This window comes from Sorghum bicolor, chromosome 1, assembly GCF_000003195.3.
Source record: "Sorghum bicolor cultivar BTx623 chromosome 1, Sorghum_bicolor_NCBIv3, whole genome shotgun sequence".
Classification (NCBI taxonomy): Eukaryota; Viridiplantae; Streptophyta; class Magnoliopsida; order Poales; family Poaceae; genus Sorghum; species Sorghum bicolor.
The window spans coordinates 69914854-69975389 of NC_012870.2; the positions used below are offsets into that span (position 1 = coordinate 69914854).

The 60536-nt window shown below is 45.7% G+C and overlaps 6 protein-coding genes, 1 long non-coding RNA gene and 2 pseudogenes across 7 annotated transcripts; 7 read left to right on the forward strand and 2 right to left on the reverse strand.

Annotated features, from left to right (window-relative positions):
* LOC8081492 (cysteine-rich repeat secretory protein 55) lies at positions 4788–5960 on the forward strand. Its single transcript, XM_002465421.2, has 2 exons — positions 4788–5191; positions 5294–5960. The coding sequence occupies exons 1-2, from the start codon at positions 4824–4826 to the stop codon at positions 5754–5756; spliced, it is 831 nt and encodes a 276-aa protein (XP_002465466.1). The 5' UTR covers positions 4788–4823; the 3' UTR covers positions 5757–5960.
* On the reverse strand, positions 10149–13852 carry LOC8084920 (annotated as a pseudogene).
* On the forward strand, positions 13802–14734 carry LOC8081493. The gene is made up of 2 exons (XM_002465422.2): positions 13802–14061; positions 14144–14734. Exons 1-2 carry the CDS (start codon positions 13934–13936, stop codon positions 14433–14435), a joined length of 420 nt encoding a protein of 139 aa, XP_002465467.1. The 5' UTR covers positions 13802–13933; the 3' UTR covers positions 14436–14734.
* On the forward strand, positions 17629–20841 carry LOC8084921 (heat shock cognate 70 kDa protein). Its single transcript, XM_002465423.2, has 2 exons — positions 17629–18021; positions 18779–20841. Exons 1-2 carry the CDS (start codon positions 17805–17807, stop codon positions 20518–20520), a joined length of 1959 nt encoding a protein of 652 aa, XP_002465468.1. The 5' UTR covers positions 17629–17804; the 3' UTR covers positions 20521–20841.
* On the forward strand, positions 21590–24315 carry LOC110435410. Its single transcript, XR_002453071.1, has 2 exons — positions 21590–22155; positions 22940–24315. It is a non-coding gene; the product is annotated as an uncharacterized LOC110435410 (long non-coding RNA).
* On the reverse strand, positions 30808–33777 carry LOC110435391. Its single transcript, XM_021460892.1, has 3 exons — positions 33471–33777; positions 31498–33360; positions 30808–31413 (listed from the first exon to the last, which is right to left on the reverse strand). Exon 2 carries the CDS (start codon positions 33121–33123, stop codon positions 31510–31512), a length of 1614 nt encoding a protein of 537 aa, XP_021316567.1. The 5' UTR covers positions 33124–33360; positions 33471–33777; the 3' UTR covers positions 30808–31413; positions 31498–31509.
* LOC8084922 (beta-glucuronosyltransferase GlcAT14B) lies at positions 44261–50235 on the forward strand. The gene is made up of 6 exons (XM_002465424.2): positions 44261–45257; positions 46654–46729; positions 46820–46935; positions 47728–48911; positions 49636–49825; positions 49935–50235. Exons 1-4 carry the CDS (start codon positions 44282–44284, stop codon positions 48240–48242), a joined length of 1683 nt encoding a protein of 560 aa, XP_002465469.2. The 5' UTR covers positions 44261–44281; the 3' UTR covers positions 48243–48911; positions 49636–49825; positions 49935–50235.
* Positions 52120–55561, forward strand: LOC8084924 (annotated as a pseudogene).
* Positions 55568–57345, forward strand: LOC8084925 (heat shock 70 kDa protein). The gene is given in 3 exon segments (XM_002465427.2): positions 55568–55673; positions 55676–55887; positions 57076–57345. Coding segments are annotated over 3 exon segments (588 nt in total).

The following is a 60536-nucleotide window of genomic DNA, read 5'->3' on the forward strand; positions in this document are numbered from 1 at the left end:
TGCACCGGACGCACCAGAGTGAGTCCGGTGCTCAGCGTTCGGTGTGAGGGGTTTTTGCAACCCTCTCTGCGCACGAGTCCGGTGAGCACCGGACCGTCCGGTGCCTAGCATCCGGTGAGGTCGCGAGTTTGACAAACTCTCTGCGCACGAGTCCGGTGAGCACCGGACCGTCCGGTGCCCATCGTCCGGTGGTGCTGTGCAGGCGCACGTGCGAAGTAGCCGTTGGCGGCAACGGTCGACTTCAAACGGCTAGTGACACGTGGCGGTCAGCTGAGCACCGGACGCTGGGTGTTGAGCGTCCGGTGGCTCCTTGAGAGCGTCCGGTGCTCACGTGTTTTGCCCAGTGAAGGGGCAACGGCTAGTTTAGCCCTTGGGGCTATAAATAGAAGTGGTGGCCGGCCTTGGCTGGTGCTGAGCACCCTTGGGACTTAGTGTCCATGCTTGGGGAGTGCTAGTGAAGCCTCTAACTCACATATACTTGATAGTGATCATCCAATTGTGTGAGTGAGCGATTCTAGTGCGTTGCATTGAGAGATTACATCGAGTGGCACTAGGTGTTCGTGTTGCAAGCCGGTGGTGCTTGTTACTCTTGGAGGTTGCCACCTCCTAGACGGCTTTGGTGGCTTGTGACTCCGTCGAAGCACGCAAGGAGATTGTGCGGTGCTCCGGAGAAGAGATTGTGAGGGGTACGGTGCTCACCCCGCGGGGATCGCGAAGAGCAACTCTAGTTGAGCGAGACGTGAAGAGCGACAAGTGGTCCGGCCGGGTCAAGTGCTAGAGCTTGTGGTAAGCACTCCACGTGGGAGAGTGTGACTTGCGGGTCACCACTAGCAAGAGGACCGGCGGCAACCTTGGAGCTTGTCTCAACGGGGACGTAGCTTGGTGGCAACCAAGTGAACCTCGGGAGAAAATCATCGTGTCAACATTGTTCTTCCCGTTGGTTTGCAAGTCCCTAACATAAGCTCATTCTTATGTTCATATACTTGTGCTTGTGTAGTTGCTCTTGTAATTAGTTAGCTTGTGTAGCTTGCTAGTTGCCTTCTTGCTTGTGTAGCTAGAAGTAGTTCCCTTGCGTGACTAATTTGGTTTGTGTAACCTTGTTAGTCACATTGCTTAGTTTGTGTAGCTAAGTAAGTTGCGCTCTCTAATTTGGCATTAGTTGCCTTGTTATTGAGCTTGCTAGTGAGCTTAGGCTTGGTGCGCTTGCCTCACTAGTTTGTGTAGGAGCTCCCTCGGTTTGCAAAGTACTAGTTGCATAGGTTTGTGTGACCTTGCTCCTAGAATTGGTTAGGTGAGCTCTTGCTAAGGTAGCACCTTGCTTGTTTAGGATCTTTTCAAGGTGCTAGAGAACTTAGATAGAGGGGTGTAGTCTTGGCTAGACCAATAGTTTTAATTCCGCATTTATTTCGGTTAGCCGGCGTGTTAAAGTTTTAGAAAGGACTATTCACCCCCCCCCTCTAGTCCGCCATCTCGACCCTTCAGCTGGCCGACTCAACGTTGAAGTGTCGGGCAACTTAGCCGTCGGCGCGCCCCCTTCTTCCTCCTCCCTCCATTCTTTCCTCGCCGCCTCCCTCTGTTCTCTCTCTACCCCGAGCGCCCTATGAACCCTAGGCCCTATAACTCGCCCTAGAAGGCCAGATCTCCCCCATTGGTGCGTGCCCGAGGTAATACTCCTTCCCCTCTTTCATTCTATATGGCTATATTTAGTTGCATTGGTTATTTAGTCAATGAACCCTAGGATGTTTGTGTTAGGGTTTGTTTTTGTCATGTAGGTGTGCAATGTATGATTTTGACTAATTGGTTCACGTTGTTTGTACTATAGTGCTTGACAGTGAATGTGTATTGCTTCACATTGTGTTGTGGTTAGGTTTTTATGTAGTAGTGGTAATTGATTAATTTCCATGTTCTGTGTAATAATGACTGTGGTAGTTCATGGCTTGTATAACTTTTGTTGTATCAATTCTGTTAACGATTTATACAGTGTTGCGGATTAGTTATTATGGAAAGTGAATTTTTAGGTTCTTATGTTGGTTAAATAATTATATTTTGTTATGTGACAACAAATGTTGTGTGTTGGCTGTAGATGGATAGATTAGTGAGGTTGCATCATGGAGGCTGTGTTGTTAGGACAAGAGATGATAGTTTACAATTTAAAGGCATGAGTGAGGAGCTGCTTATTTTTTCTGAGTCACCCTCTTTGTCCCAGTTAGTGGAGGCACTGAAAGAAAGGTTACGATGGAATGTCGTAGATATGCATGTTTAGTTAGAAGGGGTGATAGATGTGGGTTCGTCCAATGGTCCAAGGATCAAGAGATTGCTCAAAATTAGTAGTGAGCCTGAATGGAATAATTATAAGGCAGTTGTATTGTCCTCTGAAGTTCGTTCGTTGGATTTAGTGGTAAGTAAGCAGTCCGGTGTAGGAAATGACCACAATGAGGCATGCCCAACCTCCCTCGCTCGCATAGGTAATGGTCTTTCATTTGAAGAAGAATTAGTTCTCATACAACCCGTGTACGGTGGTGGTGACGGTTGTAACACATTTGCCTTTCTACTGTGTTGCACAGGGAACTTGTACTGATCTACGTGAGAAACTTCAAATAATTTGGTAGTCACTGAAACCACTGTCACTAGGTAGGCCATAAGTGCAACTTAAAACTCTAGTCACATTACAGTTCGTGTACACACGAAGCGTACGTTAGTAAATGACAAATTGATGGAATGGATCACAACAAAGCATTACATTCACGGCGGTGAAACATAACTAGAAAGAAGATCCTCGTTCGCTGACGACGCATCCTCCCTCCAAGGAGATGGGTGAATCGATGAGACCGTTTTTTGCGTCGCATACGCCGCCTCCATCGCATCTGCTACTTGAGAATCAAGTTCGTCGTCCATCTCCCCCAATCCAATACATTAGTTGCCTTTTTTTATAGTACTCTGCCTCAGCTTTGGCCGCTACTTGGGAAAAGAGCTCATCGTCTTCTTCATCCAACATGTGATGTTGATTGACAAAACCTCCAGGAGCCAAAGAGACACCATGGGGAACATCATCCACAACCTGCTCCACAACGACGGGATCACCAGCAGGACCCGAAGCAAGTTGCTGGGACAACAAGGACCGACCCTCATCCAACTTTTGTTTCCCTCGTCTAGCGTCTACCAACTGAGCAGCGTGCTGACTTGTGTCCGTGTCACCTACACAAGTGTGGTACTATTTAATAAAAAATACTACCAATGATCAAAACACAAATTATACGAATAGGTTACTTCGAATCTCACCTTCAGTTGTAGGAGAAAACTTCTGTGGGTTTCGTAGACGGCTTTCACAAATGAAATTAGCCAGCGAACGAGCCTTCTTCTTGCGGGTCATAATATAATGATCCAGCCAATTATCTTTCACCTTCAACCTAGCCTCCACCTGGTCTTGCTCCCAATATTTCTCCCAATCACATTTCCGAGTACTCTGCAAAAAGATAAGAACATTATGGTGCTTGTACCAACATGATACAAATATTTGGTTGTAAAAATGGTGAGAATGTCACTTACAATATCACGGTCAACGTATGACCACAATACAGTCCTACACCAAGCTCCGAGGGAACAAGGCCATATTTTGCCAGCACACCACAAGGGCAATTCCTTTTTACACGACGACATTGTGGTGCTTCTAGGCATTCTTTTTTGGCATCTAAATAAATGTGAATTTCAATTAGCACACAACAAACCCTAATCCACCAATACATAACGAAATTGCTAAACGAAGCACAATTAATATCCACAACAAACATATATTTGGGTCATATAATCATTTCATGGAAACATTCCAAACATGGCATCAAGAAAACCATCAATGACAAGTTCCATGAACAAACAACACATGCAACCAAATCCAAACGGGTAGAATGAAAGAGGGGAAGGGGTAGTACCTTGGCAAATCGTCCTAGCCCTCGATCTGGCCTTCCTACAGCTGCATTTAGGATTTAGGGTTCGTGGGCGAAGGGAGAGGGAGAGAGAAACTGTAACCTCTAATGAAATAATGGATGAAGGAGGAAGAAGGGAGCCGTGGGTGGCATTTAAGGGGCCATAGCTCGGCGTTGAGCCGACCAGCGCCGAACTATTGGACTAGGCGCTAATGGATTCAGCGCCGAGCTCATGGGCCGTGCTAGTCCGTGGGCCGTGACGAAAATTAGCGAAACCTCGGTGTCAAATTACTAAGCGCCGAAGTATGAGGCTCAGCGTTGCTTCAATTATCGCCGATCCTTGTGGGCCATGGGAGCCGACGACCGGAGTCGTCGATGACGTGGCACTACGCCGGCGTTAACTGACAGCGCGCCTAAGTGCCTACCGTCGGCGTCATGTCCTAACACGCCGAAATATGGTCTATTCCTAGAAAATATTACGTGAAGGGTCTATTTGTAAAAAAAATCTAAAAAAAAGCCAAAATGCAAAAATTTCACTGCAAAAGCCCAAGTCAATGAGTCATGACATGCATGTCGCTGATCGAGCCGCCAATCCAGCTAGCTTAATGTCTGCAAGTCGGGAATTGCCAGTCTGTCCATGCCCACCCGTGGACCAGCAGCTGACTCAGCGGTCAACACTTAGGACTGCAACTCTGCATGTATGTGCTTACGGTCTGATGCTAATGTCGACATCAAAATTGCATGCAACCAAGGAAACAGTCAAAGAACGGCGGCAAACTAGCAAGCACCTTTCATCCCCTATCGGCCTATCCGCTCTCCGACCCCTCTATATAAGCTCCAACCATTCTTCTCATTGGAGCCACACAAATCACTAGCACGCAGTCTAAGATAGCAACCAAAAACATGGGCATGATTCATACACCATATACCATGAAGTTTAGCACAATGCGCTGCTGCGTGCTGCTTGTCTCCTTGGCTCTGCTCCCGCTGGGCATGGCCGCGGACTCCATCGGCAGCTACTGCTCAGGAAGCCGCTACGCGGGCAGCAACAAGGCCGTGACCAGCATCAACTCCGTCCTCGCCGACCTCGTCGCCACGGCCTCCACCGGAGGCGGCTACGCCACGTCCACCGCCGGCAAGGGCAACAACATCATCTACGGCCTCGCGCAATGCCGCGGCGACGTCTCCGCCAGCGACTGCGCGGCCTGCCTTGCCGACGCCGCCAAGCAGCTCCCCAGCACTTGCAGCTACAGTTCCGACGCCAGAATATGGTATGTATATATACTGCATGCCTGTGGCTGTATATATGTATATATGTATACGTGCGTGCAACTGCTAAGCAAGCTTACATATATACACGCATACGCATGCAGGTATGACTACTGCTTCATGCGGTACGAGAACGCCGACTTCTTCGGGCAGGCGGACACGGGCGCGGGCGTGATCCTGGTGAACGTGCAGGCCATGGACAACCCGAAGGCGTTCGAGAAGGCGGTGGGAAAAGTGATCGGCAAGGCGACGGCGCAGGCGTCGGCGGCGGGCAGCGCGGGGCTCGGGCGGGACAAGGATCAGTACACGCCGTTCGTGTCCATCTACGGGCTGGCGCAGTGCACGCGGGACCTCGCGCCGCTGACGTGCGCGCAGTGCCTGTCCACGGCGGTGTCCAGGTTCGGCGACTACTGCGGCGCGCAGCAGGGGTGCCAGATCAACTACAGCAGCTGCAGGGTGCGCTACGAGATCTACCCCTTCTACTTCCCGCTCGCCGGCAACGGCGGCGCCGGCGGCCGCGCCACCACCGATATGACGAAGAACACCAAGATCATCGTGCATCCTTGATAGTTTGATTTGATACGTGTGTGTGTGTGTAAGTAACGCGCACCATGCATGATGACGTGGATATATGCGTGCGTGCAAGCATGTGGCATGTGCACAATACAGTAAGAATGGAGTGACTTGTGTACGTTAACGTTGGGTAAAGTAGCCTTGCGTTAGCAAGTACTCCCAGGAATAAAGATTTGCTACTGTGTTAAGCTTAAGCAGTGTAAGTGCATATGTGTCGAAGCAACGTAGCATTGTTTTTCTCTCATAATAAATCAGCGAACAATACTTTCTACCAATGTTAACTATGATCCATCACCACCAACTTTTATGTTACCATCAGCTTGCATCATTTGGTATGTTACTCCACTGCTTATTAATTAAGCTTACACATATTGACGGGAGAGTTCCATGGTAAATCTGTTGGGCTGACCCAAAAACAAGCCAAATTGCAGCCTAAGACCCACTGTATACGTTGAATGAATCACACCTGCAAATTAACTATCTTTTTATTTTTGTTCTCGCTTCGTGCAAAAGGATCAATTCAGAATTTACAACCTCTCAAGTCTAGGCTTTAACCTGGCCCAGCTCTCCTCCAACTTCCAGTATATCTAAACTTTGGCGCTACAGTGTTTTCCACGACTACAATTAGTGACCCGAATTCAGTCTGACCCAACTTGGCCCAATTGGCTAGGTCTCACAGTAACTTGGTTCTATAGTAACCACTGCTTAAGCTTGACAATATAGTAACCCGAATTCAGCCGGCGTCGGGAGGGCTCCGCCACGCCCGTGGGCGGCATTGAGGTCTTCCACCCTAGGCTCCTGTGTTAGACAAATTGTAGTGGCGTCGAGAGGGCCTTGTCGAGTTCGTGGTCAGCATTGCTCATTGTGAGGGCTCGCGTTGGGATCTAGAGCTGATTTTGGTAGACTAGGTAGCGTGCTCGTGCGTTGCTACGGGATAACAAACTTTTATACTAAAAAATACAGATCGCAGACGTGAAATTAAATACCAACGTTAAAGTGACATTTAATGTAAAAAGTAAAGTTCATGAAATTAACACGGTCAAGAAGAGACACTCTACTTAATAGACCTTTACGTGCATTGCAAGGAGAACAAATAATACCCTTTAATTGAGCATGAACGTGTTGTATAGTTACAAAAACAATAATGTAAGCGTGATGTTAGTAATTTTCAATATTACAAATGGAATTTTGCGCATGGCAAAAATTCTCATGGTATGCAACCATCAAGGCATGTATTTATAGTATTATATATTTGTACATACACACATAAAAGTTTATATATCACCATAACAAGACTACTTCTTCTCAACCTTTTAGAACTAACTTCTCTCTTTAAATTATTGGTTTGCTTCATATAAGACCGGTATACCAAGGTCATCTTCATATTTTAGATAATAACACGCCTTGAACCATATGCGGTGTGGTGAGCGTAGGGGAGGGGCAATAAAAAAGGTTGTGTGGTCCATGGTCAACTATTCTTTTTTCTTTGTTGCTTTTGATTTGTTTTGTTCTATCCATAAATCCACTGTCAATAAAGGTTCGATCATGAAGACCAAATTTCAGGACTAACACTCAACTTGTCAAGAATTCTCTATTGTGAAATAAGGCCAACAACGCTCCAATTTTAGGATGCACAAATCTCTCAAAATAAACATTCTAAGCCAAAGCTTCAATTGAGTCCACATGTATTTATCTTATGTGAAATAAGGTTGGCAACACTCAGTCCACAGAATCTATAAGCCAACAAAGCTTCAGAGTCTATAGGCACTTTGTTCATCAGTTTATACTAACATGGAGGTTAGCCAATTCAATGTTAGGTTTGATTGCAGCTAACAGCAAGGCAAGCCAATTAAACCATGTTTTAGTAGCAAGCCAATTCACCCGATGGCCTGCCACCTCGTCGGCGTTTGCTTTTCTTCCTTGCCTAGTTGTTGTGCCTCCTCGTTGGCAGGCACCCCTCTTTCTTACCTCGCGGCTACACCTCATCTGCGCCACCATGCTGAGGACCAAAGCGCCTCACCCAGAGCCGAGGCAAAGTCGTTGTGGCCTTGTCCGTCGTGGGGTAGCGCCCGCTAAGGACCACTCCCGACTGGCGCAATAGGCTTGCCCGGCTTGGGGGCCCTGCTTGACTGGTACCGATGGCTTCATCATGGAGACCTGAGTGGGGCAATCCGACGACGGCCGTGCAAGGTCGTGGAGGTGGCGTCGAGGAGATAGGGAAGGGGCGACGTCGAGGCAACAGGGGAAGGGCGTGTCGTGGGATGGGAATGGGGATTGTCGTGATTGATGGTTGATTGATGATTGATTTTCTTTCCTTTTCCTGTTGGATGCCACACGCGCATGAGGCGAGCTGCAGCGGCAGCCGCCGGGACATTTTTTGCAGACTGGTGACGACGGGTGGGATGGCGTCGTTGGAGTCATCGGCCACGGCAGCAGCGTGTGCTGCTCGTCGCCAGTGAAGGCCCGACGAAGACTTTTTTTGACTACAACATATTATATGAAAGCAGCCATATTACAAAGAGGTCTTCAAAAGAAGACCAAGATACATTGAGGTCATGCGACTGTAAATAAAGACAACAGAGTCGATTGAGGCGCAAAGGAGGAATAATCTGTCGGCGAGGGGTTTTCGCAGGGGCGTCAGAGACGCGTGCACCCATATGGATTGACCGCGCGTAGTGACAATTAAGAGCGGGTCGGTGGAGCTGTCGAAAAAAAAACATGACGACGACCGAAGGATATTATTGATGTCGTTGCCGGAGATTAAAGAAGCTCGAACCAGAAACCCATGTGGAGATAGAGTATTCGAACCAGCAGCGCCAGAGAAGTAACTGTCTAATTAGACCCTGTTTAGTTCCACACCCAAAAAATTTTCATCCATCCCATCAAATATTTGGACTCATGCATGAAACATTAAATTTAGATAAAAAATAAACTAATTACACAGGTTGAAAATCGTGAGACGAATCTTTTAAACGTAGTTAGTCCATGATTAGCCTTAAGTGCTAAAATAACTCACATGTGCTAATGATAAATTAATTATACTCAATAGATTTGTCTTGCAGTTTTCCGACAAGTTATGTAATTTGTTTTTTTCTTAGTTTTTGAAACCTCTCCTGACATCCTTCCGACACATCCGACGTGACATCCAAAAATTTTTCATCTCTAAACAGGACCATACAGCAGTCAACGACAGAACCGGAGGCTGCAAGGTGACGGTGTAGGCATGCAGGACCGGAGAGCACATGATGAAGGGAGACGGTCGAGGAAGCCATGCCATCCACGGAGCTGGTTGCATGCCGTCCAGCTCAACAGAATGCACGCATGCATTGCACGTAACTGCCGCATGTCGAACTCAGCTGCATGCAGGGCCCACCATGGATTAATCGAAGGGAGACCCTCGACGGGCCATGTAGACCGGGCGTAGGCCACGCTGAGACAACGGGCTCAGGGAGCCGCATCCAGCAGCATCGCGAACTCGGCCGGATCCGCGCATGGTGGAGCGTCGTAGATGTCGCCGTCATTGCCGGAAAAGAGAAGCGTGAAGTCACAGGACTCCGTGCCGACCTTCGATTCAGACTGGAGGATGAAGGGAGTCCGGTGGTAACTGGTCAGTCCTCCGCCGAATCGAAGACATCGTCGGTCTTCTTGTTGGACTTCCCACCACCGTGCCTTAATGCCACGCCTCGCGCAGGAGCAGCACAGGACGACAGCAGGGGAGCCCAGGTCCGGCGAAGGCGGCCAACCCACCTCATATGGTCGCGATGGTTCGCCGTCACCTGTGTCCGCACCTCCACCTCCACCTCCGCTCGATCTAGTGGGGAGCAGCACCATGCTGCCCACACAGCCATGGAGCAGGGGAGGGAGAAGCACAGGAGGGCTTTGTTGAGGAGCTCGCCGCGTCGATTTGGAGAAGACCTGAGCGCCTGGTCTACGACAGTGGTGGAGCGAAGCAGCGGGATACAGGATGTAGAGTGCGGATGGCGGCAGCGTGAAGGGGCAGGAGAAAATCCCGTCCTTTTACGAAAAAGAAGTAAATAGGGTGAAGGATGGGAATCGAACCTGTGCGGGATTGTTGTGTCGTGCGAGAGAATGACATGGGAGGTGGGATGGCATGGGTGGCAGACGGACGGAAGAAAGACAATGTTGCACTAAAAGTTGTTCACTCTTTAGTCTTTTTAGTTGTAGGAGATGTGGAGCATTTCAAAGTGTCTCAAACAGACACATATTCACATATGCTCTCGGAATTGAAGAGGTCGATGTTTTATTTTCCCTAACTCCCTCTCATTTTCAATGGAGGGGACAAAATTGGTAAATTCGGAGCTTGTATTGGCATTATGAAAGCTGGCTACGGGGACTAGGACTCTCTCAAAGAGGAACACTTGTCAGTGTTAGTACTGAATAATGTATTCGAAATTTTGCGCAAGTCAGTGTTAGTACTTAGTAATGACAATACACGGATCAACAACACTACACTTCTTAACAAAAAAAAAACTGTGCAACGACGCGACCGTGAAAAAAAACTCTACAAGTAGTCAGGTACTAGATAACTAGACGGCACACAACACACACATTCAGCTCCGCACTGCACACTCAGTTTCAGCAAGCTGGAGCTCGACCTCTGTTGTTGCTGCTTTGTTTCCCTCTCCGTTCTCCTGGGACGCAGAGTCGGGGGCTGTCTTCTTCCTTCTCCTGACGCAGCTTGACAGCAGCACATGTATGGCGAAGTAGGCGAGCACAGCGAGAACGAGGGCAGAAACATACACAGAGGTCTGCCACGTCCTGCAGGACCCGGCGGCATAGGCGATCAGGAGGCCCAGCAGGTCCAGCACGATCGTCGTGTTCATGACCCTGAGCCACCACCCCTGCAGCGACTCTGGCAGCAACAGGACAATGACGACGACGGATGCCACGAAGGAGGTGGAGTTGCTGTAGAAGAAGGCGAGGTACCGAGCCCTCCGGTAGTCGTGCATCACCGGATCGCCCGCGGTGTGAGTGCCGTCGTTGGACTGCCACGCCCCGCCTGGCGGCGCCAGGCCGGCCTGGTAGGTCACGCTCGCCACAAGGATTCCAAGCAGCATCAGATACTTGCGCTTGGCATGTACCCTCTTCTCTTTACGGCGAGCACCAGTACTGGCTTCTTCTTCTTCTTCTTCTTCTTCTTCTTCTTCTTCTTCTTCTTCTTCTTCTTCTTCTTCTTCTTCTTCCTCTTCTGTTGCTGTTAGCATTGCCATCTTGTTTTTTCAGATGGATCACAAGGAACACTGCAGCCAGCAAGACCACAGTGGATAGGACCACTGCCGCCAACGCGAAGATGTAGATGGATGTCTTCAGATGCTGCGTGCAGCCGGCGGCGTAGCCGCCCATGATTCCAATCAACCCCGCCGCGGTGCAGACAGACAGAGCATTGCTCCGAATGGCAGGACGGTACAGATTGGGGTTCACGAGGAGGATGATGAGCGCGATGGACAGCATGAAGCTCACCGAGTTGCAGTAGAAGAAAGCCGTGTAACGGCGCGGGTAGTTGTTGAGCAGGACCGGATCGCCGGCATGTCGCCCGGTACGGCTATCGTCCTGGTCCAGAAAGCCGCCCGGCGGTGTGAGCCCGGCTTGGTAGGTGATGGTCGCGGCGAGGATGGCGAAGAGGAGCAGCCGCTTGCGTCTCTTCTCCACGAGCTCCGCATCGTTTTTCTCCTCACCGGAAGTCTCACCATTCCCTCTCGCGCTCGCACTGCCGCCGTCCTTGTGGTCCAGCGTCAACAAGATGACATGGATCACCACGTAGACCAGCACGAGACCTGCCAGGGCCATGGCGTAGATGGACGTGCTCACGTCCCGGCAGCTGCCGGCGGCGTAAGCACCGATGAGGCCGAACAGGTCCAGCACCATGGCGGCCTCCAGCGCGTTGTGGTGGTGCAGGGTCTTCATCCTAACCAGCACGACGGCAACCAAGGAGGCAACGAAGGCGATGGAGTTGCAGTAGTAGAACGCCTTGTACCGCCTGGGATTCGTGGTCAAGAGGATCGGATCGCCGGTCTTGTAGATGCCGCCGCCGCCGCCGCCGTCGCTCTGCCAGAGGCCACCCGGCGGGTTCAGGCCTGCTTGGTAGGTGATGGCCGTCGCGAGAGTGGCGAGCAGAAGGACAAGAGAGCGAGCCTTCTCCAGCGCTTGATTCTGTTGCTTCTCATGCTCATCGCTGGTTAATTACAGAGAGAAACAGAAAGTATAGAGAAACCAGAATCAAATTTCATAGTTCAATGCCAATAATAATATGGTGAGCAAGCGAGCAGGAAGGAGGAAATGTGCTCTGTTTGTACCTGCCACTGCCAGTGCCATTACCAGTTTGTGGACTCTGAGTTTGCTGCTGCTGCTGCTCATATCTGATAAATCACAGTGAAAGCAATACCATTAAAAATTGCAAGTAAAAAATGTCGTTGAATTGCATACTCCAATTCCAACAATTTGCAGAGCATATACAAAGATAAAGGACAGTATGTTCTTCCGTCCGTACCTGCCATTGTTGTCACTGCTAGTTTCCGGACCTTGAGTCTGTTGACGCTCATCACTGACACTGATGCATTACAGAGAAAACGGTGATCAGTTCGCATACTGAGCTTAAATTAAAATGGCGATAGAGCGAAGAACTTGCACAAAATTGCAGGGGAGGAAGTGTTGGCACGCGAAATTGATAATTTGGTGGCCAATCATACTCTCAAGCCAAATTGCGCTATCAACAGGAAGAAGTAGAAGGATATATATCATCTGCCAGTACCTGCCATTGCCAGTAGTTTGTTGTTGCTCCTGAGTCCTGACTCGAATTTGCTTGTTGGAAGAGCAAAACAAAAACCACTTGGATGAGAATGCACACACCAACGGCACCAACCAGAGCGCTGACATAGATGGTCGTGTCAATCTTCCGGCTGCTGCCGGCAGCATACGCCGCCAGGAGGCTGATGAGCGTGACGGCGATGAATCCGTAGATCTCATAGGACCGCACCTTCTGGCTGAAGCAGAGCTTCTTCTCCAGGAGCATGACGAGGATGAGCAGGGACGCGACGAACGCCGTGGTGTTGCGACGAAGAACGCCTTGAGGCGCGCGTCGTGGGGCCCTCCCTTGAGGATCGCATCGCCGGATTGTGGCCGTCCTCGGCGTGGTCCCAGAAGCCGCCCGGCGCGCTGAGGCCGGCGACGTACGTGACGCTCGCCGCGAACGTGGCCAGCAGCATGAGCACCTTGCGGAGCCGCTCCGGCGCGCTCTTCCCTCTCTTGTACTTGTCCTCCTCCGCCGACGACCTCGAGGCGAGGACCAAGTGGGCCACGAGGTAGCCGACGACGCCGGCGGAGAGGACGACCAGGGAGTAGACGGCCGTGAGCGTGTCCCGGAACGCCCCCGCCGCGTAGGCGCCCATGAGGCTGAGCAGGTCCAGCACCATGACGGCCCGGAGGACGCCGAGCAGCGGCGCGAGGAGCGTGACCCCGGCCCCGCTGTCGTGCAGCACGGACAGGATGAGGACGAGGACGATGACCACGAGCGACGAGGCGAAGGCGGTGGCGTTTGCTGTAGAAGAAGGCCACAAGGATGTGGAATCTTCCTTGGTCTTGGTGTACCTTTTGGAAGAAAATGCGTGATCATTTAGATCTTGAGCAAACACCTTAATAGGCGATGGGCCAAATATCCACAGCTGGAAGTTGATCTCTGTTAGCCTTTGCTCGTCCAAAAGCTGCAATGGAGGACCCAGGTCAGCACAGTTGCAAGACCCTTTCGTCTCTTTGGCCCAAGCCCAATATACCTCTACCTGGTTTGACCACAACTCTCGAATGGGTCTTCCAACTGGACAAGGCCATCGAACTTCCATTTGTGTTGTGCCACCGAGCCTGATCCCTGATCTGGGTCCCTGTTGTGCCACCGAGCTGGCGGTGACAAACGTGGAAGCGAACGGGCATCTCGCCGCTTGCATGCGTGCCACCTCCCCAAGCCGTGGAAAACCGGCCGGCCGCGTCCCGCCCGCATAAAAGGACGGGACAGGGTCCAGTCCAGGCCGGTCCGGAGGGCACCAAAAGCTAAATAAGCGGAACGCACGCGCGCAGTACATTACACCCACAAATTTTTCAAGTATTGTATACCAAAGGAGGAGCACTATTAGTAGGAAGAAAAAGCATCGAGGCATCGAGCCATGGCCTCCGGTGGCCTGAAACCCAGGTTAGGCTACATCATCATGTACACGAGCGACGTGGAGAAGGCCGCCTCCTTCTACGACGCCGCCTTCGGCTACACCGTCCGCCGCCTCGACGAGTCCCGCAAGTAAACACACACACACACACACACGCTCGTGTAATGATCTGCCGCATGCATGCGCGCGACTTGGGTTAATTTTTGCATGCAGGTGGGCGGAGCTGGAGAGCGGGGCGACGACCATCGCGTTCACGCCGCTACACCAGCGGGAGACGGACGCGCGCTCGGGGGAGGTGCAGCTGCCGGACTCGGCGGCCGCCGAGCGGGGCGCCCTGGAGGTCTGCTTCGCCTACGAGGACGTCGACGCGGCGTACAGGCGCGCCGTCGAGAACGGGGCGGTGCCCGTGAGCGCGCCCGAGGAGAAGCCCTGGGGCCAGAAGTCCGGCTTCGTGAGGGACATGGACGGCAACGTCGTGCGCATCGCCAGCTACGTGCGAGAGTAATATATAATAATCGCATTCGGCTACATCGGTCGATCAGCGTTATTAGTTTCCCATGCCGTGTCACATAAACTATATATACGTGCGTACGTGTATATGTGTACCAAAAAATAAAATAGTATGTTGCAGGTTAAGTAAAAGTAGTCGTGGGGATATATACACACGGTTTAGTCGGCTGTGTTAATAACTTTGTAAGGTTCATGAGTAGGCTAGTGTGCTCGATTAGTAATATAAAAAATATATATACACACGGCTTAGTCGGCTGTTTTAGAGTACTTGTATTGATCAAATATGTTTATCAATTATCAACGCACATCAACTTCTCTTATCATCTTTCTGGATGAGATGACCAATACCCTTATAAAATACCTTTAAACAATATTTCTAGAACATTTATATGTAAGCTCTTTGTAGAGGCTAAATTTTTAAGCACAAATTTAGGAGCAAAATGTGAGGTTCGTGCTGAAAACGGAAAGTCGCAAGTAAGTGTATGGAATAAATTAAGTGATCAAAATGTCAAATACTATTTCTAAAGCAAGGTAACCTTCGAAAAAACGTGAGCACTTTAGACAAGGGACCAAAATGTTAATTAGTCGTTCTAGAACATTCATAGCAGCATTCTTATTTTAGGGGACAAAATCAAAAATTGTATTCCGAAAAACATGGGACGTTAAGTATTTTGAAACAAATAAAATGATCAGACTATGGACCGAGTTGGGCTGATTGATTTCCTTTTTCCACAAGTGGGCCTTAATATTTTCCTGGCCAGGCCCGGGGACCCTATTTGATCTGGACGGAAAGAAGCCGATTGAGGCCGAGCCAATAAAAACGAACAGTAATTGTTTGTCGTTGTCAAATCAAAAAAAAAAAAGACCAGGGTAGCTGAGGAGCACTACAGCCACTGGATCGCTTGCAGGATGTCATCATCAAAAGCATAAGGTGCTCTAGCATTAGATTAGAGATACTTAAAAGAGCAGTACTGTACCATGCTGTGATTTAAGGGCTACCACTTCATATATACAAATATATGTATATAAGGCCATAGCCCATTAATATCACGTCAAACCAAATTAATCTTCTTTTCCTTTTTCAATATGTTTTCTTTTGTATTCTTTTTCCATAATTCTGTTTGTTACTAAAATCTAGATCTTACGAACAGAAATGACACCTAGCAGACACGTTGGTTGACATAACCCGAGGATGTTCATGGCCTAGAGGGGTCCTTTTTAGATGAGAGTATCGATGGCCTTTACCAATTTACTTGAAGACTAATCTCTCTATTTTAAATTATAAGAGCAACTTCAAGAGAAGAGCTATCCATGTCATGTATTCTATATTTGGCTATTTTGGGAGAGAAAAGAGTTCAACAGCTATTGTATTTGGTTTGCTAAAATAGCAAGTCATCTATCCCGGAGTTCTCGCATGGTAAATATAGCTTGCATGTCCCGCTAGCCATATGATTTGGCGTATAGAAAGACTATTGAAGATTTTTGTTTTTTACATGATTTTCTATTTTTGAGATTGGCTAAATCTTGAATTTAGCCATCTATTTTTATCAACTCTCTTGGAGTTGCTCTAAGGCTTTTCTAGATAAACCAGTGCGAATGGAGGGAGTAGTTATTTGTCATCACATAGTAGCGATATTTACTATTTCCTGGTCTGCTCATAAACCTGGGTATCCACCAACACAAAATGTTGATTTATCCTTCTCGCTTACACGTTCAGACGAAACCAAGTAAACAAGTTTCCACATTGGTTTTATTTGATTTACGCAGACAACACGGTGTGGTACTATCTCAAGATCCGCATGATCTGGTTTTTAGTGTTTGGCCAAATTTTACGGCTCTACACCAATAATACTATTGATTACTTGTGTAGGCTAGGTACTCCTTCCGTCTTATAGACGTTTGAATTTTTTAACTACTCGTTTTATTCAAAAAAAATTATACAAATATAGTTAAATTTAAGTTATTTTTGAAAGATTTTTACTAATAAACCAAACCACGACAACTAAAGTGATGTTTTGTATAAATTTTTGAATAAAATGAGCGGTCAAATTGGCCTATAATTGGATTGAGTAGAAATATACAGTAACCTTACTTTTACTTTAGGCCTTGTTTAGTTCGCAAAATTTTTGTTTTTGGCTACTGTAGTATTTTTGTTTTTATTTGACAAATATTGTCCAATCACGGAGTAACTAGACTCAAAAGATTCATCTCACAAATTACAGGTAAACTGTGAAATTAGTTTTTATTTTCTTCCATATCTAATGCTCCATACATACGACCAAAGATTTAATGTGACGGGAAATTTTGAAAATTTATGCGAACTAAACAAGGAGATTGTGTGTATAACCATTTGTACAGCTAAAGTACTCTTAGGTTGTTGCATCGCCACACATTTATGAGTTATCTGCTATTTGTGTAATGCCGAATTTTAACTTTGTGCTAAGACGGTCCAATCTCATACTGTAATTCTACAGACCTCCTAGAATGCTTGTAAACGCATCGTTATATGTTCGAACTCCGCTATCTTATCTATCCCTAATAATGATCAACAAATCTTTTGCCAATTTAAGAAAAGAAAAGGTTCCAGACACAAGAAAACAAAAATATTGTATACGTTCCTTCTCAACGTTTCCAAACAGACCAGCTGGAGAAAGTGCGTACTCCGTATACTCCTATTATTACTGAACGCAATCCTTCTAAAGAGCAAATCAAAGAAAGTGATATTGTTCAAGCAGTTCAAGCGACTCGAGAGAATAAAAACACCACACTTCGAGCGTTTTCCAATTGGCACCAGAAGTGACCCGACCCACTCCCGGAAAAATCTCCTGGCCCTCCCTGATCGCATCCGTCTCACCCCGGCAGCCCGCACCCACACGCACCGGCACCGCCAAGTTGGCACTTGGCAGCACGAACCCAACGGCCAACGCAACCCAACCCAAACCCGGCGCACCGATCGAATAGAAGCCGCAAGAAACCTGCGACGGACCGAGCGAGTCCTGCGCCGTTCTGGAGAGGTCCCGCGCGCGCCCGAACCCTCCACCAGCTTGCGCTCACGCTCACGCTTACGACCCCGGCCGCGAACCGACGACGTCGTGCGCTCGCACCGCCACATCGCCCCACTGCGCGAACCTTCCCGAACAGCCACCGCTCTCCCGCCCTACACCTGTATTTAAGCCGACGCCCCCCTCTCCGTCTCACTCCGATCAACTCAGTGACAGAAGCAGCGAAACATCAATCGCAAAGCGAACCAGGAAAGCGCAAAAGCAATCTCTTCTCTCGATTTCGAATCGCGCTCAGGCGTACTACTACGCTCGTCAGCTCGATTTCTAGCCTTGGTTTGATTTGAGCGAGGGAAAAGGGAGAGATGGCGAGCAGCAAGGGAGAGGGTCCGGCGATCGGCATCGACCTCGGCACCACCTACTCCTGCGTCGGGGTGTGGCAGCATGACCGGGTGGAGATCATCGCCAACGACCAGGGCAACCGCACCACGCCGTCGTACGTGGCCTTCACCGACACCGAGAGGCTCATCGGCGACGCCGCCAAGAACCAGGTCGCCATGAACCCCACCAACACCGTCTTTGGTAAGTCCCCCTCTTTTCCTTGTTCTTCCCTGAACAATTCCAGTTCCTTCTTGTTTCCCCACTAGTTTCAGTTACCTCGTACTCCTAGTATATGAAAGTTGTTTTATTTTATTTTTTTAAAAAAAATAAAAACTATCAACACGACATGCGCTGGCTCCTGCCTCTCAGCAGCCATTGAATCATGCTCTGCTTCCACTCTGTTTTGGCGGCAGAGCATGAATCACTTGTTGCATCTTATGCTATCTATAGATCACAAATTCACAGTAATTTTGAGTTATAAAATCTTCTTCTGTTGTTGTTCATTGGACAGATAATTTTGTGGGCCTATTGGAAAAAATCACAAATTATAATTATTTAGCTATAGAAAAATAATTGTACTAGTTTATTATGTATAAGAATTGTTCTGAAAGTATAGCAACTCTTTTTTATTGTTGTTTATTTTATATAACAGATAATTTGTCATCGTTTTTCTATAGGAAAAACTGTTCATAGTAACTTAAGAGTTGTTAAATACTAATACACTTTTCCTATATGTCAGATGTCTAGTTTATTTGTTAATGCTCATGTAAGGTTAATTTTGTCATCGTTTCGTTATAGGAAAAAAAATGAATCCTCTTTTGCATACTTGTCGTGTAAGATTATTGTCTAAATTTTCGGGCAACTGAGATATAGCAACTCTTATTCTACTACTACTATACTCCATAAATTTTCTGCAAAGAAATAGGCATTCCCTAACACCTCTGTTTCTGCCATGCAGATGCGAAGCGACTCATCGGCCGGCGCTTCTCGGACCCGTCCGTGCAGGCGGACATGAAGATGTGGCCGTTCAAGGTCGTCCCGGGCCCCGCCGACAAACCCATGATCGTGGTGACATACAAGGGCGAGGAGAAGAAATTTTCGGCCGAGGAGATCTCCTCCATGGTGCTCACCAAGATGAAGGAGATCGCCGAGGCCTACCTGAGCACCACCATCAAGAACGCCGTCATCACCGTCCCTGCCTACTTCAACGACTCGCAGCGGCAGGCCACCAAGGACGCCGGTGTCATCGCCGGCCTCAACGTCATGCGCATCATCAACGAGCCCACGGCCGCCGCCATCGCCTACGGGCTCGACAAGAAGGCCGCCAGCAGCGGCGAGAAGAACGTGCTCATCTTCGACCTCGGCGGCGGCACCTTCGATGTGTCCATCCTCACCATCGAGGAGGGCATCTTCGAGGTCAAGGCCACGGCCGGCGACACCCACCTGGGAGGCGAGGACTTCGACAACCGCCTGGTGAACCACTTCGTGCAGGAGTTCAAGAGGAAGCACAAGAAGGACATCAGCGGCAACCCGAGGGCGCTCCGGCGGCTGCGGACCGCGTGCGAGAGGGCCAAGAGGACGCTCTCCTCCACCGCCCAGACCACCATCGAGATCGACTCGCTCTACGAGGGCATCGACTTCTACGCGACCATCACGCGGGCAAGGTTCGAGGAGCTCAACATGGACCTCTTCAGGAAGTGCATGGAGCCCGTGGAGAAGTGCCTCCGCGACGCCAAGATGGACAAGGCGCAGATCCACGACGTCGTGCTCGTCGGAGGCTCCACCCGTATCCCCAAGGTGCAGCAGCTGCTCCAGGACTTCTTCAACGGCAAGGAGCTCTGCAAGAGCATCAACCCCGACGAGGCCGTCGCGTACGGCGCCGCCGTCCAGGCCGCCATCCTCAGCGGCGAGGGCAACCAGAAGGTGCAGGACCTGCTCCTGCTCGACGTCACGCCGCTCTCGCTCGGGCTGGAGACGGCCGGCGGTGTGATGACCGTGCTGATCCCGAGGAACACCACCATTCCTACCAAGAAGGAGCAGGTCTTCTCCACCTACTCCGACAACCAGCCCGGCGTGCTCATCCAGGTGTACGAGGGCGAGAGGACGAGGACCAAGGACAACAACCTGCTCGGCAAGTTCGAGCTGACGGGCATCCCGCCGGCGCCGAGGGGCGTGCCCCAGATCAACGTGACCTTCGACATCGACGCGAACGGCATCCTGAACGTGTCGGCGGAGGACAAGACGACGGGGAAGAAGAACAAGATCACCATCACCAACGACAAGGGCCGTCTGAGCAAGGAAGAGATCGAGCGCATGGTGCAGGAGGCGGAGAAGTACAAGGCCGAGGACGAGGAGGTGAAGCGCAAGGTGGAGGCCCGCAACGCGCTGGAGAACTACGCGTACAACATGCGCAACACGGTGCGGGACGAGAAGATCGCGTCCAAGCTGCCCGCCGAGGACAAGAAGAAGATCGAGGACACGGTGGAGGACGCCATCAAGTGGCTCGACGGCAACCAGCTCGCCGAGGCCGAGGAGTTTGAGGACGAGATGAAGGAGCTGGAGAACGTCTGCAACCCCATCATCTCGAAGATGTACCAGGGCGGCGCGGGCGCGGCGGGCATGGACGAGGACGTGCCCAGCGGTGGCGCCGGCAGCGGAGGTGGCAGCGGCGCCGGGCCCAAGATTGAGGAGGTCGACTAGAGCGAGTCATGAAAAGTGTTGGTTGAGCTGGATTGGATGGTTCTGCATGCAGTGCAGGTCCAGAGTGTGTGTGCTATATATGTCAAGGCTTTAGGCGTTTTATCTGTTCGTGTGCGATAATAATCTGGGGTTAACACACCTACAAGGTGTTCTTTCTGTATTCACTGTCAAGTGATAGTAGGTTCAGTAGGGTGGAACATATATACTATATGCATTAGGCTGAGTAGATAGAGTAAATAATGTGGGAACATCCGTAATGCTATTGTAACAGTCTCTACGAGTTCAGGAGTCCATATATCAATATACTGTTTGTTTCTGTCACTTTTGCATGTTCTGGCATTCTCATCACCTCATGCCTCTGTGCCATTTCTGAACATGAAGTAATAATAGGCAAACGATTTTGTTTGCGTGTGCCTCAGACTATTCACAGATCCGCCAGATTTGTCGATCGGCCTCCAGTTCCCGCTTGGTCTCGGATGTGATCAGGGCTCGACACAAGCGCGGCTAATATCGTGGCTTGCAGACAGTTCAATATTCCTCAAGATTCGGGCAATATTTTTGGTATCAATAAACATAACCGAGCTACGAAGAGAAAAATTGCATTGCTCTTGATCCGAACCAAATGTTTACTTATCTTTCCTCTGCCCAAATCAAATTTCATTGCCCTCTTTTCGATCTCAAATCCAAACGCCGCAAGTTCATCTCCGTCCATTTGGCACATTGATTGCAACTCTTCCTTTTTAATTTGTGGAACTGAGAGACAACTGGTACCAGCCAAAATGTGTGCGCGCGCGCACACACTCATCTCTACTATAGTGGAATACTCAAATTATACTTAGTCTACCCAGTAAAATGTCCCCCGCTGAGAATCCTTAATCATTGTGTACCTAGAAAAATGCACACAGAAATTCATTTTCATTAAAATTAAAGGCTAATAAAACACCCTCATCAAATTTAATGGTCAGGATTGAATGTGGGAAGCCAAACTTCTCACCCAACCTCTCACGAAGGCTTCAAACGCGCGGCACCTAACACACCGCAACCAGGCAACCAGCGATCGAATCTTGTTCCCACCATAAAATGCTCCCACCGTAAAAAATGCAACACCGGTGCTGACACAGTGAAGCTCTATGCCGCCAATGATCCTGCCAGCATCCAAGCTCTCGCACTCGCACCCGACCCGCCGCCACGCTGGCCTACCTGTTCCCTAAACCCTAGGTATCCCGCGATGCCGCGTGCGCTGCAGCTGCAGCATACCCCGCTGCGGGACGTCGCGGTGAGGCGCCCCAAGAATCGACGCCGCGGGGACGGCTGTCCCTGCCGCCGACGGCTAAGGGGACCGAGCCCGTGACGCCCGCCGAGGCGACGGCAACGGAGAAGAAGTGGAGAGTAAGCCTCGGGCCCGATTCGTCCAGGGCGTTGTCGCGGAGCACACGCCAGGCGAAGTAGGTCGAGCACGCAGCCGAGATGGAGGAGCACGAATGTTGGTCGTGCTTCACCCACAGGGAGGCCCTCATGGACATGGAGAAGGGCAGGTCAACCTGTATCCTGCGTCCCCCTCGCAGGAGAACCTCAACGGCACTCCTCTCTCCATCGAAGGCTTTCTATTCGCACTATCGTCTCGAGCTTTTGACCGTAAGATAGACATGCCTGTCGATACTCCATTTTTGTGAATTTTAGCTACGATTTTGTAGATTTTCTTGGGGCAAAATGGTGCCAGAACATGTATGAGAAATACTAGAATGATCTCCTACTAAATATGCCACTCGAACAACACGAATTTAAACTTTCCCCAATTTGGTTCTTCACCTAGGGTTCTCTGATTTTGTGAATTTGAAATTGAAGGATCAATCTTTTTAGGGTGTTTGATGATGGAATGAACTGCTTATTATATGATGAAATTATGGTTAAAATCTCAGACCAATGGGACTTAATTTGGTTGATTTTTGGTAAAGCTTAGTGGAGTTCACATTCCTGTTTTTGCACTGCTGCTATGTTTTTCAGTTCAGAGTCAAGTGCACCACGCAGGTTAGCCAGCTAGACAGCAGGGCTCCTGCTCCTTCGCTTTGATCCCCAAGACATAGTGTTCTCATCTTTGATCGATCTTCATACAAACAGTTGTTTTTACGATAATAGTGGATCCATATTTGAGGTTCTCTTTTGGAGATCTCGAGATGAGATTGAATTAAGAATGGCCCTAGCGCGATTTCCCGGAGCAGAGTTAGAAACATGGATCTAATATTGGTGATAAGTCGTCCTTCTTACTCTTCCACTAACTTATAGACTTATAAATAAATCTATATTCTATTTATTTTAGTATTTATTAATAATATTTTGGAATTATGTGCAGTAAAAGGTATAGAGAAGACACTTATCTAGGTTTATCCGAAACATTTTGCTTTGCGATTTCTTGGTGCAGGACACATCAAGCTGGCCTCGATCGAGAGCAGCCTGGCAGAAGATACATAAGTTCAATCCATGGCAGTGGGCTTCAGGATGTTGTCATCACAAGTTCTTGCTTTGTGGCTACTCAAATTCTCATATTAAACTACTTTATGATTACTGTAGAGACATGGTGTAATTTTATAAAAAAATGCCATGTAGAAGTTTCAATCTTCACAAACTGTAGAGCTTTTCTTCATGGAGATGTTATTTCTTAGTGTTTATAGCTGTCTCCAGCAGTATGTTAAAATATCCCTTTTGTGGGGCAATCTGTTAAATAGTTTCTTTAAAGCATGTTTCAACAGAACATGACAATTTGCCAAAACCTAATCACTCTATCAATGTATGACAAACAACTAGATACTACTAGGAAAAACACTCCTGCATCTCTGCGATGACATGATTCAACAGGAGATAGGTCTCATCTTTACACTCAGTTAAGCAATGGTTCAGACATTGGAATTTGAAGCTTAGTTAACATTTCATTTCCATCCTTGTCGTTTGATATGCTCAGGTCATGCACTTGTTCTTATGGAAGAAAATTTAAATTAATTATTCATATGTTCCCAATATGCTAGGATCTTGACTTGCAATGTGAGGAGTTAATCCAGGAAGAATCTGGCCTTCACTGCAATGTTGAGGTCATGCACGTGCGTTGCAAAGATAATATATGTTTCTCTAACACTGGAGTATATTGCCATCAGTTTTCCTTAATAGCTATCAGTTTTCCTTATACCATGTTTTGTACATAGGCCAGAGGCTCATCTTTAGCAGTTTTATTTTGGAATTATTGCTCAAGATATGGAAGTGTCAGTTTTCTGCTTGTTCTATACACCCTTGCAGTTATTAGGCTTGTGCTTCTTACCCTGTAACTCAGAACAAGATGAGAAAGTGCTAACATCATTTCTTCTTCTTGCTCGACACATACAAGTACTGGAGGTTGAGCAGCAGGTCATTAGAGTTCAGGAACACCTTGTTGGCTATGGCTTAAATCGTCTGAGAGATCTCCTTACACCTTCAATCTGCTTCAGGGCAAGGAAGACAACATTGTTTGCTATGGCTTCAACAATCAACTCGGCACTCTTAGCTGTGTTCATAACAATCTTTCATAACAATGTATTCAGTTCTAAGTCCCCCAGGTCAATTATGTTTTAGCATTTTTGCAGCACTTTGGTTGTTGCTGCCTGCTGGTCCTTTATATTGTAAGCCTCCTAGCAAGAAAATTAATGGCATTTTTAGCCAAAACAACATCCTGGGCGGGGAACACATGATCTGTTTTTTTCCTTAGAAAGTGTCTTGTGTTGTTGTACGTTTTCATAATCAAAGATGGATGCATATCTGAGTTACTGATCATATTTCGCAGTCCTTCGGCTAAAAGTTGGACTTTTGGTCAAACCAAACAAAGAATCTGTACATGGAATTCTCACTAAAGAATCTGTACCTGGAATCCTCATTAGTACTTGTTTACAGATGCTTTGATTCTATTTTGGTTTGGCTACAGATTTATTTTAATAGAGCTGCATCTCTCCACCGTAGATGTGATGGATACTTGTTTTTATCCCCTCCAAATACACAGTTCTACAAAAAGAATGCATTGGTACTCTATTCCTTACCGGTTGTTTTTAATTCCTTAATCACCTGTGCCCCTTCATCTCTTGTGTCTTCGTTTGGCTGTTTTTTAAAGCATCTATTAAATGCCGCCGTGGCGTTAGCACGGGCACCATACTAGTCAAAGCAAGTAGACAAGTCACAAGTCTTTCAGTAAGTATTTTGGGCCCAAATGATCGAGCTCAAGAATATGGCCCACCAATAACTCGAGCATTTGCTAAAAAAGAAAATGGAGCAATCTGAACAAACCAATCAGCCCGGCTTACATTTCCCTCCTCGCGCAGCCCACGGGCAACATGTCGGCATGTCGCCGGCGCTCCCTCGGCACGAGCGACAGGACAATCGTCTCGTCCCTGCCGGCTCCGATGCATCCAGGACAATAACAAAAAGAAAAGAAAAGAAAAAAAGGACAACCTCCAAAGAAACTTGATCAGATCCCGGCCTGCTCTTGTCACTTCACTGAAGAACCAATTGCAGTAAAGAACATGAAAGAACGATTGCAGAAGCGAAGGGAAATAACATCTAGAGACTTACTCAGTTGTTAAAAGAATTTTAATTTCTTTGCGGAGGAGAGAGTTGTTTATGAAGCCATTGCCTTTTCTTGTACCAGCTTCGAGGAAGTAACTACTGAGGTGCTGTTTGGTTCACTCATTTAGTCATTTTGCAGCGTCATCGGTTCGCACCGCCAGCAGATAACGCAAGTTGTTGTTTGTTTCAAGTACTATGTAATCCGATGCTACGAGAATAAATACGGCTGTGCAGAGCATCGATTACACCCACGATCATCACTCGAGCTACGAAGATAAAAATTGCATTGCCTCGAGTGAAATGATTTCCCAAGACTCCATAGCAAGTTGAAGGAAATGGATTTTGATCTTGATTTTATTCATGTTGTAGTTGTACATTTCATAAAAAAAATGCTGTAGTTGTACAAGGCAGTTAGGTCCGATCTCTGTGCTAGAGAACCATTTCCCCCCTATTGGTTACTTTTTCTCACAAATATAAATGAGCATTTCTGCCTAGCCCCTTTTAGCTGTTCATCTGCCACTGTTACTATTGTGAGACATCTACTTATAATTTTTGCATTCTTATGTCCCACAATCCGGCCCACGGACTCGTGGAGAAGGCCCAGAGTGTAGGTTGTTGGGCTTTATATTACCAAAAAATACCAATAAAGCAGTGGAGTTTGGTCTGCACTCCGCAGCACGCAGCAGGCAGCACAGCATATACTAGGTGCCTGCCTCCCCCTGACAAAAGCAGAGAGGAAAAATGGTTATAATGCGAATTAGCCACTGAACACCTCAGCGGATATTTTATGTTTGTAAATTCGGATGATTGTACTTGTACATCAGGAAGCAAAATCCCTGGCTGTAGGCGAAAGGTCACGGACGAAAGCGACTGAAACGAAACTCTTGACGCGAAAGAAATTCGGTAAAGCCACTAAGGCTGCACTCGAAAACCCAAAACTTTACAAGATTCCCTATCACATCGAATCTTGCGGCACTTGCATAGAACATTAAATATAGATAAAAAAGATAACTAATTGCACAGTTTACCTGTAAATCACGATACGAATCTTTTAAGTTTAGCTACTCCATGATTGACAATGTTTATCAAATAAAAACAAAAGTGCTACAGTGTCAAAATCCAAAAAAAATTTAGATCTAAACAAGGCCTAAACAAATTCCCCTACAACGCTCAGTGCACGCAGATGATGCAGCCGTGTGGCAGAGGCTACTAGTGCAGCAACTGCAGGCACTATCAGCAATCGTTTTGGCACGCAGGGAGAATTCTCCGTCACAAACCGTTTTGGCGCGCAGTAGGAGTAACCAGCAAGCAATCATCCACCAAACTACCAAATTAATAAAGCACGCTTCTCTTCGCCCTTTACCTTGAGCCTTTGCTTTCAAAAGTCCAAAGCACGAGGAAGACCACCAGAGGAGCTAACACTAACATAACGGCGGGACGCTTATCCACAGCAAATATCGCGGCCAGAGCCAACAGAAAAAAAAAAGTAGCGTTATCATACGCGACACCACCTACTGCCGAATAAGCACGGCACGACGTGAAAAAGTCCCGCGACCTGGCTTATCAAACTCGTAACCCCTCCTAGCCTGCTCACAGCCTATGCCAAGTTGCCATTCTCGCTCACAGTCATGGACCAGCTGCAACAGGGCCTGTTGTTTATAAAAAAAAACGGAGCAGAAGAACTCGCAAATGGCCATGGCCTTTGGGACGGGTGAGAGGCCACTTATCGAAACGATGAGATGCAGATATGGGGTCCCTTCCTTCCCTTGCTGCGGCGAGACGGGGCCAAGCTGCCACTTCGCAATCGCTGTCGAGGCCTATCACTCTATCAGGACAGGCCCCATCTTCCTGTGCTGGGCCAACATCGAGTCAACAGGGTCTTGTACCATTAAACAAGCGCATTATCCCCCAAGAAGAAACTTTGTTGTAGCTACAATATACTCAATTTTTAAGTGGATCCGACGACGCTAAACAAAATCTAAATCTCTTGGATGGGAACCAAACAGTGATGCCTTCTTGTCTTGAGCAGTTGAGCTTGCCACACTCGTATAGCCAAGCACAGTTATGTCCAAGCGCATGTAAAAAAAAGGTGCAGCAAGGATTCCCCCCCCCCCCCCCTCCTATATCTCTTTCTGTATTTCCCCCCTTTTATTACTATAAGTACGGCAACACTAGCTGGACCTGTTTGTGAACTGTGCGTGGCCGTGAGATCGGCCAATCAATCATGAACCGGCCGGGGAGGCGGGAAAGCAACAGAGTAAATTGCAGCGCAGGGCATGAGCGAGAGCGATGCGATGCAGGTGCCACCGTGTCAGGATGAGGCCGATGGAGCCAGGGTGTCAACCTGGCTGGTTAGGACCTGCCCCTGCATCCGGGGCGTGGAATATCCAAAGATCTTGTCACTTTCATTTCTTTAATAATGGATATTAAAATCTAGCTTCATTAGAATCAGACCAATTATTATAAGTAACGTACCAACAACACAAGTTCTTCGTCACAGTAAACAAGAAACATAAACGAAATAAGGTTTGTACTAAATATAGCCAACTAATCTTGTAGATAACCATCCAAGAGCTAAAAAACTGCAAAGCTGATGACTCTAAAAACTGTCCAACTTGGATCAACTATTCTCGCTGATCATCATGCCTTTGCAGGCTTGCCCACTACCGAAACAAGTGAGTGTTACAAACAGTTATGTCCACACATTCATGGGGTTTTACGGAGAATGACTATCTAGAAGGCTAGAACCAGTATACTTACGGGTTACTATTACACTACAGCCCTTTTTATCATCTGCTATTTCACGGCTGCACCATCCCTACGCGTAGTCTATCGCTGATGGGCGAAATGCAAACCGTGTTCCCATTTCTTTTCAGAAGAAACGGTGCAACCGACAATCATCTGCACGTAAATGTTCGCTGCTTGCCAATCTCTGTAAAGCCCATAGGAAACAAAACTATAAGCATGGCTGCATGGTCATGCAGTCACTGGCCTTTGGTTGACCCTTGTTGCTGCCAAAAAGACATGCATGCATCATGGGCTGATGGCGGCAAGTTGGCAACCGTCGCACCTCCCAGTGCGGTTGACGTGGAAGCTATCATCGGTGCCGAGATGGCGCGAGCAATCTGCAGGCGACAAGCATCTACAGAGAAAAAAGTATTCAGGCGATGGCCTGTCCCAGGTCCGGCCGTCCCCTGTCCGTATAGTACGTCCTTTCAGGGAAGGAAGAAAAAGTCCATTTCGTTCCCTAGAAAAATGAAAAAGTATATCCCATGTACGTACACACCATGCAAAAGGAGCACTAGTTTATATACTACTACTCCAGTCCAGACTCCATCTTGCCCGTACGAGTACCTCATAGGCCAAACCGCCATGGACGACGAAAGTGACCGCCCGGATTAAATTGTACTTAAACCAAAAGATTTTCGGTAAAGCCACCAGACAATCATCTCATAACGCTCAGTGGACGCAGATGCAGCCCTATGGCAGGATGAACATTGAGCAACTAGCTACTTCTTCTAATCGTCGGCAAAGCCGCAAAGATTTACAGGCAAAACCGCAAAAGCCAGAGTTGTGCCAATAAGCAAGCACTCCGCGTCCACGACGTGGAAAAGCCCGGCGCCCCCGCCCCCCGGCTTATCATTTATCAATCAAACCTTTCTCCGTCCCCGGCGCTGCAGGTTGATGTGCCATTCCTTTTCCGGCGGGGCAGCTGCAACCGCGCCGGTTCTCTTTCTTTTTTCGGCAGATTGCGATCGCAGTCGCAGCTGGGAGAGGAGAGAAGAAGCGGCCCCTGGCCCTGCAGGGTGCCGGACAGGCCACCTCGCCGGCCTATCGAGACGATAATGATGAGGTGCAATGCATGCAGAAAAGAGAACCATACCATACCATACGTTTGTGATCTTGGAGCGACGGCGCCAAGGTGCCACTTCGCATGCAGTCGCCAGTCGCTGTCAAATACCACCTCCAGCTCGACAGCTCGAGTCAACCAAGATTGTATTAGGAAATGCTTATTAATCCATCATTATCCTCCAGGAAACTAGATATTGTTCTTTTGTTATTATTAGTCGTTGTTAGCTTGGCACAGGGAGGGAGAAACGAGCGCGCGTCGGAAGAAACAACTAGTGCCTGTTTCCTTGGTGCAGAAACGAAGGACGGCAGCAGGACGCCGTCACCATACAGCTCGTACGTAGTGGTACGTGTAGGTGTACGTCCATCCAGATTCTAGCACGTGCATCAACAGCAGCAGCAAGCAAGGGGCAAAAAAAAAAAAAACACGCCACCAAACGAGGGCCTTTGTTCGCGACTTGAGCAAAGGTGACAACGCCGTGCCGATCATCAATCATACTAATTCATAAAGCTGGCAGGAGGAGGGAGGCAAGGAAAACAACACGCCAACTTGCGCGGGACTTGAAAACGATGCGTTCTTTGGCTGCGTGGCTGATAACCTGATAAGGTGGAGGAGGCGCCGCATGGAAAACAACACGACACAAGCAAGCACAGGGAGGGAGCCAGGGTGGCGACCTGGCCGGTTAGGCCCTGCCTCTGCCTCCGGGGTGAAATGAAATACTCCAAACATTTTTTTTGTCACTTTCAGGGAAGCATTTAGAAACCATTGTGTCAGCAATCAGCATTCACTGTGCCGCCTCAATGGCATCGCATGAAGCCAAAACTTAAAACTAATTGTTGAGCTAAACATAGGACGCGGCCGGACTAGACATATCCATTGGAAGTCTTGAGAAGCATAAGAGCATCTCCAACCATTATGCATTTGAAGTTATGTATTTTAGGCAAATTGCAAACCCCCAAATGAAAATGGCAAGGCTAAAATCGGTTGATCTCCAACCGTTATGCAAAATGCCAAGTCCATCTTTTTTTTCCGGAAATTTTGTTTCGCGGCACTCCTTCCCGCGCGGCCAATCGATCCCGCGCCAAACAGCCCGCCGTCGTCTCCCCTTCACCAATTCCCGCGCCAAACAGCCGCGCAGTACCGATCGTGAGCTGCGCAGTTCGTCGTTCCCGTTCGCAGTACCGATCGCATTACCGATCTCCCGTTCCGTTAGTTCCCGTTCACCGTACCAGTTCGTCGTCTGTTGGCCATCAGTTCGTCGTCGTACAGGTTCGCCCCTTGGCTCTAGTACCGATCTCCATCAGGTCCTGTTCCCCATCAGTTTCCGGTCGCCGCCATCAATTCGTCGTCAAGGCAGGTCGCCGCCATCAGTCAAGCCGTTGCAGCTCGCGAGCAGCAGAATTTCGTGAAGCCAACATGGGATCGAGGGAACCGGAGAATGGATCTAGCCGTATTGCACAGCGCATCGCCAAGCTGGCGAAGGAGGACGCGCAATGCTTCTCCTATCGCGCGAAGTGGTGGCGGCGCGAAGGGAAATCACGCGAAGGGAAGAAAAAAGCCCGCGAGGTGGAACCGAGAATCCCGTGATCTCTATTTGCATAGCCGGACTCCTTTGGCATATATGCCAAGTTTCCCCCTCCAAATGCATAGCTATGTAAAATGCAAAGTCCAAATGCATAACGATTGGAGGGTTTTTTTTTGGAGTTTTATGCATTTTGGTAAATGCCAAGTCTATTTGCATAATGGTTGGAGTTGCTCTAACAGCAAACCTAACCCCGTAGACCTGCAAAAGTTTCAGGCTGAATAATCTCATCTCGTGAGATTGATCCGAACAAAGGTAAGAGTATAGAAGGCATTGCTGATAGACACTGAGCACTTCTATATTGATGACAGATAAGATACAGTTTCCACACTTGTCTTCCAGAAATTCCTGGAAACTAGACAGAATCCTACAGCACCACTAAACCCCATTAAGACTCTTGACAAATCCTAAAGACACTGGCATGTTCTCTTTTTTTCCTAGTTTCCACCAATTTCAGATGAATTACCCAACAATGCCAACAAAGCAAACCTCAATCTATGGAAAATGACTATAAATTATGCCCTATACATCCAGTTGCCATTCTGTAGAACAAACAGATTCGATTGCTCGTGTCAGGTGATGCACAGATTGTACCACATCGAGCAAGACAACTAGTCTTTTGACACAGCGAAAACAAAATATAATACATAAGGTGTCACCAGAAGAACATATCAAAACCAAGAACTAAGTAATGCAGACATGTTCCTTGTGATCTGTAGAATATTCCTAAACTGTTCCAAATGCTGCAATGGCCAACTACCAGAATGCTTCAATCAATTAGGACTGTTTCTGATCAAAATTAGCAAAACTGAGCTGCGTTTGTTGTACAGTAGCCTTGTGGTAACAGTTGGGAACCTCCGCACCATATGTGTCTCCCCGCAAGCTATAGGGTTAGGAGAAAACAAAACATCACTCAAGTGCTAAGAACAATGGACTAGTAACTACTACAAGGGCATCCATCACACACCTTGAACAAGTTTCATTGGCACCATGACGAAGGTGGCCTCATGGACACATGCACTTCATGTTCTTCAGGACCAACGCGGAATTTTGGGACAATAATCTCCAGGCCTGTCCCTGTTTCATCACGGTATGCTTCCAAAGTAGCGTCTTCAGGGATCCGGGTAGGCAGTGGAATTTCCCGGACAAACTCACCAGGTGGGCAATGCTCAGGAGCAGGATCTGCCAACTTGAAAGTCCGATCATGCCTTTTCAGGAAAGGCATCCGACCAACGCTAGTGCATGATACCTTAACAATCCCATTTGTAAGAGTATTCTTCCATGAAACCTTCACCTTCTGAAAATCAGCGAAGGGCAGGCTGATAATGATCAAGTAGCCCTTGCTGTCCTCATATATTGTTTTTGCAGCAGTTACTGGTCCAGAGGCATGGCGCATCACACCTGAGAAGTCATTCATCCATGTTGGCTCAAAGGTGTGGCTCACATCCATGTCTTGGGCCTTGTCTGAATTCGAGTTGCTGCAATCCTCTTCCATTGCAGCCGGTGAGGAATCCTTCCTGCGCTTGTTACAGGTGGCCGTGATCTCCATGCCATCCCCAGAACTGTGATTGGATGGTTGTGTCGAGAGGTTAAGGCCAGAACCGTTCAGCAACTTCTTGTGGTGCCCATGTGAGCTGCTCTTTGCAGGAGCCATGGTTGCTGGCCTCTCGAGCTCAAAGTCTGTGCTCGGCAAATTCCTCCAGGACTCAAAATCACTGGCCTCAGTTGGGACCGAGAAATTGGCATCCCTCCCAGTGAGCTCCATCCACCTCTTTAAATCAGCCTCAGGTACACCTGCCAAGTTTGGCGCCCTCACGATTTCGATCCCGTGAAGACACTGCGGGTTAGAGAGCCCACGATAGTGCTTGCGCTGCATCCGGTGTGAGCGCACAAACCCTTTGTCTGCGCTGAAAGGGAACTGTGGTTCCCCAAGGCGCGAGTGCCCATTCATGAAGCTCCTCAGCTGCATCTTCCCCAGGGCATTCTCCGGCCGCTCCTTAAACACCCACATGTACATGTTCTCCATGTCGTGCTGCACCAGGAAAGCATCCAGTGTGGCACTATTACCGTTCCCGCCGGTGGTGGTGGTGGTGGTGGCAGCAGCCTTCGCCTTGCCACCCTTGTCAGCGGACATGACTGGCTTGAAGTAGTGGGTGAAGAAGAACCACGCTCCCCAGATGCTATCATTCCTCTTGACGCACTTGCGCGCAGCGCTGGAACCGGAGCCCTTGGTGTGGGACACGGCGACCATGGTGGTCGCGGCAGCTGCTGGGGCCGTGACAGGCCCGGCGGCAGCGGGCGAATCCGAGTCGTAGTGCTGCGGGCCGCCGAGACCGACATCTAGCATGTCAACGTTGACGTCGTGCGACGCCGGAGGGGGCGGAGACGGGTCGGCGGCGAGGGGGAGGTTGATGTCAGGGGGGGCGACCGCCGCGGCATGTAGGCAGCGGCGGAAGGGCCCCTGTGGCTGGAGGAAGAGGTCGAAGTCGTCGTGGGAGGCGGTGTCCATGGAGAGGAAGGTGGAGGGGCCCTGGTGCGGGTGGTGGGCCGTTGCGGTGTCCATGGAGAGCGCGGTGAGCAGCGACTCGCCCATGGCGGCGGCGGCGGCGGCGGCCGTCGTCCTCCTGGCGGCTCGCTCCTCGTCCGCCTGCTGCTCCCCTTCCGTCGCCGCCGCTACGCTGTCCAAATCGTCGGCGCTTCCTCCTCCACCGCCTCCGCACGGCGCGCTCCTCTCCTCCGAATCGCTCCACGAGCATCAGTTAGCGACCAGGCTTCACACCTCCCTCGCGTCCATCCGCCGGCCGAGAGGAAATGGGGGCAGTGTTGTTACCTTTCAAATCACGCGGAAAACCGGATCAATACCTCCATCCAGGACCCAAATCTAAGAAGCAGGAATCCACAGGACCAGAGATCCGGTCCGGCGGAAAGAGGAGCACGTACCTACGCAGGTCCAAGAAACCCGGAGCTCTCAAATCGACGAACCGCCTCCACCATCCACCCGAACGACGGCCCAAGAATCCCTCCCTTCCTGCTGCTGCGGTGCGTTGCAATCAAATCAAATGAAAAAAAAAAATCAAGCGTGTAATCCAATCGGCGGGCGGGGGCTCGTCGCGGTCGCGGTCGATGATGGATGAGCACGGCGGGTGGGGGAGGTGGGAAGGGGGAAGACGGTAACGGAGGCAGGGAGAGTTAAAGGCGGAGGCGCCGGTGGGGGCGCAGCCAGCCCGGTGAGCCGCGGCCTCCCCCAGAAGGAGCCTGGACGCGAGGGGTGGGGTGGGGGGCCGTTACTTGACGGTGACGGCTGGAGCAAGCCGCATCGGCGAGGCGGAACGGAAGGGGACGGCCCGCGCCTTGCTGCCTGTCGTGTGCCTGGTAACTCGCCGCGGCAAAAGCATGCGGCGCGAGTGGCGTTGCGTTGGGGTGGGGTGGGGGTGGTGCGGCCGGGGTGGGTGGATGGGCTCGCCCCCCGAGTCTCGCTCGCGCATCCCTGCCTGATCTCCTTGTTTTTGCTTTTTTTTTATCGGTGTGCCACTGCCACCCATCCTGCTCTTGCTCACCGATTTTTTCCCCATTTCTGGGGGCGAGGTGTTTCGTGCTCCCTGTGTAAAAAAGAGGGGGTCGTTTTAGAATTTCAGACATCTTATTTGATCATCCGTTTTATTTAAATTTTTTTCATAAATATTATATATTTTGTTAAGACCTATTTTATCATTAGATATACTTTACTAATAATTTATTTATTTTATAATTTACATAAAATTTTTGAATAAGACGAACGGTCAAACACGATTTCTAAAAGTCAAAAACGTCACTTTTTTTAGGACGGAGGGAGTACGTCTTGGGATATACTGCTAGATCCAGGGCTGGTTTAGTTCCCATTAAGGACCCGTTCGGTTAAGCTAAAATCTGGCCAGAAATAATTTTAGTTGACAAAATCTATTCAAATTAGAATAAAAATTCCGCCTGGAATATTTCCAGGGAACCAATCCCCTTCAAACAAACGGGCCCTATAAGTTTTGGTACGATAGCATATGTATAAATGTAGTAATCAGTATTTAATCATTAACTAATTAGCTTCAAAGATTTTATTTCGTAAAATACATATAAATTGTATAATTAATTATTTTTTATTTATATTTAATAATTTATATATATGTTCAAAGACTTGATGAAATAGGTGAAAAGTATTTAGATGAGAACTAAATAAGGCCTTAGTCCTTGTTTAGTTCCAAATTTTTTTGGAAATCGACGATGTAGCACTTTCGTTTATATTTGACAAATATTGTCCAATCATGAACTAATTAAGCTCAAAAGATTCGTCTCATCAATTCCGACCAAACTGTGTAATTAATTTTTATTTTCATCTATATTTAATACTCCATGCATGCGTCTAAAGATTCGATGTGATGGAGAATCTGAAAACTTTTGCAAATTTTTTCGGGAACTAAACAAGGCCTTAGTAAAAATAAAATATTGCAAATACAGAGGCGTTGCACGGTTGGTACGAAAGTCATGACTTTGTTTTACTGCAAAATCACGTCGGCGACCTTCAAGGATTGTGTGTATTTATTATTGCAGCTGGATCAAGTGGTACGAGTACAAAGAACTCTTGTTTTTGGAACTAGCAACGCATTAGGATATTGCGGTCAGTGCGGGGAAAAATCGGTAGTTCGGTACGTCCTGCCATGGGTTGAGTTGACTAGAGATTGCGGCTTTCCCTTGATAGCTGGGATCTCCTTTCGGAAAAAAATTGTTAGCTGGGAGTACAAGCCCCGTGCCTGTGTCCTGTCCTTAGCAACCAAGTTCCCGAAACATAGGGTACGTGGTACGGGAACGTAGTACGCGGTACGACATTTTCATAAACTATAAAACGTAGGGGGTATATAGCTTTGTCTCGTTCCTTTAAGTTGCGGAACGCGTTCCACTCTCTAAAGGAACGTGTTTGAGACGTAGTGGTTGGCTCAGGTAGTTTTACATGTTGTTTTGAATCAAATGAGTTCGATTCCTAGCGTGATATAGTTTACTATTGTATTTTTGTTTCATTTAGGGCTGTCCAACTCCAACCTTAAGGCTCATTGCAGGTCTAGGCCAATGAGTCAATCACCATCTAGATTTTTCGCCGACCGCTCACGGACGGACACGGCGCAGTATGCACACACACCACGAAGTTCCATAGTCGCTTGAGACTGACGTTGCTATGATTGCTCCTATATATGATTCGTGTTCCATCGCATTTGGGAACGATGTTCCATGATGTTCCCGTTCCACGTTTCAGGACGAAGTTCCCGAAACGGGGAACGTGCTCATGTTCCCGTACCCCGGCTGCTAAGGTCCTGTCCTACGGATGTCAAGCTACTGTGCTGTGGACGAGTTCTTCTCCTTGACCTTGTCCAATGACCTCCTTTTCAGATGACAGATTTGATGAGTAACAAGAAAACTGCATCGACAGTTATTTAGAGACAAAGAGAGTAACAGATTTGATGACATACATTTTTTAATATATATATATATATATATATATATAATTAAAGTTGTTTCTCAGGAAGCGTAAACGACAATTATTTAGAGATGAAGGGAGTACAACTTTGTAGTTAAAAAGTTATTAATTTGAAGTGGTTTAGTGTCTCAAATATGTTTTGAAGGTTATAGATTTTAAAATTTAAAATTTAAAATTTCTAAGCGATCTCAAACTTTAACATAGTTAATACCAAAGTTTCATTAGCGACATGTTCTACATATTTGATATTAACAAGTTTTTTTATTTAGAGTCATATTGAGTCTCAAATATGTGTTTAAAATTTAAATATTTGAGACTTTTTTTGAATTTTTCAAATTATGGAGATACATCTTATACCAAGTTGTAGTACTTGATAATATTTAAAACTTTGTAGTTAAGTATTTTTCATTTAAGTTTATTTAGTAGCCAAAATATCTAATATAAGATTACGAAATATTGATAAAAAAAGATAGCATATTGTATATAGATATGAATGAGTGTGTGATGCAACGGAAGAGACGCGGTAGTGTTGAGTGGCAAGTCGTGAGTTTGATTCTCCAGAGTTACAAATTTTTTAGATTTTTTAGGTTTTGTGACGAATATTAACTGTGACCTTGCAATGTTTGTACACTCAAATTATGCGAAATGTCAGGTTAAACATAGTTTTGTTCCTTCTAACTCTTGGATGTTTGTTTGCAGTTAAAGTTGACAGCCCGCTCCGACCTGCGATCCGCACATTCTACCGATGTACTGTATGACCGTATTTTACGCCAACACCGCTATAAATGATTTTGTATGGGCACCTAGAGGCTATGGACATGAAATGAAAAAGAAGGAACTCTCTAGATTTTAGGTGTCTGAAATATACAGTATATGCTGAAGTAACGATCTTCACTATTGACTCATGATCATGTAAGGCTAAGATTTCAGTTTGATGGAGGAAAAAAAAATCAAGGCAGGAGTGGATAAGGTATAGCCTGAAGATCCAGGCATATGAGCATTGGGGAATTAGGGAACGTCGAAAAGATAGGCTATCAACTAGTAGTACGTACCAAACTGTGGATCTCCATTTTACAAAAGTGTTGTTTTCCTAGAATAAATTCAGAAGCTGAAATAGCAAGGGTCGTGAGTTGTCGTGTCCCCTTGGCCACGTGGGTCGTTTTAGCGCAACACCGACCCGTTAATCACTGACTATTACGGTGCTGACGTGACCGCCAATTCATTGCGTGCGACGGCGTGAGCGCCTTCGAACAGCAGATCAGCTCGTCGCGTGCACGTAGGCCTTGTTTAGTTTAGCCTAAAAATAAAAAACTTTTTAAGATTTCTCGTCAAATTGAATCTTGCGACACATGCATAGAACGATAAAAATAAAAACTAATTATATAGTTTATCTGTAAATCGTGAGATAAATTTTTTAAACCTAGTTACTCTATAATTAAACAATATTTGTTTGTAAAATAAAAATTAAAATACTATAGTCTTGTACGCGTGCGCCCCCCGTACGTCGCACACCTGCCAGGTCTACTCCTCCTGTGGGCATGCGCGAGCGGCAACTTTTCTTCTCCCCTGGCGTGTGCCCGCGGCTTTGCTCGGGCAAAACCGTGGGATCTCCATGTGGTTCCGCGGGAGGCCGTGGGCCGGCTGTTGCCTGTTGGGTCGGTAGGCTGGCCGCTGGCCGGCGTGAACAGCGGGGAAAAGACGCCCGCCCGCGGCTGACGACGAGACGACGGATTATTTATGCCGCGATAAGAGAGGTCTCGGGCGGAGGATATCGATGCCAATCTGGGGAGGCGCTTCTCTCCAAAGTCCACGGCGCCGAGGGCTTATCTGCTAGCTGGGCTGTGTGAGGTGCGTGACCGTGACGTGAGAAGGCGGCCCCGGGCTTGCCGGCAGCTTAATTAACGACGCCTTATTAACGCTGTTAGCGCCGGGGGCTGTATAGTACCTACCTTTGCACCACTTGTAGGCTGGAGTACTTGCTAGTACTAGTACGTCAGGTATTATTGGTTGGTGCTGCAAGGCGCTTAAACGTAAAAGTGGTTTGGATCACGTTGCTGCTGGAGGTGCAGAATATACTCGCCCGCCTGGTCGTAGTCTGGTACCACCAGTCCACCACCCCCACCACCACCGCGTCGCGTGCGATTTGCGGAAATGGCTACAAACGTGAGCCATCGACCACGGCTCTCATGCGTTCGTTTCGTGAATCTTGCCATCAGAGGCTCGCGCCGTCCAAACCGATCTTGCGCTTGGAGGCGAAGGAAGGCCTGCCTGACGCTGCCAAAGCGCGCGTTAGGCGTCATGAATCTCGAGGGAAGAGAAAAGATCTTCCGGCCCAGAGAGCCTCTTGCTCTGCTGCCTTTGCCGTGTGAATTGTTGCCGATCGGCATCATCGGGGAGCTAGCGGCTGTGTCTGTGTGCTCGGAGGATTACGGACGTCGAGTTCAAAGCCGGAAGCGAGGGGGACATGGCGTCGAAGGGGCGACGTGTCGTCGTGCCACGCTAGTCGCAACCGGATTGGGCTCTAGAGTCCGGACCGCCCGATATATGCGCGGTGACCAATGGTGCTCGTCTGGCGACAAACGGGCGTCATTTTCTGGCTTTTTTTCCGAAGTGGCCGTCGTTATCTAACATACGATTTTGTATCGCACACCCGATGAACAGGTTTGACCCAAGCCAAAGGCGCTAAATGGTCACATATGGATCATCATCCGGAGACCAGTAGACAGAGGCGCAGCAGAGCCTGTCAAAAGCCAAGATAGTAAAGATGGGATAATGCCATAATGGTCACTCATTCAGTCATTCGGCACGTTTTTAATACTGTTTTAATCTGTCAAAGGCGTGGCCTTAGGCCCAGTTTAGATGGGAGATGAAAATTTTTTGGATGTCACATCGGATATGTCGGAAGGATATCGGGAGGGGTTTTTAGATACTAATAAAAAAACAAATTACATAGCTCGTCAGGAAACTGCAAGACAAATCTATTAAGTATTATTAATCTGTCATTAGCACATGTGGGTTACTGTAGCACTTAAGGCTAATCATAGAGTAACTAGGCTTAAAAGATTCGTCTCGCAATTTTCAACCAAATTGTGTAATTAGTTTATTTTTTTAATGTACATTTAATGTTCGATGCATGTGTCCAAAGATTAGATGGGATGGATGAAAAAATTTTGGGGAGGAAACTAAACAGGGCCTTAGGCTTTGTTTAGTTCACCCGGAAATCTAAAAAGTTTTTAAGATTCCCTGTCACATCGAATCTTATGTCACATGCATGAAGCATTAAATATAGACAAAAATAAAAACTAATTACACTGTTTGTCTGTAAATTACGAGACGAATCTTTTGACTCTAGTTAGTCTATGATTGAACAATATTTACCACAAACAAACGAAAATACTATAGTAGCGAAATCCAAAAATTTTCACATCTAAACAAGGCCTTATTACCTAAAAAATTTTCCAGCCTTTTCACATTTTCTCGAGACACTGTAGACTTTTCTTCTGTCCATGAGACCATGACAAAGGTGCAGTGTAGTCGTGTCCAAAATACAAATTACGTGGAGTTTACCTTAGGAAATACCGATTTCGCTTTCATAATCCATAGTATCAGATTTCCTAAGAGCATCTTTAGGAGTTTTGTCAAACAACTACGTATTTTGATTTTTTTTAGCAAAAAAGGGGAAAAAATCTCCCTAACTGGAGTGCTAAATATCTTCTTCAATTTGTAGTCGAGAGAAACTCCATATCTGCCCTTCATTCGGCGTTTTCTCTCGAGAGATCAAGGAAAATTCCACGCATAATTAAATCAAGAAAATAAAGAATTTCAGATGAGAAAATGGTGAGGGGACAAAGAAACTATTAAAAGCGGTTTCGTTGATTAGAAATAGTGTGGGGGTGATTCCTCGATATAAAGTTGTTTAGACATAAAGCTAATATAGAAAATTATTAGAGAGGAGGTTGCCACTTGTTTTTATTAACTCGTTAAACTTATTAACTAATTATAAGTCCTAGACTAGATGAGGAAGTCGGTAGTCCGTGGGCATCCATTTGGCTCCCCTCGAGATGGGCCTTGGGAGGCTCTTGTGATGTGTCCCTTAGCAGGCTCCGGCCCATGGTCAGCCCACGCGAGAGAGAGTGAACATATATCCTTTTCGTGCCACAAAAGCAATAGCTTGAAAAGCCAACTTGGATTTTGCCACCATTTGTCCATTTCCTAATGTGGAGATTGTGAGATTTGCTTGGATCAGCAGATATATATACGGTTTGGATGATGATACAGCCGACTCTAGTACTCTACTAGGCATGCCATGCATAGCCCTTCCGCAAGATGAACGGCTATCCACGCTACTAGAGTTAGGCCTTGTTTAGTTTTTTTTTTTTGCAAAATTGATAATGTAGTACTTTTTTTTATATTTGACAAATATTGTCCAATCACAAATTAATTAGGTTCAAAAGATTCGTCTTGCAAGATTCGTCTTGCAGATTATAGATAAACTGTGCAATTATTTTTTTGTTTTATCTATGGTTTGGATGATGATACAGGCGACTCTAGTACTCTACTAGGCATGCCATGCATAGCCCTTCCGCAAGATGAACGGCTATCCACGCTACTAGAGTTAGGCCTTGTTTAGTTTTTTTTTTGCAAAATTGATAATGTAGTACTTTTTTTTATATTTGACAAATATTGTCCAATCACAAATTAATTAGGTTCAAAAGATTCGTTTTGCAAAGATTCGTCTTGCAAATTATAGATAAACTGTGCAATTAGTTATTTGTTTTATCTATATTTATATTATTTAATGCTTCATACATGTGCCACAAAATTCGATGTGACAAAAAATCTAAAAAATTTTGCAAAATATTTTGGAAACTAGACAAGGCCTTAAGCATCGTTAACAATTTCTGAATGCAGTATCAGAATCGACACCCGTGGACTGCAGTATGCAGGGCCTTGATCTTTCCGTATATGGTGTGTCTGAAATTCTGAATGCAGACATTATAAAAAAAAAATCTGAATGCATGACTCTTTTGCTGGAGATTTTTTTTTTTGGCAGTTGTGTGAATGCGTGAAAGTACAGGTTGAGGGTCTCCTTCGTCAGTTTCTTCTGTTTGTTCGTATCTGCAGACCCTAAGTGCTTCGCCGGGGGAACCACTCTGTTCTCTTGCCCCTCTACCCACTACTGCACCGATGGCAACAGGATAAAATAGCTCCACGAAGTTGCTGTCCCTGCACGCACCCAAGTCCCAGCTTTGCGTGATCTAATTGGTACAGCTTATTACAGTGATCGTACAAGACACGGGAGCGGTTAACAAGGGAGGAGGAACAGAGCTTGGCATTAAGGGCTGGATATGCTAGTATATTACTTACGATTTATAATGTCATGCACAGTTGACAGTTCATCAGATAACGAATTTTATTAGCTGTGAAGTGAAGTCTACACGAATAATTGCGTGTGGGCTCAAGCTATTCAAAAAGGCTAATGACCTTTGTCTTGGTAGCACCGGTACAGGATTTGATGCTGCATCATGGACGAAATCATTGTCTATCTCCTTCTAGCATCTCGTAGTGACGCCACATGCCAGCTGAATCTTTTTTGTTGGAATAACCACAAAAAACTCTTATTATATGGGGGCACAAAAGAGGTCTAAAAAATCGGACATTTGATTAGGTTCTCCTTTTCTGGTGAGGCGACCTCTGAAAGTCTGAATTGGTGAATTGGTTACGTGAAAAGCGTGTGCTCCTAAGAACGCAAATTATTACTCGGGTCGCCGCTTTTCATCACGAATTTCGGGCAAAAAACGAGAAATTTTTAGAGGCTGTTTAGGCTTGTTTAGTTGGCGAAAATTTTTAGTTCTAGTTATTGTAGCACTTTCGTTTGTATTTGTTAATTATTATCCAATTATGGACTAACTAGACTCAAAATTCGTCTCGCAAATTACAACTAAACTGTGTAATTAGTTATTTTTTATCTATATTTAATGTTTCATGCATGCGTCCAAAGATTTAATGTGATGGAAAATCTTGAAAATATTTTGATCTATTTATTTGGGATTTAGATACTGTAGCAACTTTCGTTTCTATTTGACAATCATTATCTAACGATAAACTAACTAAGCTTAAAAGATTTATCTCGTAAATTATAGTTAAACTGTGCAATAGTGTTTTTATCTATATTTAATACTTTATATATGTGGCGGAGAATTTTATAAATTTTTAAAATTTTAAAGATATTTAAACATGCCCTTTAGTTATGTTACCGGTACGGAGCAACTAGCAGAACTCAGACTGTGCATTTGACCTGGCGAGCTTTTGCTTCCAGTTAACGCTTTGCTCCGTAAACCGCAAAAAAAGTCTAGGTATCCCCTACACCGTACTACTACACTACAGTACTGCACTACTGCCGGCAGTACGCCCAAAGCAACCTTCCATCTCCATGCACTCTGGAGCGTTGAAATTGAAACGATCAGCTCCTGCTGCCTTGTTTAGATGCAATTTTTTGGAAGTTTAATACTGTAGCATTTTCGTTTATATTTGATAAATATTGTCTAACCATGAACTAACTAAATTGAAAAGATTTATTTTGTGATTTTATATATAACTATGTAATTAATTATTTTTTATCTATATTTAATACTCCATACATGTATCTAAAGATTCGATGTGATAAGAAATCTTGTAAACTTTTGGAATTTTAGGTGCATCTAAACAAGGGCCTGGTTTAGTTCGCGATTTCTTTGGATTTCGCTACTGTAGCACTTTTGTTTGTTTGTGGCAAATATTGTCCAATTATAGACTAACTAGAGTCAAAAGATTCGTCTCACGATTTACAAGCAAACTGTCTAATTAGTTTTTCTTTTTGTCTATATTTAATGCTTTATGTCTATGCCGCAAGATTCGATGCGACAGAGAATTTTGACAAATTTTGGGAACTAAAACGAGGCCTAGTACGGTGGATCACGGGCCATCAGGCAATCAGCCAATGCGGTCTACTACTACTGCAGCTAATGCTGGCAAAGTAACATTACCATTTGATTAGTCAAACAGAGGACTTATTTAGTTCCAAATTTTTTGGCTAAATGAACACGGTAGTATTTTCGTTTGTATTTGACAAATATTATCCAATCATAAATTAATTAGGCTTAAAAGATTCGTCTTGTAATTACAAATAAACCTAAGTAGTTATTGTTTTTATCTATATTTAATACTTTATGCATGTGCTGTAAGATTTGATGTAACAAAAAATCTGAAAAATTTTGTAAATGTCACTGTTGTTGATCGCGAAAGTTTGTTCGAACAAGAAATTCCACGTATGCATCCACTCTTTCGCCATCGAACTTGGCTGGCTGGTCTGCACGCCGGACGCGTGCTTCTCCCCCTTTAGCCATCAAGACTAGTAGTATTGTAGATTTCTTCTGAAAAGAAAGATTAACTTTGTAATCACTGTTGTAGTCTACTTAGAGGAAGGCTATAATATCGGTGACCCTGGCTATAAGAAATTTCCGGCCTTTTGTCAGCCCATTTATATAGTACTCCCTCCGTCCCTGAAAGAATCAATTCCTAGGATCCGTGCCAGTCAAACTTTTTAAAGTTTGACTAACTTTATAGAAAAGAGTAACAACATCTATAATATAAAATACACATTATATGAAAATATATTTTATGATGAATCTAATAATACTAATTTGATACTATAAATCTTAGCATTTTTTTCTAGAAATTTGGTCAAAGTTTAAAAAGTTTGACTTAGGACAACTCTAGAAATTGATTCTTTCAGGGACGGAGGGAGTAGTTAGCTCTTCACTAGTGATACATAGTCTACTTGTTTCTCTTAGAGGTTGTTTGGTTGGAGTGTTAAAGTTTAGCAGGTACTGTAATATTTTCGTTTTATTTGACAATTAATATCTAATTATAGACTAATTAGACTCAAAAGATTCGTCTCGCAAATTATTCTCTATCTATGTTATATGTCCAAATATTTGATTTTTTTTTATGGAACTGGAGGGGCCGCAGCCTCTACAGGTGATTTTATTAAGAAAAGTTTACAAATACAAATACAAGGGTGAGAAAAGGAGGAGGAAGTGATGAGACTTAAAAAATAGGAGCAACCAAACTTGACTTTAGAAAATTTCTCGGTTCTTGTTCCAAACCGCCGATAAGCTTACCATTAGTCTCTTCTATAGTTGGCTTACAACTTGAGTTATACTTGTTCTTGTATAGCACAGCTGACCGCGAGTGTTTTCCTCATGATTACACCATGGTTAACTTCGCCTTCCTAATTGCTCCCGCTGTGTCTGAAACTCTCGACCCACCTCTTGGGTTTGGGAGTTTGGACTTTGGAGGACTCCCTCCAGTGAGGCAGCAGCCGGCAGGCAATAATTACGACACGCCATACGCTGCGCGCCCGTACCGTACCGCAGCCGGACAACCCGCCCGTTTTTCCTTGCACGAAACGCCGCTGCCCGGCCTGCGCTGCGCTGCGGCCTCACCTACATCTCGCCTTCTGTCCGTCTGTCTCCACCAGCCAGCCACCGAGCCAGCAAACAAGCAACCGCCCGCGGCCCGCCCGTCCGCGCCCCCGTCCCTGCCCGTACGCGGTACGCCTCGCGCCGGCGAGCGAGCGAAAAGCGAATGCCGCGGGAGCTCTAGCCCTCGTCGTCCCCTCGCCCGGGGCGGCGGCGTGTCCACCCGACCCATGAGGAAGCTGACGCCGGCGCACCGCCTCCGGTGGATGCGCGCGCTGCTCCTCGCGCTCCCGCTCCTCTCGCTCCCCATCCTCTACGCGGCGCTCGGCGCGGCGCGCTCGTCGTCCTCCACGGCCTCGGCCTCGGCGCCGCGGCTACCCCAGCAGCAGCAGCAGCAGGAGCAGCGGAGGCCGCCCGCGCCGCCGCCGAGGCTGGCGTACCTCATCACGGGCGCGGGCCCCGGGGACGGCCCGCGGATCCGGAGGCTGCTGCGGGCGCTCTACCACCCGTGGAACTACTACCTCGTCGGCGTGGCGGGGGAGGACGAGCGCGCGGATCTCGAGGCCTTCGTGCGCGGCCAGGAGGCGCCGCGCCGGTACGGCAACGTCCGTGTGGCGGCCGCGGGGGAGTGGGGCGCCGTATCGCGGAGGGGACCCACCGAATTGGCCGCCACGCTCCACGCCGCCGCTGTGCTGCTCCGGGAGTTCGATGGCTGGAGCTGGTTCATCAACCTCAGCGCATCCGATTACCCGCTCATGCCCCAAGATGGTAAAATTCAACTCCCTCGTTTGTATGGATAGCTTCCAGTCCCCACAATATTGTTTGGTAGCTTTCAGCTATGAATGCGTACCCTTTACTAAGCATGACATTGTAGCATCATGCTAAACTAGCTATGTCACCAACTTTTGTTTTCCATATACTTAGTACAGAGTTACGTGTCCAAAAATGGCCCTGTTTAGTTACCTTATTTTTTTTTGGATTGCCATTTAATTCAATTTATTATGGTGCCAAGTTCTTCTCATATCCCGTGGTGTCAATTTGATATATGAGTACCATAAAATTTGTTATATGCTCTGTCCCAGAAAAGGATGATAGTTACATAATGTCGAGTACTTGCCAAAGTGCTTGCTGTTCAAATTCCAGCTGAAGGAGTTTAGTGTTTTTGGGCTGATTGGTTCCATCTTCCATTCATTTGAGGAACTATTGGGTCTTGCAATTTCATAGTGAACAACATTATACACTTCAAATTTATTTGTTCTCTGAATTTCCCATCTGTTTCACCAGCTGGTCTGCTAGCTGATTCTATATGGTACTCTGTTGAAAATTATGTCATTTAGTGGCTTCAAACATATCTCCAAAGGTGGCAGCCTGACAGGTTTTGAATTGTAATGACCTCTTCTGGTCTTTTTATTGCTGGGTATTGAATAGTGCTTATGATTCCTCATTTAATATAGCTCAGATTTATTGAGAACCAAGTTCAGGATAGATGTAGATAGTAAAATTACATACATGGATGGGATTGCCATCTTTTCTAATTCCGATGCAAGTTGTTATGCCACAGACACCACAAATAGACAGATAAACTGAATAGGTATAACTTTATAAGCTACTCTTTGAATTCTGGAAATATCATCTAGTACTATCTAACAAACAGATCTAGCAGCATCAAATTCAGTTTTTTTTTTTTTTTTTTTTTGGGGGGGGGGGGGGGGGTCATTTTTAACACTTCCGGGAACCCCATTCTTTGCTTAATATTGTCCCTTATATAACCCTGCAACCAGCTTAGCATTGTACTAACTACCAAGTTAATCAACCTAACGTCATAACATGATGCAGCCGAGAATTGAGCTCATCACAGTTGGGTCCATCTTGATGTGTAACCTAAAGGACAAGAATCCAATCAAATGCTGGATCTCAATATTAACACTACCTTTGTGAGTTTGAAGGACTGGATGCAGCACGGAAGTTGTTTAAGCTTCTGGACTTGCTCAAAATTCTTAAGGCTGTCAATATCTATGCATAACTTTTCAAAAGAAAAAGTTACAAACCTTCACCCAATATGTTGATTTATATTACAACAATTGTTTGAAGTGCTCTATGACCTGACTGTTTTCCCCCCAATTATTGAAACTAATACTTATGTTGTTACCCTCATATTTATCAGATATCCTTCATATCTTCTCATACATGCCAAGAGACCTCAATTTCATTGAGCACACAAGCAATATTGGCTGGAAAGAGTAAGCATATGATTTCAATGTTCTGTGGTTCTTAATTCTTAACCTCTTTTCTTTTTGTTTTTTATTATGATTCTTGGGTTGCATGTGCAGGCATCAAAGAGCCCGACCAATCATTGTAGATCCAGCATTGCAGGTCCCAAATAAAACTGAGGTTGTAACAACAAAGGAGAAAAGGAGCATGCCCTCAGCTTTCAAAATATTTGTAGGTACTGTCTGACATCTTCACTGACTACTGAATCTCTGTTTGACTGATCAAATAGGCAATTCCAATGCCCTGTAGCAGAGAACGCATCGCTGTAGCAATGTGGCCTCGTTGTCTTTTGTGCACTCTATAAGAATATCTTTAAGCAAATTTGTGATAATTAAATAATTTGTGTATTCCGTCTATTAGACAACATAGATGCCAATTGCCATGGGCAAGGCCATGTTTACTTAGATGGTTATAAAATTAACAGTTGTACCAATTTGGGTCTGTCTAATTGCTACGGTGAAGTTATTAGGTGTTTGTGGAGTAGTTTTTATATCTGACATATTAAAAAGATACCTCTAAACTCTTTTAAAAGGTAATAAACTAGTAACTGCATGGAGCCAAGCTGTACGAAAATCCTTGATGAAACACCTTGCAGGATAAGATGCTGCATCACAGCATACTGCATCCTTTAGGTAGATGGTTTTTGGTGAAACATGTATATCTTATATTGCCTACTACTTATATATGTGTTGATTAAGATCTTTCAGAATGCTGCCTGATGATCTTTGTGATGTTGATTGCCTTCTCAATCATCATTTCACCTAAAATTTTGGCACTGACGTCATGAATGCTCTTCCTGGTTATATTGTTGGGTATTTTCCTCCTTAGTAGAATTATAGGACTTCGACAGTTGAGAAGCATTTTCTTGATCAAAGTCTAGTTGAGTCTTTATCCTTTCTATTGTGGCTAAGGCAATGCTCTTTTCTTGTAAATTTCACTTCTAACCAATACAACTCCTTTGATACAGGTTCGTCTTGGGTGATGCTTAGTCGATCATTCCTGGAGTTTTGCTTATTGGGATGGGACAACCTTCCTCGCACACTACTGATGTATTTCACCAACTTCCTCTCATCCTCAGAAGGCTACTTCCACACAGTGATCTGCAACTCTGAGTACTACCAGAACACCACTGTGAACAGTGACCTGCGTTTCATGGCTTGGGATAACCCCCCTCGGATGCACCCTGTTAACCTCACAGCAGAGCATTTTGATGCAATGGCAAACAGTGGGGCCCCATTTGCACACTCCTTTGCCAATGATAATTCTGTCCTGGATATGATTGACACCAAGTTGTTGGGCCGAGCACATGACCGCTTCACCCCGGGTGGCTGGTGCTTGGGTAGCTCAGTAGGCGGGAAAGATCCGTGTACCTTTTTGGGAAGGTCCTTTGTTCTCAGGCCGACCAAAGCCTCGGCCAAGCTAGAGAAGTTGTTGTTAAAACTTTTGGAACCTGATAACTTCAGGCCTAAACAGTGTAAATAACACTCATTTTACATGGTAGCCAGTTTTTTTTTATTTTTTTTTGGAGGGTAGTGCTCAGAGGCCAAAGTTTGATGAAATGTTTCTGGTTGTTGCGGCAGTAGGCATACATACAGCTGTGTTGTTGTATACTTGCAACTGGAAAGCTCAACTCAAAAGTGATTTGAGATCATACATGATAGAGATCGCTACATGATACATGTACTTTTGCGGTTTCATCACTTCCACGCCTGTACAAAAACCGATGATAATCAGAGACTTCAGTAGTTCCCTGGAAGTCAGTCTGATACGAGAGATTGTCCGAGGTTTTGGCCTTATCCTGTTGGGACACAAAACGACTTGGTTCGTGCGGGATTTCATCATATAACACTCCTGTACAAAAAAGTGAAGACTGGTCACGTTGAGGAAGACTTTTTCCCTTCCTCAAAGACTTCAATGGGCTGTGAACATAGCTCCCTCGCAACACCGTCTCTTAAAAATAAGGCCCACTCATCTCAAGTCACTTAAGCCCAACTTGGACATCCACGGTCCACCCCACCTTCCAGAAACCGCTCGTACGATCTCAATTCTCAAGAACGCTGTATCAGAGGTAAAAAAAAAACGCCGACTCCCCTGTTCTCGCACCCTCGTCGCCGCTGCCGGCCGTCTGCCCGTCGCAGTCTCCTTCTCCAGGTACGCGTCTCGGTCCGTTCCCCTTCACCTCCCCTCCCTCCGTCATGGCTTAGCCCTTCCGGACCTGTGGTTCGACCCGCCGCGGTAAGAATCCCCACCCACGGGTTCCGGTTGCCACTCGGCAGATCTGACCCGCTTGTCAACCTTAGCCTGCCGTGAGCCAGGACTACATCTCTGTGCCCGGGGCGTTACTCCTCACCGCGCCGCTCGGTTGTCTCTTCTGCGGTGTTGAGGTGTTTCCGCCCTGTTGGGACAAATTTTCTGGCGCCTGCAGCCTGTTCGACCGAATGCTTCTGTGAAGGAAATTAGTCTCACTTGTCCGTATCGAAGCTTGCGTTTAGTATTGTTCAGTTTTCGTACTCGTATTTGTCTGCAGTTGTTCTGATGGTTCAAAGTTGCTACCTCTTAGACATGGTCCCTGTATTGACTATTGAGAATCACATTGACTGATGCTTTGCTTCCTTTCTGCTGTTTGATTCACTATGCTTAAACTGGATAATGGGCAGTGTTTATATGGTGCATGCCGCACCTAGCACATATTTACTGCACATGTATTCAATCACCTTTCGTTCTACTTCTATCCTTTCTACAAACATTTCATCTCCCACATTGATTTGTTGCTCGTTGAATTTGTGTGTGTATTGTGGTGCTGAAGTGGGATTTAGAGCTATTCTCATTATACACGCTGTTGATCTAATCACACATATTGATCACATCCATGAAGGTTAAGGTGAAGCAGCAGAATGGGTCGTAAGGCTGGTGCTTTGTACATAAACCCAAAGAAGTTTGGTGCTGTTGCCAAGCCTTGCATGCCAGAAATGGTGGCCTTCCTCAACTGCCTGGCCTTAAACAAACAGAACGATGACAAGTGCATCAGGCAGAAGGATCTTTTGGTTCAATGCACCCAGGCACAGGTTATTATCCACATCACTACTTGTGTTTTGCATCCTTAGACATTGTTTTGTCAAAGCGTTAAGCCAGCGATTCTTGTGCTCCTAACGCTTGCTTGTGACGTGATTGCAGCAAGGGAGGCCAAAGAATGCAGCGAAGACCATCAATTACCATCTCCAGCGACTGGGGCGTGGCAAGTTCCTCTAGGTGCAGTGATGTTGAGATCATTTCCTCATCAAGCTTTACTGCCTTGTATTGAAGTTCAGGAAGACAATTATTTTCTTCAAAGTAGGTTTGCAGAAATGGGGCATCAATGTATTTGCTTAGAATGGACAATCGTTAGCAAATAATTCTATGTCAAACAGTAATTTATCAGCAGTATATTGATACTGTTTTCTTCTCATGGAGGCACATCACAGTTATGTTTTCTGTCTATACTGCCTGTTTGGATATGTTTTTGAGCTGTGTAAGTTTACTGTTGCTTGTTTGCTTGTGAATTGCAGTTTTTGCCAAGTTCCAGTTTTGGTTGGTTGATCTGTTGGGCCACGCAATGAGCATTTTCCTCAAAAATGATAGAAGAGTCACTCTTGGTGGTGTACCGTGTTTTCACGGAGATAGCTCTTTGTGCAGAGAGCGCTAAATCCACGACCTAGATAAAATTGGTACTGCAGATGTAGGTTATCCAACAGATGTAGTAGAAGGTTACTTCAATACCAACTATTAAACCATGTTCCATAAACTAAGAGCTCCTGCTAATAGGCTACGGTCATACTGTATATATGTATGTATAACACGATATAAGTTGCATGAAAATAGCACTAATCATCCACTGCAATAACTACGACGATGTACTTTTAGGGAGAACTAGTATCTGAAAACCCAAGGCCCCAAGTCTATAGCCTGAAAACAGATAAATCCATCTAGCTACTGTAACATTTAATTACAGTATACTATAATATAACGGTGGTAGTCGGTTGCATCCATGATCCATCACGCCCCCGGAAGGCCCGGCTTGGCAGTTCCTTCGTCTTCTTAGAGCAACTCCAAGAGAAGAGCTATCCATGTCATGTATTCTATATTTGACTATTTTGGAAGAGAAAAGAGAGTCCAACAGGCAACAGCTATTGTATTTGGTTTGCTAAAATAGCAAGTCATCTATCCCGGAGTTCTCGCATGGTAAATATAGCTTGCATGTCCCGCTAGCCATATGATTTGCTGTATAGAAAGACTGTTGGAGATTTTTGTTTTTTTACATGATTTTCTATTTTAGAGGTTGGCTAAATCTTGAATTTAGCCATCCATTTTTATCAATTCTCTTGGAGTTGCTCTTAATGCGTTTGTTGCCTAGCATTTGGAAAGCGCTGCCCCCTTACTTGCTTGCCCCACAATTTCCTCCGTGCATTCTATGTGTTATTAGAACTGTCCTTCCTTATTGTTAGAATTGCTCTTGCAAATTACTTAAACAATTTAGGCTTTGTTTGGATCTACAAAACTAACAACTAGTTGACTAATTTTTAATCTCTAAGTATCCAAACAGGCGGACTAGTTGTTAGTTCACTAGTCATGAACTAGTTGTTAGTTCACTAGGCCTAATAAGACTAGTTGTTAGTCCTAGTCCATCCAAAGAGGCCCATGTTTGAATAAACATAACAACATTCATAACTATCATTATTGTCTTTTATAATAAGTGATGAATAGCTGAAAGTATTGGGGAAAAGGAAAATAAAATAATAGCACCTTTCAACTCTAACAATGGGCTGTACCTAGTCGATAATGGCATGACTGATCCTGGCTAGTTCCCTTTTGTTTTAGATTATGATGATAGTTTGGATTCACGGGTGCGGCATCACCTACCAGATAGATGGCTTTTGGCTCTGTTTGGATGTAGATATTTAGGCTGAGGAATTGAATTGGCCTGGAATACCAAAGTTGAGGGGCATTGGAAATAGCCTGGAATATCAATGCCATTGTTTGGATGTGCAATTAGTTGATAGCTAGAATCACAGGAAAACAACCGATTTCAATTCCTGTTTGGATGTAAACAATCTATTAAATTGTATATGTTTTAAAAAGTCTAGTTTGCCACTTTGCCTCCATGGACCATACAAACACTGGAATTGGAGGATAGCAAATGCCAAAGCTAATTCCAGGGCCCCAATACCTATGTCCAACTTCAGGAAAAGCCCAGCCAAAGAAATCGTGGAGAGAACGGTTGCCCTAGCACGCACCTGTATCGAAGCGTTTCTCAAAAAAAAAACACCTATATATATCGAAGCGTCATCCATTATTCCGGCATATACGCCGTGGGCTAGTAGCACTACCATAAATTCCGAGTACTACTTTGCTCTCCTCTGACTGTTGAGATGGCGGCCACGAAGGTCGACGGGCCGGCGATCGGCATCGACCTGGGGACGACCTACTCGTGCGTGGCGGTGTGGCGGCACGACCGCGGCGAGGTCATCGCCAACGACCAGGGCAACCGCCTCACGCCGTCCTGCGTGGCCTTCACCAGCACCGAGAGGCTCGTCGGCGAGGCGGCGGTGAACCAGGCCGCTTTGAACCCCACCAACACCATCTTCGGTGAGAACTAGTACTACACACCTGCTGTTTCATCACTTATGCTATTTTCTTCGATCATCATGCGTGCGGACTCGCTGATTTGCGTCACAGATCTAACAATCAGCTGTGCCTACGTAGCTAGATTTAGGGCAATGCAACGGTGCACTGTTTGGAGATTAATAGGAACCAAATAAAGTTTGCCTCTCCATTATCTATTCATCCCGGCTGCACTGTTTATTATTCAAGCACAAGGAGGCGCAATGGGTTGTTCATATCCTTGCAACTTGCATGAAACATGCCTCTTAAATTTCTCTATCTGCATGTTCATTGTATTTCTGACATTTTTTTCTTAACTTCTCCTACGCGGCTGTTTGCTTTCGGTATATAATCACTACTACTACTACTAGATTCCTCATGATGTACCCACCTTTTTTCAAAACAACTCAATGAATATTCTTGCGTGCAAGGTGTAGTAAGTATATATCGAGGATAAAACATGACAATGGAGATAATGTAACCTTCATGGACAACAAAATCTAAAAAATGCTAATATTTTTTTTAGAAAGGTTAATGTACTTCAAAAGGTTAATATGAGCCTATGAGGTCTCGGCATTGTTTTGAACTGGAATTTGGCGTTGGTGAGTGGTTACAGTGCGTTGATCCACTTGGCTCCTGATAAAAAACCGCACCAACTCCTCGACAACCTTAGAGCATCTCCAACAGTTATGCAAATGGACTATGCATTCTAGAAATTTGCCAAAAAGCTTAAAAATTGCTCTCCAACAGTTTTGCATTTGACTTATGCATTTTGGTAAACTTGGCATTTGATGGACCAAACTTGGTATTTTTGCATAGGCACAATGGTTTGGCAAATTTGATATCCCGAGAATCTTGGACTCGATGTCTACTCCTCACGTCGCGGATGTTTGACGCGATACGTATGAGAGTCCTCCTGGCGCGCGTTTCCTCTTTGCCCCCCGCGCGTGTATTCTCGCCCGCCGCCGCGCGTCTGTCCTCGCCGAGATGGATACTGATACCGAGATGGAGTCGAAGCAGCAGCCACGCACGCGAGAAGACTCGAGTACACTTCCATCGACGTGGACCAAGCAAGATCGTGGAATCCTCTAGTCCAATCGGATCTCCACCAAACGGCGACGGGCGACACAATACGCGGCGACGGGCGAGAGGGCGGCCACCGGCGAAAAGCGACAGGCGCCCGCGCGACTCGTAGAAAATTTGCCGCGACGATAAAAGATTCGCGGACAAAAATAGTTGGGACCACTATTTTGATAAATGGCAAATCAAAAATGCCAAACACTTGGAGATAAACTTATTTTTCCTTTGCCAAAACGTTTAAGGACTTGGCAAACTCCAACAAATGGCAAATTTTAATTGCATAACTGTTGGAGATGCTCTTAGAGGAACGAGGTTTGCTGGAAATTCATACTAGTAAATCAAGAAAATTCATATCTGTTGATAGCAAATTGAAACTTCGTTACTTTGCAAGCAATTTTTCGAACGTATATTACAGAGATATAGATCAAACTACTACCGCTGCAGGCTATGCTATTTATGTTTCACTCTATTGACTATACACGAATAAATTTTTGCAGAGGTGAAGCGGCTGATTGGCCGCCGATTCAGCGACGAATCTGTAAAAGAAGATGCCAACTTGTGGCCTTTCAAAGTCGTCGCGGGTAATGACGAACGGCCAATGATCGTGGTGCAGCATGAAGGCAAGGAGAAGCAGTTCATGCCTGAGGAGATCTCCTCCATGGTGCTGGTCAAGATGAGAGAGACAGCCGAGGTATATCTGGGTAAAAAGATCAAGAACGCTGTCATCACCGTGCCTGTCTACTTCAACAACTCCCAGCGCCAGGCTACCATTGACGCCGGTGCCATTGCCGGCCTAAATGTCATGCGCATTATCGCAATGAGCCAACCGCCGCTGCCCTTGTATATGGTCTTGAGAAGATGCCAGTCAGCAACAAACGAAGGACAGTGCTCGTCTTTGATCTTGGTGGCGGTACCTTTGATGTTTCCCTCCTCAACATTGATCCTGGTACCAACATGGATAAGGGTCTCTTCGAGGTGGTGGCCATTGCCGGTGACACTCACCTTGGCGGGGCTGATTTCGACAACGAGATGGTGAAATATTCTCTTCGTGAGTTCATACGGAAACATGGGAAGATAGACATCCATAGCAACCAGAAGGCACTCCGGCGGCTGAGGACTGCCTGCGAGAGAGCAAAGGGGATGCTGTCTTCCACTGCACAGACCACCATTGAGGTCGACTCGCTCCATGACGGCATTGATTTCTGCACCACCATCACCCGATCTCGATTTGAGGAGCTCAACAAGGATCTTTTCAGCAAGTGCATGAAAGCTCTGGACAAGTGCTTAAGCGATGCCAAGATGGACAAGAGAAGCGTCCATGATGTCGTCCTGGTGGGTGGCTCCACCCGTATCCCCAAGGTGCAGAACATGCTTCGGGAATTCTTTTGTGGGAAGGAGCTTTGCCAGAGCATCAACCCTGATGAAGCTGTTGCGTACGGGGCTGCCATCCAGGCCTCTATCCTTTGTGGTGGAACCGATGATGGGAGATTAGTGGATATGCTTCTGCGCGACGTTACACCACTCTCGCTTGGGATTGAAACTGAAGATAATTTTACAATGAGCGTGATCATTCCGAGGAACACTTCCATCCCTACCAAGAAGTCGCGGCGCTTCACCACCATCGACGACAACCAGACCACTGTGAGCATTCCAGTGTACGAGGGCGAGAGCGCAAAGACCTGGAACAACAACCTGCTCGGCAAGTTCGAGCTCACTGGCATACCCCCGGCGCCGCGGGGCAAACCTCGTTTGGAGACCACCTTCGAAATCGATGCAAACGGTATCTTGAAAGTGTCCGAGGAGGACCTGGACACTGGGAGGAAGAACGGCATCACCATCCTTAACCATGGCGGTAGGCTGCGCAAGGAGGAAATCGCGCGCTTGGTGCTGAAGGCTGAGAGGTAAAGGGGAGCTAGGGGTCAAAGCAAGGCTTGAGCGTAGCTCAGTGGATTCTAAATACTGCTGTCATCGCCTCACCGTATCACGTGACTATTGGCTTGGCATGTGTATGGCCATAGCCTAGTTTATCTTTGTTTTGTTCTGAAACCATATGGTGACATTGTCGAAATATACTATATTATCTATATGGGATGTTTTCCACCGAATTTCTTTTCATCGACGACGTCGTCCTCGTGGGTGGCTCCACCCACATTCCTAAGGTGCAGTACCTGCTGGAGGACTTCTTCGACGGGATGGAGTCAACCCCGACGAAGCAGTCTCATACGGCGCCGCCATCCAAGCGGCGATCCTCAGCGACGAGGAGGATGTGCAGGATGTGCTCCTGGTCGATGTCACGCCGCTCTCGCTTGGGGTGAGGACGATCCGTGGTGTGATGAGCATGCTGATCCCGCGGAACACCACCATATCATCCCCACCAAAAAGAGACTTTTACATCTATACCATTATAAAAGTTGATAAATACTTACAAATCATTAAAAATGTTGAGCTCTCACAGATGTCACTGCTCTAAACTCTTTTGATCTTCATGTCATTTTCGTTAGATTTAGCTCTAACAGTGTCAAACTGCGAGTGTGAGAAAGTCAAAAATACCCTTAAGACTCAATATGTAATTATTTTTTTAACCATTTTAATAACCTCAAATGAAAAAACTTAGAACTATAAAGTTGTAGATCTCAACAATATCTGTAAGTTTTGTATAAAAATTATCTTCATTGAATTTCATACAAAAAATATATGATTTGATATGATTAATATGTCTTAGAAAAAAAATATTTTTTATACAAAATCAAATAAAAATATTTTTTACATAAAGATCTACGACTTTCTAGTTTTGAGTTTTTTCATTTGAGATCGTTAAGATGCTAAAAAAAATTAACTAGATATTTAGACATAAGGATATTTTTGACTTTTCATACCTACAGTTTAACACTGTTAGAGTCAAATTTTAACGGAAGTGGCATAGAGAGTAAAAGAGTTTAGAATAGTGGCATCTATAAAAGCTCAACTTTTTTAATAGCTTATATGTAATTACCAACTTTTATAATGACATACATGAAAAAAAGCCTCAGAGAAGGTATTCTCTGGTGCTGCTACATGTAAAAGCCTCTACCCGGGCGTGCGTGGTGCTGCTACAGCGGGCCTGGTGCCGCCTTTGGTGGTGGGTCGTCTGGAGTCAACGATTTCCCTCAGCAAGAACACAACGATTCGTCTGGTTAAACAATGGGATATTTTTCGGCAAGGTTATCTGTGACGATGCTTAACAAGAAGAGTCACTGATACTAAAAATATGAGTGACGCGTCTAGACAATACGTGTCAGAAAGAGTCACTAATTTCTCTCTATATCGGTGACGTGTCTACATAAAATGCATCACTGCTGCTAACTGTGACGCATGTTGTTGGAAAGAGTCACTAAGATGTATATATAATAGTGACGTGCCTAGTTAAAACAGATCATTTCTATTATTAGTGACGTGTTTTTTGGGGTCATCCGTATCTCGTAGTGACGCGTCTTGTATTTTGGACATCGACAACAACTTACTAGCGACGCGTGTCACTCATCTGCGTCACTAGTATATTATAGTAACGTGTTTTAATTCTGAATCATTGAGATGTCTCGTTTGTACTGTTTCGACATAGTGCAGCGTGCGTATCAAGGTGTACTAGGGCGAGAGTATGAGCACAGATTACAACAACTGGCTCGGCATGTTCAGGCTGGAAGACATCGAGCGAGCGCCAAGAGGCGTGCCCAAGATTAACGTCACCTTTGAAATCGACGTCAATGGCATCCTAGAAGTTTCGGCGGAGGACAAGACGTTGAAGAAGAACAAGATCACCGTCACTTACGACGTGGGCAGGCTGTGCGCGGAGGAGATCGAACGCATGATTCAGGCCTTGTTTAGGCCTTAGTTCAAAAAAATTTTGCAAAATTTTTCAGATTCTCCATCACATCGAATCTTTCGACATATGCATGGAGTATTAAATATAGACGAAAATAAAAACTAATTACACAGTTTGGTCGGAATTGACGAGACGAATCTTTTGAGCCTAGTTAGTCTATGATTGGATAATATTTGTCAAATACAAACGAAAATGCTACAGTATAGATTTTGCAAAATTTTTTGGAACTAAACAAGGCCTTAGTTCGCAACATTTTTCAAGATTCCCCGTCACATCGAATCTTTGGTCGTATGCATGGAGTATTAAATATAAATGAAAATAAAAACTAATTGCACAGTTTATCTATAATTCGTGAGATGAATTTTTTGAGTCTAGTTACTCCATAATTGGATAATGTTTGTCAAATACAAACGAAAGTGCTACAGTAGCCAAAAACTGAATTTTTTGTGAACTAAACAAAGTTTCAGCCATTCAGGAGGCCCACAGGTACAACAGGCGTATCGAGTATTCAGGCCTTGTTCACTTCACAAATTTTTTTGGTTTTGACTACTATAATATTTTCGTTTGTATTGACAAATTTTATTTAATCATGGACTAACTAGGTTTGAAAGATTCGTATCGTAAATTACAGGCAAACTATATAATTAGTTTTGATCTATATTTAATGTTTTATGCATGTGTTTAAAGATTCGACGTGATGGAAAATTTTGAAAAATTTTGAGAACTGAACAAGGTCTTAGATCTAAATTTTTTTTAGATTTCGACACTGTAGTATTTTCGTTTTTATTTAACAAATATTGTCAAATCAAGGAGTTACTAGGCTTAAAAGATTCGTCTCGCGATTTATAGACAAACTATACAATTAGATTTTGTTTTTATCTATATTTAATGCTTCATGCATGTGCCACAAGATTTGATGTGACGGAAAATCTTGAAAAGCTTTTAATTTTTGGGGAGAATCTTGAAAACTATGCAATTCGTCTCACCTGAGTAGATTAATGTAAAAAATAATAACCCCTTGGTCTAAGTGGTGGATGGGCAACATAACAAATCACTAACTATTTGATCTCTAGGGAGAATATTATTGGCTTTCAATGGCAATTTGCAAATAGCTAGCTTAGGAAGTCGCTAACTATTAGGAAGTCACTAGCAATTGTGGAGAGTATTGTGAAAGAGTTATTTTTAGAAGATCGTGCTAGATTAGCTATTTAGGATTCTTTCTCCTTGATAGCCAATGAGAGTGCTACTTTTTATTATTTTTATACGTCATCTCGCTAGCTATTTATAAAGTACTATTGAGAGCCAATAGAATTCCTCCTAGCTAGCTATTTGATAACTATTATGAATGACCTAACAACATTTGCTAGTAATCGAGACTTAAAAGAAAAGTCAATGAGGAGTATTTAAAACCTGAGAAGATAAACAAGAAACTTAAGACATCGTACAATTGAAGTTTGGACAAAAATAAAATGCAAAGATTACAACTCAAAATAAAATGCAAGCAACGGACAATCTGGTTAGATGCACACTAGGGTCTCACATGTAACTGGCAGGTGATTCTTGGACCACTTTTGGCATTTGTTGTTAACGACTAGTTGGTTGGTTTTGATAGGGTATACTGTCTTGGTTGTTGGCCACTTGGAGTGCGTTGGAACTTCAGAAAATTGTAATTGAGATGACGCTCAAATATGTGTGCTCTAGCCACTATATGCACAGATTAATAATATATCCGGCTGCTGGCTACATAAAAACTTATAGCCATCCTATTAGCCTACTATACTCTCTCTGTCTATGAAAGAATCAATTTTTAGAGTTGTCTTAAATAAAAAATTTTAAACTTTGACTAAACTTTTAGAAAAAAATGCTAAGTTTTATGGTATCAAATTAGTATCATTAGATTCGTCATAGAATATATTTTCATATGTGCTTTTTATGTCATAGATGTTGTTACTCTTTTTTATAAAGTTAGTCAAACTTAAAAAAGTTTGACTAGCACGGATTCTAGAAATTGATTCTTTCATGGACGGAGGGAGTAATAATTAGCCGGCTTATGGTCCAAGTGTTTGTCTCACAGAACTTTTTGGTTCTTGTGCATAAGCTAACAGTAAGGGCACTCCCAATGCAGAAACTATCATAGTTTCTATAGACATTAATTATAGTGCCACCTAAGCATTTTGCTGACGTGGCAAGGTAATTATTAAAGAGAGAGCAAAAATCATAGAAACTGGGTCCAAGTTAGAAACCATGTCTACACAAGATCCAAGACATGAGGTGATATGATTGGTTGAGAATAGAGAGAGAATGAATGTGATTGCATAAAAAATTATTGTATAGAAACTATCCATTATGGCCATAGTTTCTATACATAGTATCTATAGAAATTAATATATATAGAAACTACATGTAGTTTCTAGCCCTAAGCTTATAATCTATTTCTCTTATCTCTCCTCCACTCAACATAGAACCTAGTTACAACCCCTTATAATACTTGCTTTTAAGATTACAGGTGTACAAGCTGCTTGCTTATAACTAGTTCTATTAGTTCTCTTAGGCATCATCAACAAGAGTACAGACGTGCAAGCAGCTTGCTTATAAATCATTTCCAAATAGTCATAATATATATCAGGCCTAGTTCACCCTAGAAACTAAAAAATTTTCAAGATTCTCCGTCACATTGAATCTTGTGGTACATGTATGGAACATTAAATATTATTAAAATAAAAACTAATTATACAGTTTGTCTGTAAATCATGAGATGAATCTTTTGAATCTAGTTAGTCTATGATTGGACAATAATTATCAAATAAAAACGAAAGTGTTACAATATCCAAAATCAAAATATTTTCGGAACTAAAGAAGACCTCAGTAAAAATAATGCAGTTGGCTGTCTGATGCAGCGTTCAGATCAAAGATCATTCATAGCACAGGAAGGGTATGTGAATGACAGAGGATCATCATGGTAAAGATGTGCACCGGGTTAAGCCGATGGCAGTGCCAAATCCACTCACAATCAAGAGGGACAACCAATGGCCGGCCTTACGGATGCTTGCTCAGTTGCTCTGTTCTGCTGTCTGCTCGCCTGCAACTGCTCGGCCTCGGCTGGGGAGTCGGCTTGGCCAGCCAGCGAGGCAGCGATGGAAGCCGAGCAGAGCCGGACGGCCGGTGCGCCGGGGCTGAGGATTTGAGGAAGGGGCCGCGCC

What these genes read in the sequence shown, in the direction of transcription:
- LOC110435391 (XM_021460892.1), bottom strand. Translation starts at nt 33,123, where the DNA reads ATGGGCGAGTCGCTGCTCACCGCGCTCTCCATGGACACCGCAACGGCC.
- LOC8081492 (XM_002465421.2), top strand. Translation starts at nt 4,824, where the DNA reads ATGGGCATGATTCATACACCATATACCATGAAGTTTAGCACAATGCGC. An exon ending in AGTTCCGACGCCAGAATATG is followed by an intron (nt 5,192 to 5,293) that starts GTATGTATATAT and finishes ATACGCATGCAG; the next exon opens with GTATGACTACTGCTTCATGC.
- LOC8084922 (XM_002465424.2), top strand. Translation starts at nt 44,282, where the DNA reads ATGGTTAACTTCGCCTTCCTAATTGCTCCCGCTGTGTCTGAAACTCTC. An exon ending in CCCGCTCATGCCCCAAGATG is followed by an intron (nt 45,258 to 46,653) that starts GTAAAATTCAAC and finishes CATATTTATCAG; the next exon opens with ATATCCTTCATATCTTCTCA. An exon ending in AGCAATATTGGCTGGAAAGA is followed by an intron (nt 46,730 to 46,819) that starts GTAAGCATATGA and finishes TTGCATGTGCAG; the next exon opens with GCATCAAAGAGCCCGACCAA.
- LOC8081493 (XM_002465422.2), top strand. Translation starts at nt 13,934, where the DNA reads ATGGCCTCCGGTGGCCTGAAACCCAGGTTAGGCTACATCATCATGTAC. An exon ending in CGCCTCGACGAGTCCCGCAA is followed by an intron (nt 14,062 to 14,143) that starts GTAAACACACAC and finishes TTTTGCATGCAG; the next exon opens with GTGGGCGGAGCTGGAGAGCG.
- LOC8084921 (XM_002465423.2), top strand. Translation starts at nt 17,805, where the DNA reads ATGGCGAGCAGCAAGGGAGAGGGTCCGGCGATCGGCATCGACCTCGGC. An exon ending in CCCCACCAACACCGTCTTTG is followed by an intron (nt 18,022 to 18,778) that starts GTAAGTCCCCCT and finishes TCTGCCATGCAG; the next exon opens with ATGCGAAGCGACTCATCGGC.